The sequence below is a fragment of the Grampus griseus genome, assembly GCF_964374135.1.
Source record: "Grampus griseus genome assembly, chromosome: 10".
Lineage (NCBI taxonomy): Eukaryota > Metazoa > Chordata > Mammalia > Artiodactyla > Delphinidae > Grampus > Grampus griseus.
In genome coordinates, this window is record NC_139004.1 from 21,043,989 (window position 1) to 21,116,077 (window position 72,089).

Here is a 72,089-nt window from a genome sequence, read left to right on the forward strand (position 1 = left end):
TTGAGCAAGACAGATTGCTCAAAATTTTGTCCAAGAGAAGCAGAAAAGCAGCAAGACACCTTAGGAGTTATTAAGTTCATTAGAAGGAAAAACTGTCACCAGTTTGTTTAGTGGCCAAACACTGCCCTCGAAATAGTCTGAAAACATACTGAGATGCGGGGCAAGTGTGAAAAGGCAGTGTTCATGATCTCCGATTGCTCAGTTGAGGATTTCTATTCGGTTAGATCATCCCTCACATGAAGGGAGGACTCCCATATTGGGAAAAGTGTTTTCTTGTTACTTTGATTTTTTTAGGTAAGAAAGGACTAAGCCCTTTTCCAGAATCTACTTTGCCGTCTGTCACCAACCAGTTGGTCCACGTTGACCGACACCAGCAGACCCTCTGTTTCGTCCACTTCTCGATGTTACGCCTCTTGAATCAGTCTCATTTTCCATCAAAACCGACTTTCTGAACACTAATTATGTATCCCCTTGTTCCTTGTACAACGAATTTTCTTTATTCATTCACGACCTCAGAACTTTATATCCCGTTGAATGAATTTTCACTATTTTCCGTGGAAAATACTGAGATCAAGCCAAGAGGAGTTAGGGAGCTTGTCAAAAATACAGCTTATTGGGCCTCACCCCCAGGGACTTTGACTCAGTAGATTTGAGGAAGACTACAGGTTTCTTTATTTTAAATAAACGCCACCGTTGTTTCTTACAAAGGGTGGATCAGCGATCTCTGAGAAATAAGGCTTTATACAGACCAATCTTCGAAGGATTCTGTTGCGGGGAAATCCAGGAAACTTCTGAGCCAAGTCGATCTGGTTTTAAAACTAGGAAGGGAGGGTAGCAGGGAGACAGAAACAAAGAGAAACAGAGACGGAAAAAAATGTTATATATCCAAGTAGGAAAGAAAAACGGAGTAAATATTTAGGAGAAGTAAATATTTAATCTGTTTAGAAAAATCATTTCTGCAAGTGGCTCGTTGGTCTAGGGGTATGATTCTCGCTTAGGGTGCGAGAGGTCCCGGGTTCAAATCCCGGACGAGCCCAAGTTTTGCGGCCTACACCCGCTATTGAATTTTTTATTAAACTCACTCAAAAGAAATTGGTACATCTGCTGTTAAATTAAACTGCTATATTTTCATGTAGAAATATGTAGGCTGTATATGCACTTGATTCCAATAAGTAACTAGATAACTCTTCTAGTTAAGAGAGACAAGTACTTTTCAGTTTTGGCTCTTACTCAGTTTTGCATCAGCTCTAAACTGACTCTTGCAAAGGCCAAGGTTTCTGGTTATTCTAGAAAATCGACTCCACGGTTGTGGTCATATGAAATGTATAGGAAACAACATTGTAAAGCAACTATACTCCAATAAAAGTTAATTTAAAAAAATCCAGGTAATAAACATTATATTTTTAAAATTAAAAAAATAGTATAGGAAGACGATGGTCATATCTCAATTCAATGTCACCCATCATTCATGCATCACATCAAAGAAATGGGTTCAAATGGAAAAATCAAATATTGACCTATAGAGTTGGGGTGCTGGAAACCTTTGTACAAGTTATTTCGGCTTTCCTCGTTGCGTATTCTTTCATCATTCAGGAATAGGGGCTCTGCTTCATTATTGAGAAGGGGCACTTTTTCTCTTTTCCCGGAGCATACTGTTGGTACACTCTTTAAACAGATATTTGTTTAGCATCTATTATAATCAATGAGCTTTTGCAGTCTGTGGTAAACAAAATACACAAAAATCACTGGATCCTATATTCCAGTGGTTGTCAAATATTTTATATTAAAACGCAGTTGCAACACCCCTTCCCGCCTCCCTTTTTTGTGTGTGCAAGCCCTGATTGTGGAGAAGGACAACAAATGAACAAGAACTAGCGGCCTGAAAAGGAGGGAGAAAACCGCAGGGAATTCCTTTAGGACCACATTTACACAGCGTGGCAAGAGGGGCCAGAGTTGACAGGTGATAGAAACAGGAGAGGAATGTCTCAGTGGGTTACGGAGAAGGCCCAGTGCAATGTTTTGGTTCGAGGACCTGACTTTTGGGACTGAGCTTGGAGCCACATTGGCAACCAGGCCTGGAGCTCTGGGAATGCCAGAGCTGGGCTCACCCTTAGAGCGTTCAGAGATTCCGACTCTTGGATTCCGGAAGGATCTTGTGGTCTATCAAGACATGTTGGTGAGAATGAGGCGAAGAGGGAAGATGTAGTGAAAGCGAATGGAATGCATGCCAATAATTTCAGACAATGCTTACATTCTTTGCGTTTCACGTCATCTTATATAACAAAAACAGTCAAAATATCTAGAATCCTATTAATCCCTGTCAGTCCAGGAAGAATTTTATAGTCTCTTAATTCACTGAAGAAAGGTCGTGTGTGGAGTGCCCGGCTAGCTCAGTCGGTAGAGCATGAGACTCTTAATCTCAGGGTCGTGGGTTCGAGCCCCACGTTGGGCGAGTAATCTCTGTACCTTTTGCTCGCAGCTACATTTCTGCACCTTCCTCTAATCTCCAAAACAAAGTGCCTCACCGTTGTCAAACGAGAAATTTTAGAAAGTATTGAATTGCGGAATCCCGGTGACCAGCTGTGGTTTACAGGCTCTGTTGAACTATTCCGGCCAGCTCTATGACTCCGGCAGCGTTAAGCCTCATCGACCCCTGGCGGCAACGCACTTCTCTGGCTTATTAGAGCTTTTGTTTGGGTAACTAGAGATAACATGGTCTCTGGTAGGGCATTTAGGCTCCTGGGATGATTCTGAAGCACTATCCCCACCGAAAAGGGTTTAGGATGCAGGGATGTTGGAAAACGTAGTATGAAGGTGGAGACGATCCAAACAAAGGAAACAGTTTGATGGGCAGAGGCTCAGAAGCAGCAATGTCCATGGAGAGTTTTGAGAATGGTGACAACTTTCTGGCCCAAGCAAGTGTCATTATGTAATAACGGGAGACAGATTTTCTATTACCACTACCTCATACACCCTTTCAGTTCCTGATCAACTACACCTAAACAGCACAATGGACCTCCTTTTAGATAGTGCTGTTTCCAACCTTTCTTCCCTTCCTTCGGCAAGTAAAAGAACCAACCAACCCACAACAGGTTGCAACTGCCTGCAAAATAAAATCTAAAGACTTAAGCCTGGTTTTTATAGTCCAAATTGCATTTCTACCATTCTCTCTTGAATGGGAGTGTGAAGGATATAGTCAAGAATAACTTTAAAGTCAGAATACCAGCTTTATAAATTTATACTAAGAAAAAAAACTAAGTGGCCCAGTGTGTTTTTATTGGCCCTCAAATTTGGGAAGGCAAAATTCATACGAAAGGTTGCCTAGTGTATAATCAGAGCAAAACGAGTTAGATGTTAAAAATATTTATGTCGCTTTGAAAACCTGATAATGCTGTCTACACCCATTGAGACCAAGAGCCCCAGAACTATCAATATTGTATTGAAAGAATGCCCACTTCTGAGCATGCTGGAGACAGGACAACTTACCACTCTCCATCCTCCCCCATCCAAAGCTTCCTTTTTTCTTTACTCAGGAACCTGAATATTGTTAATATATCCCTTGCTCCATGTGATGTTATATTCCGTTTTAAAACTATTCCGTATTTTACCTATTTAGATGAATAGCACCTATGGTTGGGCACATGGAATCACATGTTTTAAACTAGGTAGACTCCCTACAATTTGGAAGTATTGTCAGTATATACACGATGAAACCGAGAATCATGAGTCAACTTAAAATGGATGGACAAGAAACAACTTTCCTAGAAGAGTACACTGAGCCTTGACTGTTTTCCAGGTCTCAAGACATCTTTCAAATTAATTGATGAACGTATTTTTATTAAGCGCCTTTTCCCTGTTGGATACTTAAAATGAAAACATGCATATAACATGGGCCGTGCCTTCAAGAAGGCTATCATTTACTTACTGGGTGAATGTAACTGACTCAAGTGAAAATTAAATTCTCAGTTGTATTTTAACTGTCTAGCATTAGGAAATGAAGGTGCTCGGAGTGACTGTTTTAAAAAATAGGTGATGGTGACAGAAACGGAGTTAAGAAATTACCAGCGTTTATCCAGTAAAATCAAGGGAACAGAGGCCCTGTATCGGACTCATATGAATATTCTACTTACTAGAGAGAACAATCATAGAAGATTTACAGACTCCATGTTGTGGGTATTAAGCCCTAAGTCTTATTGTAAAGCCTGGACTCTTGATCACCCAGCAGCATCAACTTAATGTTTCGGTTTCCTGGTATGATGAAAACTATAAAGGGATGTCCTAGATAGAGGAACAAGTATTGCTGGTGTTAATAAGCCACATGTCCTGTTGTCAATTAACTTAATGGATTTCTTGTTTATAAACATTTTTTGAGTTGCTTGGAACAGACTGCTTTTTCCCATTCTTATGGCCCTTTGGCTATATTGTTAAAATTGAGTTGACATACTTAAAAATTGCATTTCTGAACTCAAGGCCTGTGCCAACATCTCCAAGGCCAAGGCCATCCTGAGCTTGGTCCTGAGCACAAGCTAACCTAACTCCTTAGACATAACACTTCAACTGCAAAGGAGTCCTTGATTAAAGGTGGTTAAAAAGGGCACAGGTTGGGGGCTGGTATCTTAGTCTGCTTGGGCTACCAGAACAAAATACCACAGACTGGGTGGCTTAAACTGAAAAATTTTTATTTTCTTGCAGTTCTAGAGGCTGAGGAATCCATGATTAAGGCACTAACTGATTCAATTTCTGGTGAGAGCTCTCTTCTTGGCTTGTAGAGGGCTGCATTCTTGCCACGTCCTCAGTGGAAGAAAGAGGGAGTGAGCTTCCAGATGTCTTTTCTTTTAAGAACACCAATCCAACCTTAATTACTTCCTTATTCCAAATACTGCCACACTGTGGGGTGGGTGTTAAGGTTTCAACATATATGTTTGGGGGGGACAATATTCAGTCTACAGTAGGGGGGACAAAAAAAGCAAATCACACTATGACATTTTGGAATTCAGGAATTTGACACACAGTAACCTCTCACATATTTGTTGAAAGAATAACTTTAGTTGCATTGCCTTTAGGATACTTAATCTTTTATATAGATAACATTGTTTAATAAATCTTATCAAATTAAAAAAAAACGTAGTGGCTTTTCCTTAGGACAGATAATCTGAAAGCAGAGTCCACAGACTCTCTATTCATAACTAGAGCTTGACTGATACTGGCCTGAGCCAGATATGAAAGAAAAGCCAGAGGTCAGTAATTTGGAGGCTGCCTACAAGAACATGTTAGCCTACAGTTAGGTCTGAACTTGGGAGGACAGTCTCTGGAAGAAAAGCAAAGGCAGACACAACTACAATTTTGTGAATACAAAGGTCTGTTCAGAGAAGGTTATCAACAGCAAATTGTATAGTCAGGTGTGCTTCAGGAAGTCTTGGTAGTTGAGAAGAGTAAACAAGAGACAGAAGTCAGGGCCTTAATCCTGTTCCAGAGCGGACTTGGAAAGCTGGGGTCATAGGTAAAGGGAAAAGGAAGTATTCTACACAAGAGTATTATCTGCACCAGCAGCCCAAGGTGACAATAGCTCAGGCATTCCAGAAACAAGCCAGTATTATTTTTTGAACACGAAATAAAAATATATGTATGCCAGAACATATTTTCATAATCATCTGGATTCCAGAGTTCAGAGTCCTAGGACTTTTTCTAAAAGATAAATGTTTACATCAGCAGAATACACTTTTATTATATAGTATGGTCTAAACTACCAACAAGAGAGGTCCCACTAACTTAACTACCAAGCGTTTTGAGTCAGAGCCTTCAAAGCTGAAAATCTTTACCTCCATGATTGACTCAAACTTACTGTTTGAGCTTTTCAATTTGACACCTTTTGGGGACAGAGTTTATCTGATTTGCCTCTGTGTGTTCCCAGCACTTAGCATGGTGACTGGAATAGTCAGTGCTCAATGCATATTTGTGAATATTAAAGGTCACTGTTGTGTATACGTTACCGAGCTCAAGTTCGCATGACAGGTCAATAAATTGAGAGACAAGTTTTGGGGGCACGGAATAGTGACTTTATTCGGAAAGCCAGGCGTCAGATAACATGGTGATCTAGCGTCCCGGAGTACCATCTTATCAGGGGCTGGACGCTAGTTTCTTTTATAGAACAGAGAGAGGGAGGGGAATGAGGAAGTAAAGTAAAAAGGCTTTAAGTCTTACAAAAGACCTCCCGGTTTTGGCCCATCCTCGGGGAGGGGATGCGTTAATTTCTGCTTTTCTGCAGCCATTCACAGGTGGGCAGGGGCAGAGTGTTTCCCTGTGGGCTTAACAAAGGCACTTTAATTTAACATTCAGGCAGAGAGGCAGGGTTCCCGGAGGCAGGCCATTATGTATGCCTAGAGCTATAGACCGAACAAAAGCAATGGAAAGCAAAGGTCCGGCAGACCGAGAAGATGGAAGACAAACGTCCTCAAGAACCATCTTGCCTGGCTTTGGATGCTAGTTTCTTTTATGGAAAAAAGAGGGGGAGGTGAGGAGATAAAGTAAAAAAGGCGATAAGTTGTTGCAAATATTTCCTGGTTCTGGCCAGACTCGGGAGGGGATATGTTAATTTCTTCTTTCCTGCAGCCATTCACAGGGAGGCTAGGTCAGGATGTTTCCCTGGGAGCTAAGCAAAGGTATTTTTAGCTTAACCCCTCAGGCATGCGAGGCAGGGTTCCTTGAGACGGGCCATTATGTATACTTTAAGCCTTAGGCAACGTCCCTCTAGTGATTAATTTATAGCAAAACTAATAGAATGCAAAGGTTAAAGAAAAAAAAACATATCCAGTATAGAGTCATATTTGTTCTTCCCTATTGTGGGATTCGAAATTCATCTCCCACCTGCATCTAAGAATACTGAGGAAGGCGAAAAAGAAAGGAACACCAAAACTTTCCTGCTTCTTATATTTTCACAGTTATATTTTATTGTGTAAATATATGGAAAAGAAGGCTAGATATATATGGAAGAACCAGACGTGATTCTTGACCTACGAGAATTCAAGTTATTCACATACACACACACTCCTCAGAATCCCTCAAATCTGCTTGTTCTTTTCTCAAGGCTCCTTAAGGCCTGTCTAGCTTTCTGTCTGTCCGAATCTTCTATAATGTGGAGTGGGAGAAAAGGAAGGAAGGAATGGATCCTTTTTGTAAAAGCGTATTTTTACAAAATGGATAGTACTAAATACATTTATGAAATAGGATAACTTATTCAGTCAATTGGGGTTGGGGAGGAGATAAAATTTTATATTTAATTTATTCAGACTAGCCCCCTCAAAACAGATGTTTCATGAAGACTTGAGGAGCTAAATGGCTAAATTAAGTGATTAGCAACTTGCTTTTAATTCCAATTCAGAAAAAAAAAAATCTTGAGCCATAGAGGAGTGAACACTGGTCTCAATGTTCCACTTGCACAAGGGGGAATCGTTTGTCCTATGTGTATGGCTCCACTGTATGACAATGTAATGATTTTTAGTGGAACGTGAAGAACAAAGATTCCTGATGTCTGTTGCCACCTCAAGTGGATTTCACTTACATGAGAGTAATAGCCATTCTGAGCTTCAGACTGTCACAGAAAATTAGACTAGGCTCACACTTTGTAAAATTAGTGTTTGAATGACATTACTTTCTACCTTGTTAAGCTAATTTAAAAAATATTTTAGCTTCCCATCGACAGGTTTTTTCTGAGTTTAGAATTAGTGTGTTCGTCCGGTTTATCTACAGGGACTAAATGTCAATTAAGAACGTCTTAGTATGGTTTTGAAGAGTTTAACCCTGTGCTTGTTTTCTTCCTCCTCCTTCTGTTAATTATCTGTTAAAATTGCAGATTAAAGTACTTCAAATTCTATCTAAGATTGGTTATTTAAATTCATTCATCACAGTAAAAGACACTCATTGCTAAATTTTTGTCAGTTCCTCATACCTCATTATTTTATTTTCTTCCTGCAAACCAGTGGGTGCTAGCGTTTTCTCCTTGGTCCAGGGCAGTGGTCCTGTGAAGGAGTGCTGGGTTACAAAAAAAACGTGGAGGCCACTAGAGCAGACCTAATCAACAACACTAGTGAGTAAAATAATAAGCACCAATGGCTCTCCAACCTCGTGCAGAGATGGCATGCTCTGCGGGGAAAACGGTTACTGTGATTCCTTCGATAGCTCAGTTGGTAGAGCGGAGGACTGTAGTGAGTATATTCCTTAACCAGGCATCCTTAGGTCGCTGGTTCGAATCCGGCTCGAAGGAGTTCACGTTTTGCGTCTGCTTTTTTCACCCTCACCCTTAAAAAGGTTTATCTCAGCTATATATATCCTTGCTGTGCATCTTTTTAAGAGTAATCTCAGTGTGCAACGAATCTAATTTGTTTAATTATTATTCTCCGTAATAATTACTAATACGCGATCAAACTTCAGGCTCATAGTTCATAAAGGGCCCGTGCCGCAAAAAAGTCCCGAGCCCCAACCAGGCGGATCAGAGGTGGGCCCTCTAAGCAAGGGATCCGGTGACAAGTCTCCGCCACCCTACCCGGCATCCCAAGACTAGGGGAGGGGCGGCCTGCTAGGAACATAGCTGACCAAAGGTTAGTAACTGGTTGGGCACGGGCGCCCTCCCGTGGTATTAGAGTGCTGAGTCTCTCCGAAGGTTTTTTTTGTTTGTTTTTTTTCCCAGGTGGACGCTCAACTACTGGCAGTCGCCCACAGACCCTGGGGCACTACTCCCACTTCTCCGTTTAATTATGTAAAAGTGGTTCTCAACCCTGGCGCAGAAAAGTGGGTGGATGTCAGAATCACCTGGGACTATTTTACAAAGCGCCTTTAGTTGCGGCACTTTGAAGGTGGGACCCAGGCATTGGTAGTTTTAACAGCTCCCAGGTAATTTTAATGTGTTTTAAGGTTTGAGAACCACTGCAGAAGAGAAAAATTTTAGAATTAAAAATAATAGACAAGGGGAAAATTGATAGAATTTTCTACCCACTTTGGTCTAAACTGGTAGCTCCCTTGCTCTTCGAAAGCGACTCGAGGGCAAAAGAGTAAACAAGAAAAATTGTCCAATTTTCAAAGATAACATGGGCCTTGGTTGCAAATTTTATTAGATAGTCCTGGACTGAGCGTCTCATCAACGCACCATAGATTCCAACCCAAACAAGTTCTCCACTGCAATTTCCCTCCCATAATTGGACCATATTCTGCAATATTCCAGTATCAATTGGCAGTAGCGGCCCCACCACCCCGTAGAAACAGCCAGATGACTCCAAAAGAGGACGAGTGAATGTAAAAAAACCAAATCTCAAACATACCTACATATTTTTGGCTCTTCAAAATTTCATTAAGAAATAGAAATTATTTGTTCCAGTTGTAAGAACTTGAGGTGGCCCTCAATAGGTCATACATGTGGGAAATAGATTCTGAGGATAAAAATGTAATATTAATGCATAAATAATTGAAGTGTAGATTTGTAAATCCACCTGGCAGAGACCAATATTCAAATCTTTGAAAGGCGAGAGAAATCTCAAAGAATCCAACCTTCCCTATCCTGTCACTGGAGAGAAGGGAGAGGCTATCAATTAGGAATTGGGCCCTTTTGTGGTAACGTTGGAGCAAGGTGTTTATTTACAGAAGCATGGAAATAAAGGCCAAAGAGTAGGCGGAACATAAAGCTGGAGAATGCGGGCATCGATCCCGCTACCTCTCGCATGCTAAGCGAGCGCTCTACCACTTGAGCTAATTCCCCTCACTACTAGACGCTTCTGCCTCCCATACTTTAATATCCGAATGTAATTCAGAACTCGTGGCCACCTTGGTACCTAGTTGGCGTTAGACAATAGGACAAAGTACGGGTTATCAAACAGCCCCTGGGGCGCCACCTATAATCTGTTCTACGGTACTGGATCCTGTTGAGAGAAGACTGCAGAGTGCAGGTGGACCAGGGCGTGGAATCCATAGAAACACCTGTCTTCGAAATTGGGCAAGAGTTTAACACTGGAATCATATCTACGGAAACCGGGGACCGGAAGGAAATTGTAGGTACATCCAGGAGGGCGAATCAAGTTTCTCAGGCAATGAGACTAGGCTTTTGGCCATCCCAATAGTTCCTGCCAATCCCCGCACTCCTAAATTTTCCACCAATTGATTCTGCTAGTACCAGAAACAGATTCTCCAGAGTTCCTACGAATGTCCCCTAATCTGCTTTCTGTCTGGCTTTTTTTATAGATAAAAATCACCGTCGGTGGACACAAGGTCACGAAGGGGTGTGCGTCCCAGTTATTTTCTCCCTTCATTCTGGCTTCGTAGTCCCGATTTCGATCAAGGGTGTACAAGTTATTTTTCTAAGGTAAACACTAATGGAAGTGAATATAATCATGGCTGCATGCTTAGATCTGGATTCCTTGCAAAAAACCGAAAGTAGTAGTTGCCTCTCTTTCTTCTGGGCCTGTGGAGTACTAGGTACCAGGTACTGTGCTTAGGTGCTCGGTACTTCACAGAGCTAGTTCTTCAGAGGAGAACTCTTGAGCATTGCCGGAGACCCATCACTTGCAGGAAAGCCATGTGAAGACCCTTCCCGTCAACTGGTTCTTTGTCTGAAATTCCATCATTAGAAACATTTTTTCTTTTTGGTTTAATGTTATTTTCTAGTCTCAATGAAATTGGGAAAAAGTGATGAAGTGGAGATGAAACATTTTACTTAAGAAAGTGACTCTATGTCCCTATGCTGTGCAGGCACGCTGCGCAGGCCTTTCCAGGACCCTTTTAATGCCCTTAATGCTTGCTCTTCTCTTTTCTTTTTCATTGCAGTCAGGGCTGACAAATAAAGTGAATAACTTTCTGTGGGAAGAAATCCTCCACCTTCCTGCACCCCTTCCATTTGAGACAAAAGAGTTCAAAGCTCAGATGTTCTAAGTGGGTGTGTAGAAACCCACCATTCATCTCAAAACTTGGCTCAAGGTCAGCCTTGCCTTGATTCTCTCCACCATCTGGGTATTCTCTCCTCACTTCTCCTTGGACAGAATTTACCCAGCTACAGAAGTCAATTTGGCCTCCACTCATTTTTTTTCTCCATTTATTTTCCATGATTCTATTAGGGGTGCAAGTGTGGAACTGGAGTGAAAGAAAGTGGACTAATTCCATAGCTCAGATCCATGGATTAAGCTTTGGGATGACTGACTGTGAACTGAGAGCAACTGGGGGCTTTCAACCATGAGCTGGGAGTTCTAGTTTCCAATACATTGGATTAGGTATTAAAATTTCAACAGCTTAGCTTGCACAGAGGTAAAATGAAGATCAAAAATAATATCTTAAAATTCACATGGAAGTTTTCCCAGTTGTTAAACTACTGACTCAACTTTAAGCTCACTGTTCTGGACTGCATTGTGTTCTTCCAAAATCCAAATGTGACTGTATTCAAAATTGGAAAGTAATTAAGGTTAATGCAGTCCTTAGGGTGGGGTCCTGCTCCCATAGGATTACTATTCTCATAATGGGAAACACCAGAGAGTTCTCTCAAGTCAGGAAGAGAGCTCTCACTGGGAATTAAAAGGCTGTCATCTTGATCTTAGACATCCCAGCCTCCAGAACTGTGAGAAAATAAATTTCTGTTATTTAAGCCACCTAGTCCGTGGTATTTTGTCACATCAGCCAGGGCAGACTAAGACACTCATCCTTCTTTAATCTGCCTTGTGATAAAGGAGGTAAACCACACGGCTCCGTATTAGGCTTTGCCAAAAAGGAAGCTAGAGGGAGAATGCAAGGTTGGAGGAGGAAGAGGAAAGGTGGACTTGTCTTTTCTGTTTCTTTTTGGAGAGCTTCCTGTTCCTCTAAGTATCATCCCAGGAAGACTTCTGCATCCCAAGAGACGACAATTCTGTAGCAGCAACTGAATCCAGCACCATGCTGAAATTTTACACTTGTTGGCATCTCCGCTGTTTTCCACCTTGTATTCAAGGCACAGATAGGAGGACACTTGACAATGAAAGAGAAACTCCACGTCCTACAGTCTCTCTTCTCCCGCTGCTAATTCTCTATTAGGTCAGGAACACTGAAAGTTGCTAGATGATATTTTCTTGGTTTGTCATGGAAAGGGATTTAATTACTGAGTTCAATATCGACTATGTCCTCTCAGTGCCCCTAATAGAATGCATTGGCAATTGCCATTTGAAAAAAATTTTTGGAATTCTTTTTAATAATATCATTTTGTAGAAATAATAGTTTTGTATAAATTTGTAGAAATAAGCACAGATATTTTATAGAGAAATACACTTAATCTTTTCCTTAAGCCTATTTCCAAAGAAAGCCTTTTCTCTCCAGATAATTTAGTGTATTCTCCATTTGTGTATATTTCTGCTTTAGGCACAAGTGTAAGGCAATCTCTGTTGAACCTCGATGTTTGATGATTTTCTTTGAAAAAAGAATATATTTGCATTTAAATTTTAGGGGTTTTTGTTTCACTTTAATTGCTCCACAAAAATTATGCAATATAATATGAACCACCGAAATTATTTATCCAAGTAAGAAAATTCACACACACACACACTCCACATATTTCATCATTAGAGCTATGAATACACACGATTTCCCATTAGATTTTCAGAAAGGAGAATCACAATGATACCAAAATGCACTGGATATGCTCTGTTCACAACTTTGGGATCCTCTTCAACCCAAATGTCTGTGTTTACGTAATTATATCATTTATCGAGCCAACCTAGACACTTTTGAGAGAAAAAGGAGAAAGTAATTATAGGGGACAGCAGGAAATCGGGCGTAATCCAGGGAATTCACCCTAGGTATATAATGCTTAGGGAGGAGGGCATGGGATACCGGTAGGGTTTTTGTTTTGAGATATACACAGAACAATATCCTAACGTCTTAAATGTACAACTCAATGGATCTTACATGTTTATTAAACCCAGGAAACCAACTACCCAGATCATGACATAGAACCCAAAAGACTACTTAAATTTGACTACTTAAAAGACTACTTAAATTTGATTATACTTTCAAAAGTGAATATGATCAAAGCGGAAACCATCTGGATAGACATTAGGATTGAGATTCTAAAATAATGGCCATAAGTGGTCCTTCGATAGCTCAGTTGGTAGAGCGGAGGACTGTAGGTACAACACTTAGATATCCTCAGGTCGCTGGTTCGAATCCGGCTCGAAGGATGAGAATTTTGAAAATTGTAGACCGAAACAAATCAAACATACACATAGAGTGAGTGAACTCCTTCCGGTCCAAAAGAATAAACTGGACAGTAACTCCGCTTCAAGATAATAGCTCCCTCTTCAACCCATTTAGGAAAACCCTTTCATTTATGGCTCACTTCTGATTGAGAGAGGAGGCGCTAAGCTGATGAGACAGCAGGAGTGTCAAGAGTGATGGTCCTATCTGTATTGTATCCAAGGGCACAGGATAATGAATTAAAGCACAACTCTTTATTGTTCAAGGGCATTAATTTTTTAGTATACTCCTATAATCACTACCTATATCAGTTTTAGAATATTTCTAGCACCCTTCATGTTTGCTTCTACTTTTGAAATAAACTTATAGTCAAAACAAAACTACAGGATTGAGTAAAGATTATTTAAAGTATTCTAAGACTCCTTTCTTAAAGACCCTTCGATAGCTCAGTTGGTAGAGCGGAGGACTGTAGGTGTTTGATCTTTCGGTCATCCTTAGGTCGCTGGTTCGAATCCGGCTCGAAGGATTCCGTTTTCGAAAGGTTGTCATTGACACTGCAGGCCTGAACACGATAGAAAAATTGAACAGTGAACAGTTATTTGTGCTCAGATCTTGTAGGAATGAGTGTATAAACACACAAACGATCCTCAGGTACGCCTAAGAGCCTGTCAACAAAGGTTGCTTCAGCGAGACAGAAGGTGAGTCAGAGTGTCCTCTTGTGGTGACCATTTCTTCGGTACCTTTAATTCAAAATAACGAGTACGCCATTGAGGCATATTTTTGGGTGGCCTACCCTGGACCCCAACACTGTGAAAACAAGTCCTGGAGAGAATAAAGCTCGCGGTACAGGCAGTCGCCTAAATCAGGGCCAGGTATACATTTGACAATAGGTATTTGTAACGTAAGTATAAATACGAATCCATGTATCAACACAAATGTAAAACAGGCGCCAAATAAGTTTTTAAAAGAAGTAATTGTCAAACATTAAAATTTTTTAGACATTTTATTCACAAAATCAAATTTTAAATTAATATTTTAAACTAAAATTTTTTAACTAAATGAAAAGGTCACAGAAGAAATTTTCAAAAATTAAATCTCAACTAAATTTCCAAAACTTATATTTGCAAAGTTAAATTACATTTTCAAAACTTAAAATATTCAAATCTCTAAGTTAAATTTTGAAAAATAATTAAAATTTCAAACTTAATTTAAAAATTGAAATTTAAGTAACCTTTAGAAGTTGAGCCATCCCCCAACCTTGAGTCTCACCCGAGTCCCTTGGGTAAAATGCTATTTTGACCGCTAGAACACAAAGAAACCTCCCTTCACTCCCAAAATAGTTCTCCAAAATTTCCGGAAGAGCCAGCTTCATCCCGTCCTTTTGCATCTCACCGAGGAGTGCTATGGGGTAAGTTATACTTGGAGCTCTACCTCTCCGGTTCTGCCTCATCAGCTCAAGTTCTCTAACGCTTTGAATCTCCCGGCAGACCCGGGACCCACTTCCGCTCTCTCCTCTAGGCCTAGACTCGCGGACACCGCCCAATCTTGTCCTTTCCTTTGTCGTCACTCGGACCGACCCCGCCCCCTCGACACAGGCAGTCGCACAAGGTGTGCGTCAGAGGCGCGGCGCTTTACGGCTGCCCTGCTTTACCTACCCGCAAGCATGGAGGCAGAGAAATCCGAGAAGGGAGCCGCTGAGCTGGAACCTCTGGAAGGGAGTGATCAGAAATCAGAGGCAGAGGAGGAACAGGAGGAATCCGAAGGGGCGGCTGGCGGCAGCAAGAAACGGGTAGTGCCAGGTATTGTGTACCTGGGCCACATACCGCCCCGCTTTAGGCCTTTGCACGTACGGAACCTTCTCAGCGCCTACGGCGAGGTCGGGCGCGTTTTTTTCCAGCCGGAAGGTAAGTGCTCAGGCCTTGGCGGTGAGGGTAGGAGGGTGATGCTCGCTGGCAGTGAGCACGCAATATATGTCCTGTTGCCTCAGCTTGCCCTGGTCCGAGGCGCTAACGGAGCCGGGGACCCGCGTCCGGCTTCTTTGGTAAATCGATAGCGCGCATGTCTTTTAGGAGGCGGCGATGGGATGTGGATAGCGCAGTATATACCTCGCTGAGCCTTAGTTCTCGGATAGCTAATTTTTGGATTTTAACTTCGGCTCCGCCCTCCCATCTTTCCTGAGCCGAATTTACCAGTTTGTTAAATGGGTACAGCCTGAATTAAAATCTCAGTGGTTTTCCCACAAAACTGAACGTATCTCTTTGTCATCGCGGCCCAGTTCTAGAGAAGGTTTATGATCGGCCGTCCCCAGCTCGCATACAGACAGACACTAATTGGAATTGGGGTTGGGGGCCTGTGCGGGTTTTAAAGAGAGCGTTTAGGGCAGACCTGATAAAGGAGTTAACATTTGAGGAAAGGATTGAGTTAGACAAGGGGAAAAGGGTGGACTTTGCAGTTATCCGCTTCCGGGCAAAGAAGTTGAGGTGGGACTCTGGCCTGAGGGAAGGTTTGGAGAATTCGGCGAATGGGAGGTGCTGTTGAGTGGGTGCTGTATTGGCCTCCTTGACCACTGCTCTGTCTTTGCTTCGCAGACGGGTTCGTGAGGCGCAAGAAGAAGGCAGCGGCAGCCCACGCTGCGGGAGGAAAAAAGAGGTCCAAGTACAGCAAGGACTACACCGAGGGCTGGGTGGAGTTCCGCGACAAGCGAGTAGCCAAGCGTGTGGCGGCCAGTCTTCACAACACGCCTATGGGCTCCCGCAGGCGCAGCCCCTTCCGTTATGACCTGTGGAACCTCAGGGTGAGGGGATCGGCTTGTCTGCCGCACCGCTCAGCCTTCCGTCTTCCCAGCCCCAGCCGGCGCACCCCTGTCACCTCTTGTTGGCCCCGGCACCCCCATCTCCTCTCCATCCCAGATCTGCCCTCCTCAGATCTTTTCTTGTTTTCCCTTCCGCAGTACTTGCACCGTTTTACCTGGTCCCACCTCAGCGAGCATCTTGCTTTTGAGCGCCAGGTACGCAGGCAGCGCCTGAGGGCTGAGGTTGCCCAGGCCAAGCGTGAGACTGACTTCTATCTTCGAAGCGTGGAGCGCGGACAGCGTTTCCTTGCCGCTGATGGGGACTCTACCCGCCCGAACGTCTCCTGGGCCTTTGCCCAGCGTCCTACTGAACAGGAGCTGAGGGCCCGGAAGGCAGCTCGGCCAGGAGGACGTGAACGGGCTCGCCTGGCCAATGCTCAGGACCAGGCCCGCTCCAACAGAGGGCTTCTTGCCAAGATCTTTGGATCCCCCACCCCCTCAGCGAGCATGGAGGACTCCTCACTGGTTAGGAACTCTTGAGGGGCAGGGAGGCCCCTTCCACCTCCTAGCCCAGCCCAGCGTCCTATCTACCTGATAATGACTACCCAGGCAGACATTTTATTGTGTTTCTCAAACCAGGAGTGAGTGCTCAGACATAAAAGTTTTGAAGGCCTCTCCTTCCCCCTCCAATTCCTGTACATGCCTCGCTGAGGCACTTAATTCTTACTAGCATGATTATGACTACTGCACATGTCTGTTTTGCCTTGTTTGATTCTTGGCGACCTGCCTCCTGCCCACTGGGGCCCTCTAAAAATCCTGCTTTCTGGCCCCAGGAAGAGCCTTTACTTTGAACTAGACTGATAATGGCTAGTCCAGACAGCTGTTTACCCACCACATTACTGGGCATCAGCAACATCCTTTTAATTTAGAAAAGATTAATAAGGACAGGGCTTAATGGGTTAGAGTGGCTTGGGAGCCACCTTCCAAATGTATTTATAGAAAAGAAAAAATATATATATATTTTATATGCCTTTATAGTTTATGGAGGGTGGGGATGGTCATTGGATAAGTTCCAACTTCTGTCTGTGTCCCATTCACTCACCTTCACTCCATCTCCTGGTCTCAGACCCTCCCACTCCCCCCGAATTCAACCTGGACCCTTTTCTATGTATCTAATCAATTTCTTAGGCCATGTTATTAATAGTTATCTAATGCAGCATTTACTAAGTCGCTGTATGAGGACACAGAGCAGACCCTTGGGCCTCGGACCGGTATTGGCAGCACAGCAGGAGGTAAGCGGTGGGCAAGAGAGCAAAGCTTCATCTGGCTCTCCCCATCACGCGCATTGCCGCCTGAACCATTCCCGCACCCCACCTGGCCCCTGTCCGTGGGAAAATTGTCTTTCACGGAACCGGTCCCTGATGCCAAAAAGGTTGGGGACCGCTGTTACAGACCACTTAAAAAAAGATAAATGTTTAAGAACTAAATGCACAGAAGTACTACAGGCATCATGGTAGATGTGTATAAGGGGTAGAGTGGGGCCATGGGAAGACACGGGTGACTCCATCTGCATGTGTAGTCGGGGAGGTCTCCTGACTTCAAGAATGAGGAATATGTGGACTCTTATCGTCTATCTGGGCAGAGCCCAGACTCCTCTCTCAATTGTCCTGTTACTCCCGGCTGGAGTATCCGTCCACAAGGAAGGAACGAACTCAAACCGTTTGCCCTGGGGGCCCATCTGTCTCCTGCCTCAGGGTGACTAGACTCAAAATACCAAAAGAGAAAAATCTCTTTTTCTCAAGAAATTGGCCACAAGAGAAAGGGTTAACCTGTATTTGAAACAGCTTCCATGATGAATATTTTCTTTATCTAGAACTACAATAAGTTATAAATGTTAAATATCTGGGACAGTTACTTATTCACTGTCCACTCTGTGTGGTACCCTGGTAAACCAACATACACGATACGGTCAGGACTGGAAAAGGATGAGCAGAGACTTTGCAGTCAGGTGGCATTAATCACACTCAAGCTCCACCACTACCAACGTGCATGTCCTCTGACAAGTTATTTCTACGTGCTTCATTTTATTTCCTTTACATAGTAGAAATAACTTTTTAAGTTGTGATTATTAAACAAGATATCAATGCAAACCACAGCATCTGGACAGGGCATCTGACTTCTCAAGAAACATAACCTATTATTAGGATTATATCCATAAATTTATCATATGTCAGTATGTAGTGAATTCTGTAACAGATGAAGAGAGTATTTTGAATGTCATTGCCTATATAGTAAAGTAAAATAACTAATATTCTGTTGTTTCCAAGAGATACTAACTTTTGCATTTATGTAATCTTATCTGTACACCAAACTTAGAGACTAAACAGGACTACTACTTATACAATTACATAGATGATGAACTTCCAGTTCAGAATAATTGGTAAATAACTGCATGTAATTTATACATCATGAAGAGATGATTTAATTGTGGATGAGGAAGTAAAAAAATCAAAATTATGATGTATTTCAGTCTGAAAGGGCAGTTCTTGAGATTTCCCTACCCAGAGGAGGATTTAACTGAAGCTTAAGTCCATTAGAAGGACCTAGCAGTTTTTTATTCACCATTGTATATTCTTTTTTTCTTAAAGAGGGCCCCTCAATGTCTTAGAAGTTTCAAGCCCAGCCAGAATTGGCCTATCCTTGCTCTCATCCCTTCATTGGTAGAAGGCCTATGCGATTCTATCATCCAGAGACTGTCTGCATCTCCTGCCTTAATGTTGGGCTGTGGCAAGTGACCCATCATTGCACTGTGGGTATCGTTTGCAAACAGTATCTTTTCTGTTTTCTCCTACTCTTGTCCTCCCTGCTCTGGAGATTCATGTCCATTCTAGACTGCCCTTCCTCCAAATTTTGTGGTGAAATTAGCATCTGTGTGTGTGGTTTGTGGGAGGAGACTATGAGGGCTATAATGTGCTTTGATCTAGTCTACTTGGACACTAGTACTAATTAAGAACACTGATCAAATCCATATTTAGCCTTTTGCTTTTTCTGGAATACACTAGGTTTTAGATCCAGAGCCTTCATGATAATAACGTGATGGTATAGTTACTTTTAACCTAATAACACTTCAATTTTACTGTAGTATTTTATGCTGAATAAAATTCAAATGAAATCAACTGTGCAGATTATTTCAATAAAAATACACAAATTAATATGTCTTGATTAAATTAATTCAATCAGTATTCACTCAGTTAATACTTAATAAAACTTTTACCATGTTCAGAAAACTATTTTGGAAACATCAAATAATCAATATCCCTATTTACTAATGATGGCATTAGCTAACCATGAGTTTTACTTTTCAGATACCTATGCAAAATTATTTTCTAAGTAAGTTATTAGAAAAATAGACAAGTTTATAAAACTTGTGTTTTATAAGGGTTACCAAAAATACGGAGTTCTCATCTTAATACAATCAATGAAGATACAAATTTCAAATTCTTGGTTTTTATTAATCAGGGTATTTCAACTATCTCTAGAGTTGTCTGCTATTCTCCCATATTATCTGTTTTAACTTTAATTTTTAAAAAGGCTGTAATTAAAATGCACATTTTAAAATGGAAATTCTCATACCTTGTTCCCCACAGGTATACAGTTTTTAATAATTTGTTTATTTCACCCGCTGGTTACAGCCATAATAATACGCTTTTCCTCATGTCAGACTTGACATGAAAGTCACAAATTTATGTCTTTTACAACAAGTAACAGTTGTTGGCCAGGATGTGGAGAAAAGGGAACTTTCGTGCACTGTTGTTGGGATTGTCAGTTGGTGCAGGCACTATAGATAGCAGTATGGAAGTTCCTCAAAAAATTAAAAATAGAACTGCGATATGATCAGTCATATTCTATTACATTTGATTCTATTGATTTGAATCTAATCCAAAAAGTTATATGACCCCGATGTTCACTGCAGCATTATTTACAGTATCAAAGATATGGAAGCAACTGAAATGTCCATCCACAGATGACTGGATAAAGAAGATGTGGCATACATATGCAATGGAGTGTTAGCCTTAAAAAAACCCCCGAAACCTTGCCATTTGCAACAACATGGATGGATCTTGAGGGTAGTATGCTAAGTGAAATTAACAGTGAAAGACAAACATTGCACGCTTTCACTTACATATAGAATCTAGAAAACAAAACAAATTGAAAACAAACTCACAGATACAGAGAAAAAAAATGGATGGTTGCCAGATGGGAGGACGTGGGGACTGGGTGAAATAGGTGAAGGGGAATGAGGTAAAAACCTCCATTTACAAAATAAATAAGCCACGGGGATACAATATACAGCATAAGGAATATGGACAGTAATATTGTAATAACTCTGTATGTGGACAGATGGTTAGAGACATCTTGGTGATCGTTTCATAATGTATGCAAATGTCAAATCACTATGTAGTACACCTGAAACTAATAATATTGTATATCAACTATATTTCAATAGCCATTTCTTTATTCTGTCTTCTGAAAATATTTATAACCATAGTGTCCCTTAATTCTTTAACTGTACATCTCAATAATCATAAATGCTAATTTTGGTTTCTTCACTCCTTTCTATTCCCAAAGACTCAGTCACACAGTCATACAAATTTGTTATTAAAACTCTCTCATTCATACAAGTGCATCTGTTTTTATACCCAAAATCCACAATCCTAATCCTCATATGTTGATAGTTACTATACAAGCTAATTAACCCTTATTTCTGAAGATCCTTAAGTTTCCAGCTCATCCTTTACATATATATTAGTGGCCATTACTGTACTTCAAAAAACTACAGAAACTTCAACCTAACATTCAGCGTGTTCAAAGATGTAATCAACTTACTAGAGTTTAATTTTCCATAGGAATATTGTACCTCAGTCAGCATATTTCCTATTCTTGATACGTGTTAAGTAACAGTATCGAAACATTGAAATAAGGCAAAAAGGCAGTTGGCATTGCTTTTCAATATCATACAAAGGCATTGTTTAACAGACTCTCCCAAGAATTATTTAATACAGGGAATGTACCTGTGTTTGTCTATGTGTTTATGTGTGTGTGTGTGTGTGTGTGTGTCACTATTCCTGGGAACATGTAGTGTTTCTTCATCCCTTCCAACGATAAGAATTTCTGATCTAAAACTAATCTTTAAAATTTGTTAGAGAGCTTAAAGTAACAGCTGATTAAAACTTCTCTGTATTGTCACACCTGCAAAACTATATCTTGCAGCAACACTAGTGGTCAAAAAACTTGTGGTTCAGTAATTTTCAAGAACATCTTAGACTGTCTTTAGTTATACAAATAGTAATACAAAGGGTTTTATATAGTAATACACCTAAAATCTTAAATTGTGTTAGTTCAATCTTTTGTATTTTACTTTCTTTCACACAAAAGAAAATCCACATCCAAATGCTTGCAAAATGCTTTCTGCTATATAATCCTGAATTAAGGGCCCACGTGTCATTGATCATTACAAACAATGTATCATTAAACACTATATGGCTATACCTAATTACTTCATTAGAGTACAGAATGAGATTGAGCTTACCTGTATTCCTAGTTCCAAGAGGAGGACCTTCCAAGTATAAATTAAATACATATATACATAAACGGAAAACTGGAGAGAGGAGGAACAGAGAAAAACCTCTGTTGAGGAAGATGACTGAATTAGTTTAAATTTTGAGCAAAAATGACACTTGCAAGGGATAAGAGACAGAGGAGAAACCACATGGAGAGGACAGATAAAAATCTGGAGATGGTCAGGGCATACCAAGTATGAAGAGGTCAATTCCTCTGTGGATGCCAGACTAACTTGTATTTTCTCTTAGTTATAACACAGCATCCTCCTGCAGAACACAGTAAAAAGCCTGCCCCGGGACAGATGGAAAGTACTCATTTCGTGCCGTGATTCTCACAGTGTGATCCCCCAACAAAGTAGCATCAACATCCCCTGGGAACTTGCAGGAAATGCACATTTCCAGGCACCACCTCTGACCTACTGAATCAGAAATATGTTTTAACAAGCCTCCAGGTGATTTGAATGCTGGCTACTGTTTGAGAACCACTGCTGTAGTCCATCTTCCTGCTTTCGAAGAGGACCCTCTCATGGTATTCCATATAGAGAAAAGCTAGTACCTATTGGAAACACAGGGCTACTTCTGAAAATTTCCTCTGCCTCTCCCAGTAACATTGTTAAACTTTCAATAAAGTAAATCCTTTACTTCCCCTCCCGTGGATACAATATTCTCTGCTTGCTTTTTTTTTTAGTACCATTGAGTTGTGTCACTCTCCTTGTCAGAGACCTCCACAGGCTCCAAACTGTCAGAAAATCAAATGACAACTATTTCTTTTGGGGTTCAGGATACTGCACAAGAGGTTACTCCCACCATCTCAAGAGGTTTCTCCTCATTGTTTTTCAACACAAACCCTGAGAATTCTACCCTTTCATCCCCAAATATTTTCTAATATGAGGTCTTGGCTCAGGTTAGTTCCCTCATGAAGAAGAAGCTTTGTTCTCCAACTCACCCCAACATTTTTAGTTCATTCCTTCATTCCAGCTCTAGAACAACCACATCACCCTCATGAACTCTATTTCATTTTAATAGATCATATGCTCCCCATTCACTAACTTCAGTCATATGGTCTCTTCTACTGCTCTTGGAGCAGAGTGCTGAACTGGGATTTTGAGATCAGATGGGTCTGTGATTGAATCACTGCTCTACTGCCAACAGTGATATTCTCAAGAATCCTCTTTTAAAAAAATTCTATAGTAAGACCAATATCATCCCTCAGCGTTGTTGCAAAGATAATAAAACTCGGCATAAAGCTTAATCCAAAACATACGAACTCAGAAAATATAAGCTTCAACCATCTTATTACCGTTACCATACTTTTGGTATTTAATCATATTGTATTAGTTTGCTAGACTGCCATAACAAGGTACCAAAAACCAGGAGGACTTAAACAATCAAAACTTCCTGTCTCACAGTTCTGAAAGCCAGAAGTGTCAAATCAAGGTGTCAGCAAGACTGGTTCCTTCTGAGTGCTGCAAGGAAGAATCAGTTCCATGCCTCTCACCTAGCTTCTGGTGGTTGCTGGCAACCTTTGGCATTCCCTGGCTAGTAGAAAATAACCCTGATGTGTCCTTCATCTTCACATGGCAATCTTGCTGTTTTGTGTCTGTTTCCAAATTTCCTCTTTTTATAAGGACACTTGTCATCTGGATTAACACTTACCCTATTGACCTTATTTTAACTTGATTACCTCTGTAAGGACCAAATCTCCAAATAAGGTCACATTTTGAGGTACTGGGACTTCAACATATAAATTTTGAGGGACATAATTCAATCCATAAAACATATATTAATTCCCATCTTTATTTTTTTCCTATTATTTTTTATAATGACTTATTCTCTAAACTAGAGTATAGGCCACTAAAAGATAATGTCATTTTAAAAAGTACTACTTTAATCAAACAGAACTTTGCTTTACACAGAGTTGAATATGTGCTTCTTAGGGGAAAAAAAGTGTAGATTTAATGAAATAGATCCATGAAGAGATTCTCTGAATGAGTTTTAAAGTTGTGTACATTATAGAACAGTCAAATCATAATGCCTTACATTCACATAATATTCTTTAAAAAGAAGCCAAGACCTAGACAAGACTAATATTTCTCAACTTTAAAATATGGGATGAATTAAGGTAGGCCAAGTTAAGATGAAAATATATCTACTGCTTTGAAAGTATCTAAAACAGTATAGGTTGTCATCTATTTCTGCCTCCTTGAAACCATGAAGGTGCTAGAAATTTTGAAATTTATACTTCTTTTTCCAATCTTACCTTCTGGTGTTTCCCAAGAAGAAACAATAGCACTGACTGAGTAAATAAAAAGGCTTAAATTCCTAGGATTTTTTCCCCTAGTTAAATTTCTTAGTCCACAGGGGTTTAGTCTCTTGCCTTTAATTCCACTGGTGAAGTTATCTTCAATTTTTTCCAAGGTCATCAAGGTAATTGCTTCTGTTCCCAGCATAAGCTTTGTTTTTGATACCAGGTAGTAGAGAATGATCTGTTTCTTCCATCATTAATAACACAGACTGCTTGAAATAGTCACCTAATGTCTGGCTTTAACATCTTCACAATTTCTCCTGCCTCTGCCTGAGTGGTTCTCAAACTTAGATACTTACTAGAATCTTCTGAGGAGATGATTCAAAAATGTTTTCTAGTACCTGACCTTTCTGGACTCACTGAATCAGAATCTCTTCGGAAGAAACCAGGCATTGCTATGTTAACAATCTTCCCAGTTGATTCTATTGTGCAGGTTCTCTTCTTCCAAAGTTAACAATGACATCTTGGTCCCTGGATTTCATTGTTCTCTATCCCATGGAAAAACTTGTTCAATAAGCTTTTTTCGTTCACCCTACTTTCTTTGTCAGTTGACACTTTTAGATTAAGCTACTAATAAGCCTCAAACATGCTTGTTCTTCATTAAACAGCTTTCATATAATGCATAGGCTTGCTGCCAGTGATACTTTACTTTACTATGGTTAAGAAAAAGAGAATTATTTGCTAACTCAGAGTCTGAGATGATTGCTGAGTTGATGAGGGGTATTCCCTTCTGTACCACTTTTTTATGATTTTTGGGGGAATATTTCAAATGTTCAATAATGGCCACACATTGTCTTAAAATAGACATCACCAGTCACTACTGGCCTCTTTTTCCTTATGACAGGAGTGATTCAAATATTGGGCCTTCACTCAACAGTCATTACGTTCTTAGTTCTCTCTTTGTATGGCTCCCACTAAAATTTCCTGCCTGACCCTAATTAGAAATCTTTCAAAGCTCAGATTCAAATGCCTGATACTTATCACAGTTGGACAGTTTGGGGATATGTGTTAGTTCTTCTGATGACCGGGAAATGTGGAGTCCTATCATTTCCATGAGAAGGACCCATGGGAGGAGAAGTCCAGTAAACACTCAGAAGCCCCAGTAACACTATGAGTAGGAATAGTTGGAGAGCTCCTCCCTATAAGTGCCAAATGAGGGATAGATGGAGCCTTACCAAAACTCTACCTACCTTATTTCATCTCAGTCCCCAAATCCACTAAGCTACTTTGTAGCTGATTTAGAGTACTGAGCAAGTTGCTGTGTAACTGGGCTTTATGATACCAGATCCAATGGTGCATCAAGGGTCCGTGTTAAATAGAGATGCTCTATGGAGCCTCTGTCAATTCACAGGAAAAGAATACCTGAGAAAAAGCTCCTCACTCTTTACTGGGCTTTGTAGAGACTCAATGCTGCACAATGGGATATAAAGGAGGGCCATGTGACCTGAACTTCGTTTTAGATATTGAGTATTGTCTGACTCACAATCCATAAAATTGTGCAAGCCCAGTAGAGTCCTTCATCCATGGATATCATCCATAGTCACTTCCGGTCATCAGAGAACAGATACCAGAGAGCCCTCCAAGGAAGTATGAGTTCCATATAAATTCATATTTTGTACAGATATTTATATTCAGATATTTAGATTTGAGTATCTAGAAAGCAATATGAAACACAGTCCAAGTACAGAAAGCACAGTAAACAAAAAACAAGTATGTTCAGTGGATAGCAAGGAAAACTGCCTAACTAGATAAGACATTATGGAATATATGAAAATGTTTTCAGTTATAAGCAATAGAAACCCAACTCAATAAGACGTAATCAAAAAGGATTTCTTTTTTCTCATATAATTGGAAGGCAGTAGCTCACTTCAGCCATGGTTCTTGACCCATCTCTTGGCAATTCTCTCAGCTCTGCTTTCCCCAGAGCCGGATCAACCATGCCTGTGGAATGAGTGGGGAGGAGTTTATATAAGATTTTTCCTTTAGTCTAATTGGGCCAACATAGTTTATGTGGCCACCTTAGACCCATAATGCTAATTAGGATAATGCAAAGTGCTAAATTAGCTTAAACTTGGGCTCACAAACCAAAGGAAATGGTATTTCATGCCTGAAGTTGCCCTCGATTCATCAAACCACACTCCTGCCGCACAACGGATGAGGGTGAAATGTCAGCTCTAGATTAATTTCAGAAAATATATCTAAAAAGGGATCAAATTTTAGGCTCCTTAAAAGCTAGGTTAGAAAACGTACAGTTGATGCTATACATAATGGAAAGTAATCTATTTAAGGTTGCATAAGACAGTGTAAAAGGCAGGTAAACCTACTGAACTGAGTAGGATGGAGAGAAACAGGATAGATAATAGAGATTATTGTAAAAATCAAAACTAATAAGTTTCTGGACTAGAGTGGTTATAATAAGAATGCAAATGAAGCAATAAGGGTGAGAGACATGAAGAAAGTATAACAGGATCTGGTGACAGTGGAGAGAAAAGAAAGAGTCAAAGATGATACCCTGGCTCAGCAAAGGTGGTGCTATCAATCTTAATGGAAAAATTGGGACATGGGTCAGTGGTTGGAAATGGAAATGAGCTGGATTTTACATGGTTTGAGCCTTTAAGAGAAATGACTCAGGATGCTGGAAAATTAAAATTAGCTCTTATGGGAATGAGAATTTGGAGGTTATTTACACCTGAGTAAAAGACATACAATACAGATGAATACATTTTCTAAGAAAAAGCAGGTAATCAGCCCCTATGCTTTATAAGATTAGGAAAAAAGCAGCCAACATAGGCGTCAACAGAAAGAAATGTCAGAAAGACAGGGTGAGTATCAGTACTATACTGTATTGCTAAGGACACAAAAAAGAGGCAGGCAACTGATGTGCGGTGTTGGAGAGCACATCATCCACTTTGGTTCAAAGGTCGCTAATGATCTTTGAGAGAATACCTAGGTAGGAAATTGTGTAAAGCCAGATTATAGCATGATAGGAAATGAACACTTAGAAACGGAGGCAGTATAGATTTTAAGCTGGTGAATTCTGGAAGGGGGGAAATTAAGAGAAACACTAGCCTATTAAGGGCAACCTAAAGTTTAAAAAAAAATAGGGAATGAAAGGGCATCTATACATATTTGAAGAAATGAGGGAAAATCTCAATGAAGGAAATAAATGAAAAAAACTGGAGATAAATGAGGAAGGTTTCAGAGGTTGTTGAAGAGAATGTGCTTGGCATGTTAAAGGAGTCAGGATGTTTATTCCTTTGGGAGAAGAAAGGCAGGATAAAGAGATTTGTTTTGAAGTGGTCAGGAGGCCTCTACTAGAGATTTTTCTTGTCGGAGTAGATGATCCTATGCAGGGGTGGTGGGGTGGTGGTGGCTGAATAGGGTTGGAGAATGAGGGCTGAGAGTGTGGGCTTATGACATTGACAGAGGAGAGAAGACACGTCGCTGCAGCAGTGACTGTTCCAAACAACTCCCTTATCAGTCCCCTGCTCAGTCAGAAACAACCGATGTGGTTTAAATTGCCTGTTGGTAAATCATGATATGGCCCTACTGCCCCCGAACCAATTGCCCCCATGTCTCCCAGAGCAGTTCCAACTTCCTCTACCTGCAAGACTGAGGCTCCTCATCTAGACGAGATGCTGGATTCAATAGTGAGGAGGTCCACTTAGAATTCCATATAAAAAACTTCTCATTTTCAGATACATTAATGCAAATTTCTGAGCCAGGCAATTAAGACCAAGATTCCTGGATACAAGAGGGTTGCAGAGAATTGGAAAGCGGATATAAAAGATAACAGGAGTTACTCCAAGTCTTCTCTTTTCTTCACTAATTACCAATTATTTGATGTTATCAGTTACTACTGAGAGTTGGATTCCTATACCCCTATTTTTAAAGTGTCCTGTGCCAGATGGAAAAAGGATTCTCTCTGCAAGGGTTAACTGCCTTCAGCTTCCCTCACTTTAAAGTCCAAATCTCTGCTTGGGTAGTGACACAAGCTAATATTTGGGGCATGAAACAAGAAAGCTTCAGTTGCATACAAGTGCTCCCCAGCCCGTCAGGAAGCAACGCGAAGAACTCTTTCAGGAAACTCTTGTGGCATATACGTGTACTGGGAGGCACCTTTCCCTTCTTCTACCCGAGTGTGGCACCATTTCTCTTCTAATTACTTGTAAGGGATATGACTAGTGTTTTTCCCAGAGGTATTTCTCGCCGCAGCCCAGCTAAACGTTGGGATGTAGCATCACTTTAAGCGGGGGGGATAGGCATGAAGGCCACAGGCCTTGTTCTAGCCACACCACTTTATGTCAAAAGAAAAAACAAAACTTGAAATTGTACCATTTTCCCTTCCCCTTTTCATCCATCCAAATTGTCTTAACTCTTACTCTTTTCCCACAATGAGAGCCACTTAAAACGCTGGGACCTATTCTGTGGCAGAGCAAATAGATGTAAACTGGGGCAAACTTCATAATGGGAGGTAAATCAGTGCCACCATTTTTACACCATCTGCTTTGCCCCACTCCAACAAATGATAAGGTGACAAGAGGTAGAACTGGAGTCATACATGAATTCCACTGGGAATTGAAAATTCAAAATTGTCCTTTATTTTGAGGGTGTAGACAGACAGTTTTGTTGTTTCTGAATTTTAGTCCCAAATACGGTCAGTTTAAGCTATTACTCCTCCCTGTACTCCGTATGTAATGCAATGGGGAGGCTCCAAAAGGATCCAATGTCTACAGCAGAGCAAAGACAATGATTCCTTCCAGGTTTCCATTCATTATTTGCCTTAGCATCAAAAATTCCTGGAATTCTTAAAAAAAAAAAAATCTTGGAATTCTAGAGATGGTTCAATGGCTATCATCACCACCAGGCCAAAGGGTCACATGAATATCCACTTTATTCCTTTTCCCCCCAGCTTTACTGAGATATAACTGACAAATAAAATTTTAAGGTATTTAAAGTGTACACTATGACAGTTTGATATATGTATACACTGTGAAAGGATTCCTGAACATCTGCTTTATTCTAACGCAAGTGTAGGGGAAATGCTTTTTCTTAGTACAGTGGAGGCAAAAATGGGAGTTTTCAGAACAATGCTTTTATTTAAGAATTAAGGGAAAACAAAAACATTAAAGCATAGGAATACATTGACTGAATACAAGTGTCTCGTTTGGTCTGAAATCTAGAAAAAGTCACTCTGACTACTTACCTGAGGTAGATTTAGGTTGGCACTGTTTCAAGAGAACCTCCATCCATCCCAGAAGTTACCTTCTAGTTTTGGTTACAGGCTCCCAAGTGGTCCTTTCCAACCTCAGGTTATTCTATATGAGTAATACCAACACCTTTTTCCCCCCATGGTTAAAAGCCCTCAGACCTGTTTCATACCCCCAAAGTTCTCTGTCTGAGGGATGGTCCATTCTTAATTTACTTAAAGACTAGAGACAATTACCAGGAAGATTAGTTGAAAGAAGGGGCAAGTCACTGCCCTGCCAAAGATACAAACTCTGTTCCCTTCTCCAAGTTCTCTCTAATGACTAACAAGTAGCCATAAGGACTAATTTTCATCACCACCAAGCCATACACCCAATACTATTTTAAGAATTACAATTGTCAAACATATACTAGTGATAGACATGATTTTCACCAAAGAGAAACAAATACATCTTGTGTGTTTTATCACACCGAGCAACTTTTTATGGTATAAGAGCTATTTATGAAAATTACTAAAATACATCAGATCAAATAAACTTCCAGGACATGTTTTCTAAAAGAAGAAAGAAAAAAACACCGTAGAATCAGATTCCTTATTATCACTATGAGCTATATCCTCTGACCCTAAGATTATCAAGGTCAACAACCAGTCATCAGGATCAAAGCTTAGAGCCATACACAAGGTGGCAGTGCAATAGTTGGCCACCGCCATGAGTCCGAACACCAACGCTCTCTGGAGTTCAGGATTTGCTAAGATAAACCAGAGGACTCAAAACTTATTCACCAAGCCTACAGTCCCAAATATTGTAGAAGTTTTAAGTATTTATATTAAATGTCGTTTAATCGGAGGGAAGAAAAAAAACCTCAGAAGTGTCCACTTACAGATCCCTGGATTAATTAGAGTATTTCTGGAGAATATTAAAGGTAATCATAATTATCCTGTTAAGTTGGAGATAACTGCTTATCCTTAAACCTCTGATGAATCTGCCAACTACTTTTCCCTTCTAGCATTTAGAATCCTACATTACAAGCGAAATATATACCTTATATTGTGGTGACTGCAGTCTTTTCCCTGGGAATAAAAAGTATTCTCTTTCCTTGGCAGAATCGAAGTAAATGAAAGGCATGTCATTATGCGGCTTGATTTGCTATAAACAGCAGGATGATGGAGTGGGAAAAAAACACAAAACACCAGCTTTTGAGTCACGATTCTCAAAATCAAAGTCTAGCTTCTCCATTAATAATGCATCATTATGTGTTTTACTCTGTGCCTACTCAGGCTTAAATCTTTCTTTCAGCTTTAATTATTTTGCAAGGAGCTGATGAGGATATCTTACCATTGAAAGAAACATGATAAATGAAGTCACAAAAGTATGGGTACTAGCAAAAATCGTAACTATTATCCTGGAACGTGCATCTCTGAGTTGAGAAGAAATGAATCTCTAAAGCTGAAACTGCAAATACCAGTAATAATCTGAAAGATTTTAGGGAAAGGAAACTTGTAAGGGTATGCCTCAACTCACAAGTAAAAAGCTGAGTATTCTACCTCGTTACGAGGTTGGCCCTCCAAAGGGGAAGCCTTGGGAAGAGTTTTGATCTATGATAACTACTCCCTAGCTGCTTAGCTCTTTTCACAACCAGCAAAAGGTTCCCATGCTGCTATCAACACACTAGTCCCCATTCCAGCCAAGACTTACAAAATCGACAGAGGCAAAGTAAATGTACTTCTTTCCCCCAACAGTAACACATGCCACACCTTCTATCTCAAGGTTACAGTCCTTTCCTTTATTGGAGTTCCAAATTTTAAAAACTGAAAGTAAAGCAATCATTAAGTGGTTCAGATAAAAGAAAAGCATCTTTACCTGAGTTTCCCATCAGGCCTACTCTGACCTGCCCTAGCTCCTTCCAGAAGTTTCTGGGTATCTAAAAAAAAACAGTTTACATATTGACTCATTAAAAGTCATCTCTACTGTATGAGTCAACTAACTATGAGAACAGTTCTTCTCATACCTATTAAATGTACACAGTCCACAGTTAGATCTCTTACTAGAACAAAATTATCTGCAGAGTAGGTTCTTTGGGGTGCAATAAGGTAGGGATTTCCTGCAAGGCTTTTTTTTAGACTCAAGGTTATTTATAGGGTTTTTCACTTATGTGAGTTCCCCAGTATACCACAAAAACTGATCACTGACAGAAGCTTTTCTCACTCAGAGAATTCATAAGGTCTTTCCTCAGATTGTTTTTTTTTTTGGGGGGGGGTTGCAAACCCAAAAAGGCTCTCCACCTAATGCTTTTGCCACCTTCAAGGCAAATATAGAAATTTTCACCTGTATGGCTTCTCTGATAGGTAAGAAAGTCATAGTTCTGTTAGAAGCTTTCTTCACACTTGTGGGGGTCTCTTCCCAGTGGGGCGTTCTGACGTCCAATGAAACGTGCACACTCTCTGAAGCACTGTTGACACAGTGTATTAAAAATGCTGTCCACCAATGTGAATTCTCTTGGAATGAGAAGAGGTGACCATTGCTAGAAAGCTTTCTCACATTCACCAAATTTGTAAGGTTTCCCACCTGTAAGAATCCTCTTGTGGGTGATCAGCTACAAGCTTGGACTAAAGGTTTTCCCAAACTCACAGCGTTTGTAAGGTTTCTCATTGGAGTGGTTGATAAGCTTCTGTAAGGACAGCTCTCTGGGCAAACCATTTCTCAACTTCCTACAATTGCAGATTCTCTGGTCCCCAGTGAAATCTGAGCTCTGAGGAAAGTCTGAGATTTGCTTAGAGTTCTTCATCTTAAGGAGTTCTCTTACATTGCAAATACATTTTTTATGGCATTATAACTTCTTGTCTGGTCAAGACATTTGTGAGGCTTCTGATGCATGGGGAGGGCTGAGCTCAAGACCTTTTTCACCCACATCACAGATATATGGTTTTTCACCGATGTGGATTGTCTGATGTTGAAGAAGTGCTGAGCTCTGGTGAAAGCTTTTATCACAGACACCGTATTTATAATGCAGCTCCTCTGTCTGAGTTCTCATTTTCTGTTGGGCAACAAAGTCCATGCCCAGGAGGAAGCCACTCTCACATGCAGACCACTGATGTGGTTTCTCTTCCATGTGAATTCTTTGATGCACAATAAGGTCTGAACTACAGTTGAAACTTTTCTCATATTCCAGGCATTTAAAAGTGTGAGTGTGAGTTGCCTGGTGCCTGATTAGGTTGGCGCTCCGAGTAAAACTTCGCATACATTCTAAACATTTATACGGCTTCTCACCTGTGTGGACTCTCTGGTGTACAATAAGGTCTGATTTCTGGCCAAAGCATTTCTCACAGGCACCACACTTATAGGGCTTCTCCCCAGTATGAACTCTTTTATGAACAATGAAGGCTGAACGGTGTCGGTAACTTTTCTCACACTTATTACATTTGTAGGGCCTTTCACCAGTATGAGTTCTCTGGTGGCTAATAAGATCTGATTTCCCACTAAAAGCTTTTTCACACTCCAGACACTTAAATGGTTTCTCACCTGTGTGAGTTCTTCGGTGTCTTATGAGGTTTGTACTTCGGCTGAAGCATTTGTCACACTCACTACATAGATACGGTTTCTCGCCTGTATGGCTTCGCTGGTGGACAAGCAGATCAGAGCTCTGACCAAAATTCTTGCCACAAATGTCACATGTATAGAATTTTTTACCTGCATGTGTTCTCTGGTGTCCTGAAAGGGCTAAGTGGTGCCAGAAGCTCTTCTCACATTTGCTACATTTATAAGGTTTCTCATAATTGTGGATCCTCTGGTGTGAAATAAGATCTGAGCTTTGGATGAAGGTTTTCTCACACATATCACATCTATAAGGTTTCTCCCCTGTATGGGTTCTCTCACACATAATAAGAGCTAAGTTTTCACAGAAGTTTTGCTCACGTTCAAGGCACTGGTATATATGATCATCTATTTGAGTAATCTCATGCACATGAATAAAAATCTTTTTACCCTTCTGAGGGTATACATGATATATTTTCCTTTTTTGAGTTCTCTGATTATACCTCTCTTCTGAAGTGTACATTTTCTATGGCTCTCTCCTAGGGAGTTTTCCACTGGTCTTCCTGACCCATCATTTTCTTCACAGTCATTTTCTCGATGAGAACTTGAAAGATACATCTGTTTTAGGCCTTTCAGTCATGAGCAGCTCCTCTCTGCAAGTTTCCAGCATCATATATACTAATTCTTTATTTGGTATTTCCAACCCTGTGAGACAAAGAAGAAGTATTATTTATATTCCTTTAACTAAGAAAAAATGCTCAAAATTAAAATTGCTGCAGAAAAGGCAGAATTTCTGTATCAAAGTCCACAAGTGCTCTAGGTTTTACAGGGGTTGAAAGCAGTTACTTTTCCTCTTTGCTAGTATAAAACCAATCAGCAACACATACAGGGCAAGTACCAGAAAGAACTGTTTCTTTAATGAACTCAGGTGATCTCAAAACCAGAATTCCTCCTCTTCCCTTGGTTCAACTGAATAATCAAGACGCCTAATAATTAGTACGCCTGCTCATGAAGAAAACAATCCAAAAGGGGCTACGAATATCTGTGCAGTCCTTTCTATAGTAAGGTTTGGAAGAAAATGGTTAATGATCATTAGAATTCCCAGTGCAAAGAGAGAGAAAGTAAGTTTCTATGACTATCATCCTAGCTGTGTGAGGTCAGGCAAGTTACTTAATCGCTCTGTACATAGTTTCCTCATCTATAAAATCGATTAATGATGGAAATTATCTCACATCATTGAGTTGAATAATAAATTAATCACGATCTATCTCATGGTAAGTACTCTGTGTTAGCTATTATAATAACTATTATTATGGTAAAGGGGCCTAAGAGTCTGCTTTGATATGGTTGTATGAGCACAAACCTTGCTCAAAAAGAAAAATCCCAACTTACTGCTGATAAAAAAAAATAGGATGACTTTGCTTCCTATTTTACTGAGAAAATCTAAGGAAGCCAAAAACCAAAAACATAAAAAAAACACTTCCACATGCTCCCACCACATCAACCAACCTCTTCCAAGGTGGTCATGCACTCTCCATCTTTCCTTCTGTTACCACGGATAACAAACTTCCCCTGCCCAATCTAAGGACAACCTGTCCATTGGTGTACTGGATTCCACCCCCTTTTGCCACAAAGACATCACTCCTGCAATTCTATCCTCTCTCTCCTGCAATATCAATTTGTTCTTTCCTACTGGATCACACTAATCAGCAAACTAGCTGTTATGTCTCTCCTAAAACCAAAGCACTAACAAGAAACTTCTCTCAACCACCTCATGCTCGAGCTATTGTCTCACTTCTGCTTCTCTTTACAGCAAAATTCCTCAAAAGAAATCAATCTGTTTATTGTCTTTAATTCTTATCTTCCAAGGTTTCTGGAACATACTCCAATCAAATACCCTCACCACTACACCAAAACTGCTCCTATTAGAACCTAGGAGTCCCTAGGAAATCTGATTCCTAGTTACCACTCCGACACACTTCCCTGCTCTTCTCGTGTGTACTGCACGCTAGTCACCTTGGCCTCCTTGCTGTTGTTCAAACAAGCCAGGTCCATTCCCATTTCAAGGTCTTTGTGCTTGTAGTCTCTCCCTGCTAAAGTGCTCTTCCTTTAGATCTTCAAAGCTCCCTCTCTCACCTCACTCAAATCTTTGGTAAACTGTCATAGTCTCAGTAAGGCCTGACTGACCATCCTATTTTAAATTATGACACAGCTCCACCCCAGCTGACCCACACATACAACACTCCTTCTCTCCCTTCCTGTTTTATTTTTCTCCATAGAATGTAAGCCCCTAAAGGACAAGGATTTTAGTTCATTTCATTTGCTGCTGTTTCCCTAGCACCTGGGACAGTGCCTGGCACAGAGAAGGTATGTTCACATATAATGAGGTACTATGTAACTGTAAAACAGGATGAAGATAACCTTTATGAATGATGTGGAGCAATTTCTAGGATAAACCGTAAATTTTAGAAAGCAGCTGTGAATTAAGTAGAAATAAGAAACTACACATGTATCTATTCATTTGGCCAAAAAGAAACTCAGAAAAGAAGAAACTAATGAGTTTGGTTACCATCAAAAGGTAGGTGTAAATGGGATCAAAAGGACAGGAAAATGAAATTGGTACCAAAGGGTGGATGGAAAGAGAGTCATACTTCTGTTAGTATATACATTTTTGTAAAACACACATTTTTACTTTTTAAACTGTTACATTTCACATATTCAACAAATACATAAATAAATAGAAAAGCTGGGGGAGAAAAAAATTAAAATGGAATACAAATAAAAACAAACAAGTCTATATTTCAAATTAATAACAAAACCACCCAGGAGAGGGAAAAATAACTCAAATAACTTTATAATACAGTATTAGGATTATATAAACTCAAACTAAAGATAAAAAGGACTATAAACAATTACTGAACTCTAATTAGTAGGAGTTTTCCTCCAGAGTGGAAAAGGTTCACTACTTAATGTATAGCCTAGGAATGAACAAATAAATAAATATAACGGCACCCAGATGCTTCACTGTCAGCGAAGGGGGTTACAAACACAGAAAAGGGAAAGGCTAGAATGAACTCTGCATCTGTAGTGTTTAACTGGAATTAGAAGTATCAGTATGAGGCCAAGGTTTTTTTTTTTTTTGCAGTACGTGGGCCTCTCACTGTTGTGGCCTCTCCTGTCGGAGCACAGGCTCCGGATGCGCAGGCTCAGTGGCCATGGCTCACGGGCCCAGCCGCTCCGCGGCATGTGGGATCTTCCCAGACCGGGGCACAGACCTGTATCCCCTGCATCGGCAGGCGGACTCTCAACCACTGCGCCACCAGGAAAGCCCGAGGTCAAGGTTTTTAAGTATACACAGAAAAAATAGAAATGTGTGTATGTGTGAAAGTGTGTACTTTTTTTTTACTAATGTCTGGCTGTGAGGTCACAAACGATGAAATCCCAGTAGTAATAAGCACACCAAGCACTTAGAGCATGGTTTCTAAACACCATTTCCCACTGAAAGGAATCAAGGCTCACTGGAGAAATGGCTAATTCCAGGGTTTAGAAAGTACAAGATGAACCTGGAACACCTTGTTGTGTCAGAAAATAAGGAAGTGCTCAAAAAGTGGTGACAATATGCCAAGAGGACCCAGAAGCCAGGCTGAAGGGGCTGCCACTATACAAATCAGGAACAAACAACATCAAAATAAATAATGATAGTGATAAATTAGTAACACAATAAGAATCCATGAATCCATACTCATTTAAAAAGTGAATAAATAGTCCGCCGCCGCCATATTGTCTGTGTGAAGAGAGGGGAGAGCGTCCGCCACCACTGCAGCTTCCACCACAGTTTGAAGAAAACAGTTCTGAAACAAGCTCTTACCCCCACTTGCCTCTCAACACAGTGACTGTCATCTCTCCAAACGTCAAGTCCAGCTTTGTCCTGCCAACCTGTCTGACATGTCGGGACCCGTGCCAAACAGGGCCAGAGTTTACACAGATGTTAATACGCACAGAGCCCAAAAGTACTGGGATTACAAGTCACATGTGGTGGAATGGGGAAATCAAGATGACTACCAGCTGGTTAGAAAATTAGGCCGAGGTAAATACAGTGAAGTATTTGAAGCCATCAACATCACAAATAATGAAAAAGTTGTTGTTAAAATTCTCAAGCCAGTAAAGAAGAAGAAAATCAAGCATGAAATAAAGATTTTGGAGAATTTGCAAGGCGGTCCCAACGTCATCACACTGGCAGACATTGTAAAAGACCCTGTGTCACGAACTCCTGCCTTGGTTTTTGAACACGTAAACAACACAGACTTCAAGCAATTGTACCAGACGTTAACAAACTATGATATTCGATTTTACATGTATGAGATTCTGAAGGCCCTGGATTACTGTCACAGCATGGGGATTATGCACAGAGATGTAAAGCCCCATAATGTCATCATTAATCATGAGCACAGAAAGCTACGGCTAATAGACCGTTTGGCTGAGTTTTACCATCCTGGCCAAGAACATAACGTCCGAGTTGCTTCCCGATATTTTAAAGGTCCTGAGCTACTTGTAGACTATCAGATGTACGATTATAGTTTGGATATGTGGAGCTTGGGTTGTATGCTGGCAAGTGTGATCTTCCGGAAGGAGCCATTTTTCCATGAACATGACAATTATGATCAGTTGGTGAGGACAGCCAAGGTTCTGGGGACAGAGATTTATATGACTATATTGACAAATACAACATTCAATTAGATCCACGTTTTAACGATATCTTGGGCAGACATTCCCGTAAGCGATGGGAATGCTTTGTCCACAGTGAAAACCAGTACCTTGTCAGCCCTGAGGCCTTGGATTTCCTGGACAAGCTGCTGCGGTACGACCACCAGTCATGGCTCACCACAAGAGAGGCCGTGGAGCACCCCTATTTCTACACTGTTGTGAAGGACCAGACTCGAATGGGCTCATCTAGCATGCCAGGGGGCAGTATGCCTGTCAGCAGCACCAATATGATGTCAGGGATTTCTTCAGTGCCAACCCCTTCAGCCCTTAGACCTCAGGCAGGCTCACCAGTGATTGCTGCTGCCAACCCCCTTGGGATGCCCGTTCCAGCTGCCGCTGGCGCTCAGCAGTAATGGCCCTTCTGTCTCCTGATGCCTGAGCAGAGGCTGGGGAGTCCACTCACTCCCTTGATGCAGCTTGCGCCTGGCGGGGAGGAGTGAAAGGCTTCAGAAGCACCGTGTCTGAACCGTTGCTTGTGGATTTATAGTAGTTCAGTCATAAAAAAAACCATTATAATAGGCTGTATTCCTTTTTTTCTTCTTTCTTTTTTTTTAACTCGAACTTTTCATAACTCAGGGGATTCCCTGAAAAATTCTCTGCAGGTGGACTATTTCACGGACAAATTTTTTTCTCCCCTTCCAAATTCAGTTCCTCACCACTAAAGAACAAAGATAAACCAGCCTCAATTCTGGCTGCTGCGTTTGGGTGGAGATGTCTTCCCATGCCCACCATTGCTCCCCTACCATCTCACACTTTGAGGGGTTTGTATTTCATGCTCTCCTCCAGAGATTACAAAAACGTAGCTTCTTGAAGGGAGGTGGGAAGGAAGGAAGAAGGAAGGACCCAACCTATAAGAGCAGTGTACTGCTAGTCACTTATATCACTTTACTCCAAAAGTGCTTCAGTGGGGTTATACTGGTAAATCTAGTGGAAATATGTCTTAGTTACACCGAGATGCTGAAAATCTACCCAAAGTGCAGACAGGTCCTGAAAACGTCTGTTCAGTATGAATCATGTCTTACTGACCTAACCTAAATGCAACTCACTTATAATTTAGTTTCAGTTCAGTTTAAAACTTTAATACCATCCCTCCCAGGCTCCTTACCTCGGTCCTCTGCCCTTTCATCTCCCAACATGCTCTATAGCTGGTAGGAGGGGGAAGGCAAAATCTTTTTCAGTTTTCTTTGACTTGGCCCTTTTGAATTCAGTTAGTTACTGGGTATAATTACTGCGTTTTACAAAAGAAAAAAACATTGTCTATGTTGGTTTCATGCTAGCAACTCTCGAAGAGCTAATGAGAGATGTGGCCACTGCATTTTATTTTAAGCTTTCTACCTTCTTTTCCTACCTTCCCCTTCCCTCACATGCCATCCATTGAGAAGACCTGCCCCTCAGTCTTGTAAATGTACCTGAGAGGTAGGAGCAGAGCCACTATCTTCAGTGAAACTGAAATGGTAGAACTGTAATTGTGGGAAAACTAAACTCTCCTGTTACAGCCCTGCCACCCCTTGCTGTCTGTATATATATAATACTTTGTCCTTCATATGTGAAAGATCCAGTGTTGGAATTCTTTGGTGTAAATAAACGTTTGGTTTTATTTATCAAAAAAAAAGTGAATAAATAGTGACTGAGAAGGGATAGTTTTTTCTTATATTAAAAAAGCCAACAATTAAATGTAGAATAAATGATGGAATTAAAAACATCACATGTCCAATGAAGAGTAACAACTGTTTCAGGCGAAAATACAAAAATATAGTGGATGAAAGTTTTATGAGAATCAGGATATTTACACAATCTGAATATATCTCCCCACTAGATATTTAATAATTAGAAAGACAAAAAAAGTAACTTCACAGTTTAGAAACCTGGAAGACACCGCCTTAACCAAATGATCAGAGTTAACACCACCAGTAACAAGATATATAGTTGCCTCCTAATATGATGCAAAGAACAGAACATCACTTCTGTGCTATCTTGCCAAAAATGTATAACCTGAATCTAATCATGAGGAAACATCAGACAAACCCAAATTGAGGAAAATTCTGCCAAATAAATGGCCTAAACTTAAAAAAAAAAAAAAAAGTCTAAAGACAAAGTCTGAGGATATGTTCCACAATAAAGACATGACAATTAAATGAAATGGGTGATGGTGGAATGGATCCTGGACAACAAAAAAAACTTATTTTTCTTTTCCTACAAAGGACGTTAGTGGAACAATTGGCTAAACTCCAATAATGTCTGGCAATCAGATAATAGTATTATATGAATGTTAATTTTTTGACTGTGATAACTGTAATGATAATATAAGAGAATAGCCTTGTCTTCAGGGAATAAACAATTGAGTATTTAGGACAGGCTTTCTCAACTAGAGTTCTGACAAAGAACGAAGCCCTACAGAAAATGACTTGAGTAACTATTTTTTAAATTCTCCCAAGGATGGCATGTAGCTAGTAGCACTGAACACACATGGGAGAGAAGTTAATTCATTGCATACCTATTACTTCAGGGCTTACCATGTCTTAGGACTTTAGGGCTTAATTCTCTCGTAGTTTGAGATGAGGTATTATGTCTATAACTTACTCTCAAAAGGTTCAGAAAAAAATGTACATATAGGTACATGTATGTATAGAGAAATTAGTATAGACAGACTCATAAAACAAACATAGTAAAATGTAAACATTTAGGGACTGCAGGTGAAGGGTGTATGGGTATTCTTTATATTATTTTACAACTTTTCTTGTAAATCTGAAATTACTTCAAAATTTAAATGTATCTTATTTTGTTTTTTAAGAACATGGGAGCTGAGGGCTTCCCTGGTGGCGCAGTGGTTAAGAGTCCGCCTGCCAATGCAGGGGACATGGGTCCGTGCGCCACTACTGAGCCTGTGCTCTAGAGCCTGCGAGCCACAACTACTGAGCCCACGTGCCACAACCACTGAAGCCTGCATGCCTAGAGCCTGTGCTCCACAACAGGAGAAGCCACCGCAATGAGAAGCCTGCGCACCACAATGAAGAGCAGACCCCGCTCGCTGCAGCTGGAGAAGGCCAGCGTGCAGCAACGAAGACCCGATGCAGCCAAAAATAAATAAATTAAAAAAAATATATATATATATATATTAAAAAAAAAGAACATGGGAGCTGAGAGTTAGTATATTGTGATAGTTAAAGCTGAATGTTCAAACTCTGGAATCAGATTTTGGCTCAAATTCCCACTGTGCTTTTTGTAGCTATGAGAACTTGGGTAAGTTACTTTCTTCAGCTTCAAACTTCAATTTTGATAAAATAAGTAAGATATCATTAAATGTCTTAAAGAGTTGCCATGGGAACTGAGACACTGTCAATAAAGGATGTGGCTCAATGCCTGGATCTCAACAGATGCTCAATAAATGGTAGGTTCTATTATTTTCTTAATTCCATCTTCACAGTCACAAAAACACTAACATTTCTTGAGCTCATCCTCTGTGCCTGTCTCTTATGCAAAGCCTTGTTCAAAACCATTTAAAATAGTTAACTAAATAATAAATAATAATCAGTTAATGATTAATACGAAGATTAAGCAAAAAACAGAAAAACATTTATGGAGACATGCTAGGAGGAAAAGGAAGACTTTAGAATCACAACTAAGTAAAGATATGCATCCATACAGACAAATAGCTACTCTAAGATGGTGGCTGTATGGGAGTTTTGTCTTTTAAAATGTGTATTACTGTTAAGGTCAAAAGGAGAGAGAGTAGAGTGGAAATAAATGATTCTGAGCATGGTCATAGCCTGTTAAATGAATTACAATATTCCCTAATTTTATCAGCCGAGGGTATCATATTGCCCTAAATAGCCAATCAACTGTAGGGTACCAAGGAAAAAAATTAAAAATAAGGAAAAAATTAAAAATAAGGAAGACTTTTAGAGGTCAGCACCTAGAAAATAAAATACAGTCTGGCTGTCAAAATTTAAAGTAATCCATGACACTTCCCCAGTTCAAAATACTATAACTGCTTCCTACCACTCTAAGAATAAAACCTAAAGTTTTCACTGCGCTACATAATGCGGTACCTCCCCCTACCTTCAGCCTCACACAACACATCAGAATCTTTACACTTGCTCCTTCTGCCTAGAATGCCCTTCCCCCAAGTAGCTTGCTCCTTTATTTGATCAAGTCTCTGACTGAAAATTATTTCCTTAAAAAGAGGCACACCCTGACTACTTCATCTAAAATAGCTATGTCCCCTTAGCCTGTTTTACAATATTTCTCTTCATAGCACTTATCATCATCCAACTTTGTGGTATATACCTTATATTTGTTAACTTGTTTCTCTCTCCTACTAGAATATAACTTCCATTAGGGTTAGGACTTAGTCTTTTGTTCACTGCAATATTCCTAGCGTCTAGAATACATTTGTTGAATGAATGAAAAATATGAATGAATATCAGAACCAAAAAAGAGCCATCATCCTCTAAGCCTCAGCATCAATATAACAGGCTAGGCTAGTAGCCCTGGCTGGTGCATCTGGCAAACCCAAATATATACTTCAAGTCTTAGCTTCAGGGTACCCTTCGCTAAGAGGTTTCTCTTACCTCTTCCTAGGAAAAGACTGTTTCTCTCTTCCATGGCTAGGGTCAGAGTGCACAGAATAGGCAGACAGGCTACAGAACTTCAAAGTACAGAACTTCGTACAGAACTTCAGAGTACAGAACTTCAAAGCTCAAGGCTATCCTTATAGTTAAAGGATGTATGTGATAGGCAGATAAAGTTGATAAAGTGTTATCTAAAAAACTAGATAATGCTTACTGTATCAGGTCCCAGGCTAGGGATTACTTCATTTATTTTTCATTAATTACATGGATTATCTCATTTAATCTTCCCAAGATTGTAAAATAGGTATGAATACCAATGTTTGCGCCTTACAGATAGAAAACCTGATGCTCAGGGCAGTTAAATAACTACGTAAGAACTCACAGCTAGTAAGTAGCAGAGCCAGTATCTAAACCTCCATCTTCTGACTCCAGGGCCTGCTTAAGCATTGGGCATACTGCCTTTTGGGGGCTGCAAATCAATCACAAAGGAATTACTAAGAGCCTATTGTGAATAAGTCTGTTGAAAAGTAGTAGAAAATACACTTAAATTGGTAGGACAGCACTGGTTTTAGCACTCTGCTATCTCAGGAGCTAAGAAAGGGTCATGTATCTTCTTTCCATGTATCTTCTCCCATTCCTCCTTGTCTCCCCCAGTTTCCCTCTCCTCCGGCCTCAAAAATCCACTGTTTATATAGAAACATACAGCCTGGTATGTTACTTACCATAACAACAAAGACTCAAGACTATCTTCCTTTTGGCTCCAAAAGGTCTCTAGTCCATAACTATTCACAACACTCAATTCTTCCCTCTCCTAGAGGAAAAAAAATCAATAATGTAGAAATTTATAATTTTTGTGAAATTTATAACTTTTCTGAGGCTTGAACATCTAAAAATTGGTTCCATTTACTCCCCAGTCTGGTCAGTATCTTTCAACCGTAACTTACCTCTTCCCACCTTTCCTTACATTCTATTTTCTCCTGCAAGAAGCACCTGCCACTGGTAGCCATCAGTTCCTTCCCAAACAGCTCTAGACAAAACATCGAGAATCCTTCTGGGTAATGACTAACCTTAACTTCATAATAAAGCCCTGAGTCCTGTTCTACTTGTTTCAATTTTTACCTCAACTTCTGAAATCAATGACCCATTCTTCTACCACTATAAACCTCAAGATGCAGTTGATAAGTGCATATGATACAAAGCTATATATAATGCCGGTTTCCAAAAATGGTTATGGAATGATTAAACAAATCAGATTTTTCTGCATACAGATTCGATGCAACATGACCAATCTCTGCCTTAAAGATAGGGGTGGCCGGTGGGTGGAGAACATTCAACGTCCTTGTTTTTTTTTTTTCCCCCAAAGTGAAAGATACACTTAGATCACTTAGAAAAGTGCCTGGCAGTGTTTACTATTATCTCCAGGAACGATAGTACTAAGCTTCTCTTCCTTCAACTTTTCATTGACCTCCTTTCAGTCGCCGTCGGAGGGGGGGTCCCAGACCCTGCTCTGTTGCGAGGACCAGAGGCTGCTCCTACCAGGCGGAGGCCGAGGGGTTCTCCGGTCCCGCAGAACCCCTCCCCCGATCCCTGGGCCCCGCAGGCCATGCCCCTCCCAGGCCCCGCGGGCCGCGCTTACCACGGCAGCAGCCGGCGCCGCCCCTCCGCCTGGGACGGCACTTCCGGTTACTCTCCGGACACTCGGGTTTGGGTTTCCCGGCGGCCGCAGGCTCCTGGCGGTAAACCTAAGGGCCCACCTTCGGGAAAAGAAGGAAAGCCAACCTGGGAGGCCGACGAGAACCAGAAGCAGACCCCTTTGCGTGGCTCGGCGAGGGCAGTTGAGGCCAGGCCATCCAGGGGGCTCTTTAAGGGCCGACAAGGCCGGCTACCCGAGCCCTTTCAGCCTGGCTGGGAAGCGGCCGGCGCAGCCCCGCCCCCGAGAATCACATGATCACCCCCTGTTCAGCCACTGGGGCAGTCCACCCCCGGCCTCTGGGCCAATAGGGGCCGAGCCTTTGGACCGGGGGCGGGGCTCTGGGGCGCCTGCGCTCCGGGGCCCTTGGTGTTTCGGGGCGGAGCGGTCGAGGACTTTATTTAGGGATCCTTTCCGATGCTACTGACGTCTGGGGGTGACGAGAGGACCCCACTACCACCGTATGTAAGAAGAAGCAACGCTGTTTATCTTACCGTTTCCGACTTATGTTCTCTTTCCTGAAGGCTGTTAAAAGAGGACTCGAGGCAGGAGTAGCGTCAGAAGAGATGGATGCCACCGACCCTGTGGAAAACACCCCGAAGGAGCTGGAAGAAATGGTGGATACCAAAACACGGTGGAAGCGCTCCGCCACCCAAGATGTGGCCAGAGAGATGAATGAAATGCTTTAACGGGGGGATAGTGTTGGCTTTGTGTGGGTAGAGAAAACTGCAGAGGAGGATAGGACTGCTCTGATTGTAGGAGGTTTCCCAGGCCTTCCTGATTGTTTATGGGCTGGAATCAACTTAAGTAATCACCTATGTTTGGGTTGGAGCAGAAATGAGATTTCCTTCAGAGAGAAGTAAATATACCTATATCTACATCTCCCCTTGCTCAATTGTTCAGTGAAAAAAAAGTTTCCTAAAATCCCTCAGACATCAAAGGAGAAAGATTAGTACTAGGAATATAGAGGACAAAAGGCTGGGTAATGAGACTAAGAAGTTAGATTGGGAGAAAAATACTGAGTTTAGGGAGTGGTGAGAGCATCATCAGGGTCATAACAGTCGTTTATTCAAGATTAACTAATCATGTTCCTAATTCTGGAATTCTTCCCCAGAGAAGTTGCAGCTTAGTTTCATGTTTGTTTTTAATGAAAACTTCCAAGTAAGGCCCAAATATTCTATCCAGAGCCTTCTTAATATTTGAAATAATTTTTAATAACTTTAGAGTATGTGATATGTTCCAGACATTGTTCTCATCATTTTACACGTATTATCCCTTTAACTTGTAACAAAAATTCTATGAGTGATGAATTGGGTGATTGGGATTGACATATATGCACTAATATGTATAAAATGGATAACTCATAAGAACCTGATATATAAAAAAATAAATTCAAAAAAAAATTCTATGAGATGTTTATTATTATTTTTATCGTAGGAGAAAACTGGTGCAGGAAGAGATTGAGTACCTTGCCCAAGATCACACATTTAGTAACTAGTGAAGCTGAAATATGAACATTCATACCAGAGCCTGTGGTTGCCATCATTGTACTTATAGGGCTGTATCAATAGTGGTGACTGTATAGTGGAAAAGTACTGAGTTCTGATTCCTACACTGTGTATAGGAAGGTCTCAATAATTGTTGAATTGAACTCTTCAGCTTTTTCTTTAAAGATACATTGACCCAAGCAAAGAGCTCATTTTATTCATTGTTTCATTCACTCAACACATGTTTATTGAGCACTTCCAGTTCACCTGACACGATACTGAGCATTAGGAATTTAAAGGCAGGAAAGACTCAATCCCATTCCTCTAACGGTTCACAGCCTACTATGGAGAGAGCAAGTGGTGTGATAGAGGTAGAAGTTACATAAGGTAGTGTGGGAGCAGAGAGAAGGAACACTTGTTTGAGAAAGGGTCAGAAATGACTGTAGAACGTGGGGCATGAGGTGAGGCTTGAAGGAATGGAAGCAAGGAGTTGAAGATGGGACTGGAATGGAAGATGGGAAATAGGTCAGAGATGTTTTAATGTGATTTCAGTTAATGGACTTTATCTTGTAAGAACTGGGAATCCATTCATGGGGTAGCTCAATTATCCCCAACCTTAAAATCTTTAGAAGGATGATTTTATTTTAGTTTTACATATAGAGAGAAGCAAAACAGGAAGCCTGGAGACAAGGATAAAGAATAAGGTAGAGTAGCCAGAAAATTAGGAAAATGAAAAAAATGGGTCATGGCAACCAAGGGAGGAGAGGTTCAATTAAAAGTTTATTGAGAGCAATGTCAAATAACGAGATCAGATGAGATAGCACCAAAGAACATCGGATAAAGTTTACATGAGAATTACTATGTTCTAAGTGCTGTTATAGGCACTTTATAGTATTAGCTCACTTAATCATCCAACAACACTGTGTGCTTTAATTCTCACAATAACCCCATATTATAGATGAGGAAGATGAGGTACAAGGAGGATAAGTAATTTGGGCAAAATCATGCAGCTGTTAAGAGGCAGAATGGGGATTTAAACACTGGGAGTCTGGCTTCTGAGTCTGTGCTTGTTACCACTACCCTATCCTGCCTCTCTAAAGAGGCTCTGCGGAGTTTAGGAAAAAAAGAGGTTTTTTTTCTTTAGTAAGGGCAGCTTCTGTGGACTGTGGTGGAAAGGGAAGTAGGGAATGCAGGTAGCATCATCTTTTCTTTCAGAAGCTTGGCTATGAAGAAGAACAAAGAAAGGCCATCTCTAGCATGGAACACAGGTCTTAAACAGTGAGCAGGGCCTAGGGCTTCAGGGTGGGGGAGATTTTAATATGTTGCTAAAGGAAACAAGTTCATAGAAAGGATGAGGATTCAGGAAAGGGGTATTTGATGTAGAGAGGCCGCTTAGGAAACAGGAGAGGCTGAGGTCTGCAGTACGAAGAGGAACTAGCCTTGAATGGGAGAAGGAATCTCCCATTCCTTCAGAGATCAGAGCAGGAAAATATATCTGTGTTGCTTTGGTCTTGTTCAGAAACCCCTACTTTTAGAATTTGGAGGGAGGAACCTCAACTCAACATAGTTACTCTATTCATCAGGCTCCTATCTATTCTATTAGTCATTCGCCAGAACCCTGATTCAGAGGAATTTTTCTCACAAGAAATAATCTTCTGTTTGATTGAATCCAAAGATAAAAAGTAATATGTAGGGCTTCCCTGGTGGCGCAGTGGTTGAGAATCTGCCTGCTAATGCAGGGGACACAGGTCCGAGCCCTGGTCTGGGAGGATCCCACATGCCGCAGAACAACTAGGCCCGTGAGCCACAACTACTGAGCCTGCGCGTCTGGAGCCTGTGCTCCGCAGCAAGAGAGGCCATGATAGTGAGAGGCCTGTGCACTGCGATGAAGAGTGGCCCCCGCTTGCCACAACTAGAGAAAGCCCTTGCACAGAAACAAAGACCCAAGACAGCAAAAATTAATTAATTAATTAAAAAACTCCTACCCCCAACATCTTCTTAAAAAAAAAAAAATCAGTAATACATTTTTGAAAATAAATCACCATGTTCATGTTTCAGCAATTCCAGTAGGATAGCATTGCTGTTCTTTACCTCCTGATTTCCCAGGTATCTCAGATTTTCCCACTGAAGTATAACCAAGCATAGAGGAGAATGAACAAGTACCTCAAAGTGGCTTCTCACAGTTGGAAAGTTAATTTGGGTGTCTCATTTTATCTTTAAAACTCATGCAATTTGCATTCTACCCTGTGATCTAGTTGGGCACTGGAAATAGAAAATTAAAAAAATTGGTTCCTATCATTAATAAATCATAGTTGAAAAATGAAATAGATATTTGCCTAGTTTAGAGGTGGCAAATCTATGTAGTAAATTACTAGCTCTTCCCCCATATCCATGGCACTAACACCAATCAGTTGTGAATTTTTTCCATTTTACAAAAACTTAAGCTCAGGTACCTTCTCAATACAATATCCACTGTCAGTCAATCAGGATGGATTTTGCTTTGCTACCCCTGTGCACGAGAAAAGTTTAATTCAATAGCATATGAACTAGAGGAAAGATCTGTACAAAGTACCATAAGAATGTTGAAGGAAGTGGGTTATTCTGTCTGGAGGGATCAGAGGAGACTTTACGAAAAAAGATAGGCAGTCTACGGCTGTTATGATTGCTTTGTTCCACAACGCTTCAGAAAGCCGGGTTTCTTCCAGTTCATTGTCCCCTGTTCGTTGGAATGTTGCTTTTATCTGGTAGGTAGAATTCCAACCATCACATTCACATTTGAGACAGAAAGATGGAGAAAGAGATAAAGAAGAAAAGGCAAAGGGCATGTGCCAGCTTTTAGTAAAGGAAGTTTCCAAGAAGCTGCCACACAATCATTCCACCTGCATCTCATTGGCCAGACCTCAGTCACACTGTCACATGGAGTAGCAAGTACTAATCCTATGGATGAAAGTGAATATGGATATTACATGGGAATCTGGGATGGGGGAAGGAGGAAGGGAAGTTGCTTTGTTAAATACTGGATTAAATCAAGTGGTCTATTTTTCATTTTCTGCATCACTCTTGTAGCTATAACACCCCTCCCCCATAATATGCATGTGCATCTTCTTCCATAGGAATAGAACCCAACATTTTTGGAAAGCATATGGACTGCAGAATAAAAATTAACTCCTTTGCAGCTACAGAGCATAATGAGACAATGATAGTCGCTAAATAAGAAGGGTAACAAAGGTAAGGAAATCTGGAGAGAATCAGCTTGAAGAAGCAAAAAATGAAGTTGGTAGTATGGAGGGCCCAGTAGGTAAAGAGGGAGTGAATTATGTGAAGAGGGCAGAACTTCATTTGGGAAATCTGATGAAAAACCACCAGGGATTTGGCCATATCTGAAGTCTCCTTTTAAAAGAGCTCAAGTGAGGGGGCTAGCTCAAGTCTGGAGGGGAGAAATAGCAGAGGGAAATTTCTGAGTGTGTCTTGTTTTATCCTGTTAGTGGCTCCGTTCCTTCCTTACCAGAACATGTTTCTCTCCCAAGGAGAACTCAAGGAACTAAGTTGAGTTTCTGTCTTGGCCCTCAACCTCGTGGCTCCCCTCTTGCTGAAATAGACTTCTATCTCCCCTTACTGAGTACGAATCTTGTTCTTAGACACTGACATTCAGCAGTGTCTGGGACGTCTGTTTTGAACACGATCTTTGGCTTTCCCCTGGTAAGCAGGATCACTTACCCTTCCCAGCCAGGATGGCTAGAGAGAGAGTGGTTACTTTGTCGCAGGCTAGGTCTTTATTAGGTGGGTATTACTGACTCAAGCCTATATACACAGATGCTTTGATTGCCCTAATTTTCAAAAAAAAAAAGTTCTCCTCCTATACTTGAGGACGTCTATCGTAAATCTCAAGTACAATCTTCTGCCTCAAGTGTCTTCAGGTTGTTTTTCTAACTTAAAATTTTTTCAAGAAATGGCTGCCCCCCCTTTTTTTTGGCATGAGTTTTGAGTTAAACAAAACAAAACAAAACCGAGATGAGCACCTCGCATCGGTCCTCCAGGTAGCCCCCAGACAGGTTAGAACAGACCTATACGATAATTTGAGAACAAGGACTGTTCTGCTTTCTTTGGAATCAGGCACCAGGTTCCCACACTGGGAACACACACTTCTGTCTTTAAGTCTGCTGCTGAGCCAGAGGGGGAGTGGGGCAAGAGCAAGTAAACATGCCACAGAGATTCCTACCATTTTTTGGTTGACTTTTTCTTGAGTCAGCTTTCATTGGTTGCTGTAAACTTTGGACTACCTTCCAGAATTCTCATGAAATTAGCTTTCACATTTTCTGCTTGTTTCTAAATGTTTTTGTCAAGGGACAGGAACTTAGAGCTGCCTGCTCTGCTTTCTTGCCCCAAATGTTTTTATAGAGCATCTCAAACTCTTCCAAAGAAATTCTGCAATATTAATTCACAAAACACGTGAACATAACTGAAGAATCCTTCCCCTTCTGCAGGCTGAGGGACAATATCTTTAGGTTAATAAAAACTTGTGCTTTTGTTGATGTGTTGTTGAAATTGATGTTTGCTGATGTGTTTAAGACAACAGAAACCTTCAAAACAAATATCGAAGAACCTTTGGAATTTGGGGGATAAAGGAAGAAAAAAGAAAAAGAAAAATCAGGTAAAACATAGTAGAGAAATAAGTTAGGGCTCAACAGATTGTTTTGTAAGCTAACACATGGCTCTTCTTTTTAGAGAACAATTATGTATTAACTCAACATCAGCCTAGCTAATAATCTAGGTACCCAGCCTGAACACAATTGGGGCAAACAGTTTTAATTTACTCATTCAGCTAATATGTATCAGACACTAACCGAGGGGCTATGCATGTGACGGACATCATGCCCCAAAATTGCTCTGAATGAAAGAGGTGGCAGTTCTCAAGAAAGACATGACTGTAGAATCCTTTGTATTCCCTGAAAGAGGCGTGAGTCAGTTCTTTATGGCTCCTGTAACAAATTACTGTGTACTTAGTGGATTAAACAATACAAATTTCTTATCTTACAGTTCTGTAGTTCAGAAGTCTAATTCAGGGCACACTGGGTTAAAATCAAGTTGTTTGCAGTGCTGCGGTCCTTTCTGGAGAATCTGCTTCCTCGCTCTTCCCAGCTTCTAGGTTTCCTGCAGCTTTGGGCTCATTGCCTTCTTCTTCCATCTCCAAAGCCTGCAGTGAAGGACCAATTTCTTCTTATGTCACATCTCTCCAAGCCTTCTGTCATTGCAAAACTCTGATACAGCCAGAGTCAGAGTCTCCACTCTTAAGGACTCATGTGATTAGATTGGGCTCACCCGGATGATCTCCTCATCTCAAGGTTGTAAACTTGATCACATCTGCAAAGTCCTTTTTGCCATCATGGTAATATATTCACAGGTTCCCCCTGTACTGATTGCTCATGTCAGGGGAGGACTCTAACGACTTGGCGGGTAGCAAAGATCACCGTTATTGCCAACCACCAGAAATAGAAGTCTAGACAAGTCTGCTCACTGCATCTTGCTCTCAGAGTCACCAGGGAAAACACAACACAGTCAAGCACAGGATGGAGCAACACTTTACTTACATAGTGAAGAGACAGAGCAAGGTCAGCTTTAATATGAGTGTCAGTCCCCCATGTCTAGCAGGTCCCCACAGCAGCTATGCACACCCCTCTCATGCCACAGTAGGAGGACCACAACCCCTTTCCCGTGGGGTCTGAAATACTGGAAGTTGGGAGCATGCCTGAGGGTCACTGATGCATGTGCTTAAGCAGAACAAAGGAATACACATTATGAAACAGGGAAATAGATTCCCACATAAGGCAATAAGCCTGGCACAGACTGTGTGGGCTCTTTATTTCTTGGTAAGGATGTGTTCCAGGCACAAGGCCCATTCTTATCTGACCAAGCAGGGGCTGAAAGACTGTGCACACGAGACTGCCTTTCTCAAGAATCCACCCCAAATCTACTGAAACAATAGATAAAGCATGTCAAATCCGGTAGCACCCTAGTCTACCTCAAATTTGGAAGCATAACTGGGTCCAGTGGGTTCCCTGAACAACCTGTGCAGATGCAGTTCACTGGAAGAGACTTTCTGTCCTTTTGAGAGAGCACTTTACCAGGTTCACTAAGAGAACTACACCCAGGAGTATAACCAGTCCTCCCTGGAGCCTGGTCCTCAACTAGGAACCCCAAATGCCAGGGCTGAACCAGCTGAAGAGGTCAAAGAATGAGTCTAGGTATGACACCTAAAACACGAGCAAAAAAAAAAAAAAAAAAAAAAGCAAAAGTAAACTCTACAGAATTCGAACCTGCCAGTCCACAACCACAATAATAATTCCAAGAAATAAATGTCTTTATGTGTGAAAATAAGAGCTAGGGCAAGGTTGAAGATAAGGTTCATCTCCTATGTGAGGCCGCTCCTTCAAGACTAGGAAAGGGCTGTTTTATGTAATGTATAGAAAAAACACAGAGTAGAAAAATGAGGAAACAGAGGAATATGTTCTAAAGGAGAAAACAAGCTAAAACCTCGGGGGGTGGCGGGCAGACCCAGTAAAAAGGAGATAAGTAATTTACCTGAGTTTAAAGTAATAGTCATAAAGATGATCAGCAAACTTGGGAGAAGAATGGATGAACACAATGAAAACCTCAACAAAGACATAGAAAATATAAGAAAGCACCAAACAGAAGTCATAGAGCTGAAGAATACAATAACGGAACCGAAAAATACACTAGAGGCATTCCACAGCCGATTCTTTTCCTGGAGCTCATAGTCTCTTGCTCCCTCTGGTGTTCATCTGTGGTGCTGCAGGTTCTGTGGAGCTGCAACAAGTTGCCAAACTCTCCGGTGATCCCTGTGGCCCCAGGCCTCCGAAGTATGATGGTTCCGTGTCAGTGCTCGTAATCACGTGAGACAGAAACTAGTCCCTTGGGCAGCCTCCCCTGCAACCCCCGAAAACCAAAATGTTGGGCCTGTGTTCCATTCTTTCCTTTCTTTCCCAAGAGGGAAACAATAAGTTGGGCATTTTCTCCTGATCTTGCTGGGCTCTGTCAGCTTGGAGGAAAGTCTACAGTGGGTAGAATGCAATGGTTTTATTTATACGTTTCAATGTAGCCATTCTTGGCTTTGCAGTACTTGGGGTACTGCAACTTCTCAACTGGTTTCTGGAGCTCTCAGAAAAGCTTTTTGGACCATATATTGATGTTAAGTTGGTGTCTCTGTCAGGAAACAAGACTTTCTATTTTGCCATCTTGCTGATGTCACCCCTTGCCAGCATTATAATTAATTTAAAGCTCTAGAATTTATATTTGCTATTCATTTGAGGAGGCTGCTTCTGATGGTAATACAATCTGGGGAGGTTTTGTTACTTTCTTCTATATGGATTTCATTTTAAGCAATAAGTTAGTGCTCCTTAGTATTCAAACATTTCTAACTCTTGGCTATGCCTCCATCAGTTCCTTTCTGCTGATTATCAGGGATGGTCATCTGACTGAACACTGGCATGTTCACTGACAATTGTGATAACTTCTATCTACAGGAGAGGAGGTTGGGTGTGAGATCCACAATGAAAAACTGAACGCATAATACATGAGAATTTTTTACCTATTACTTCAAGATTTATAGGAAAGAAAAGATTCAAGAAGTCCAATTCATCAAAAGCTGGAAATATAAAAAGAAATCCATAGCCAGTTACATCATAGTGAAACTCTAAAAGAAAAAGAGGAGAGCAAGAAGAAGGAGAAGGAGGAGGGGGGAGAGGAGGAGGGGGGAGGGGGAGGGGGAAAAAAGAAAGGATCACAATGGGTTAGAGACTAATGACAATCCTCAAAACATAGAAAAGAGATTGCCTGCAAAAGTGACACTGTTAGCTACAAAATAGCTTATTAGAATTTTCAAATTGAAGAAATAAAATTACTCTTCAACTAAAATTTTATTTAGTGTATCTATTTTTGAAGACCATTAGTGACATAAAGATACCAGAAGACAAAAGAAAATTTGAGAGTTTATCCCACAAGTGATCCTCAATAAAGGAGAGCTCAAGAATATACTATAGAAAGAAGGAAATTTTCACAGATATATTCTTCAGCAAATATTTTCAGAGACACTGTTCTGGACTTTTTGGACGAATCAGTAAACAAAAATGACAAAGAATTTACATTCTATTAGACTTGCAATGCAAATCATGGTGAGAAAACGCATAGACAAGTATCAAGGAGAACTGCCTATTGCTGGTTGTTCAACCCGAGTGTAGTGCAGAAGGCATCCACTTAATTAAGAAGGGGGCTGCAAGCACAGTGTCGGAGCCCCAGTGAGATGAAGAGGGTAACTCAGCATGAGGTGTTGAAGCCTAATCAGCAGGAGGGATGTGTCTGTGGAAGCAGGAGCCCAGCCAGTGGCGTCAGATCCTGAGCAGGGTGAGGAGAGCATCCGTATAGTACAAAGAGATGGCAATGGAAAAGAATTTATGAAGAGGATTTTGGAGTGAGCTGTTGGTATGCTGCTATTTCTGCACATTCCCTACACAGGATGCAGATTGCGATGTCTCTGCCCTTTTACTAAATCTGCACAAGAGAGGTGCCAGCAAGGCCAGGCAATGGCATCAAAATATGGGAGACACGGTGGAGAGGGGCATGGGTCATATAAAGGCAAGAGATGGGCAGCTTGACTGCCTGAAGTTGCTCTTTTCTTGGGATTGGCCTGTGGCTCCAGAGCTTATCAGGGACAACCAGGCATCAGCATTTCCCACAAAACATGTGCGGGAAGCAGGAGAGAGGGAGCAATGTCAGGGGATCAACTTAAAGCCGGTTCAAGTGGGCTGAGTGGAGAAAAGAAAGCAGCTTCGGAAAAAAGAAGCAGGAGGAAACTTTGAGTTTCAGAGCTGCTGAAAAGGAAGTCACAAGGAAGGAAGTGGAAGAGAATACGTCATCATCAGGGGAAATGCAAAAGAGAACCCACAATCTTGTGTGTTGTTCAAAGAAGAATTGTTCATATTTAAAATCTGAACAACAAGAGAGGGTCACACTAATGACATCACCATTTAAGTAAGAATTTTATTGTACCCCCGTCCCCTTAATCTCACCTCGCTCTGCCTTAATTCATCCCTCCACTACACTCAAACTTGGAAGGGTCAAAGCCTTAGATAACAAGATGGCAGGGGAAGGGTAGGAGTTCAGGGAAACAAAGAGAGATGAAATATTTTCCCTAGCATTTATTCAAGTAGCCATGACTCAACATCCCCAGTGGGTGAAGGGAGAAGTTTTATCTTTATGTCAAGTTTGCATTTTAGAGTGTTACATGGAGCTTAGTACTTTAATTTTGGGACTGAGATGATATTAGTCAGGATAAGTCATAAAACTTCATATGGAGGTAGGAAAAGAATGCATCCAGTGAATAAAAATAAAATGATAATGGAAGACCTAAATATATCTTCTGTATTATTCTATCTCAGAGATTGGTCATTTTCATGTCACAGAATTTGGAGAGGTCCAATTGATAAAGTTATATGGCTATCCGTTAATCAGTTTTGTTATTATTACTATCATACCAAAAAATGACATCTCAGATATCTAATAGGCAGTGCTCCATTTGCATTATTCCAAACACATGGCAGATACAACAATGTTTATAATGTAAAGCTACTTGACATTTTCAATTTCTGAGTATTGGTGTAAATATAATTTCTGTTTAGAGATGGCAAATAAAATAAAAAGCCATGAATTTCATGTGTCCCAATTACTTGCACTTTTGGAATAATATCTTGTTCTAGCCAATAACTCCCACTTATTTGTCTTTAACATACCACAACATAAAAACTGTTTAAAACTAGAGCAGAAAGTAGATACTTCCTGGTCTATTGTCAGCTGTTCCCTATTTGCATTTGTGCTATATATTTTGAGACACGGATGTGTATTTTTTTCTCATTTTATGTCCCTATTCAAATTTAAATAGAGATGTGTAGCAATGTAGAAAGTAGTTATAGCCAGGATCCCCACAACCATCACCCCAAAGATCTAAGAGGGTCTGAAAAGGATCTGAAGAGAAATGTAGCATGGAGGAAGAGGTTTTGTAAAAGAAGCATATTGGACTAGACTTTGAAACAAGAGTGAAAGAACTTCCCTAATTAAGAGAAAATGATTCACCCAAATATGGAGGAAGAGAGGAACATCCGAAGTACCTACAGGCATTTTGACATGCAGACCCGTTACTGGCATTGACCAAGACAAATGACAAGAGTTCACCAACGAAAGAGTTCATTAGAAAAGATACTCTTAACATTAGAAAAACTCCTGAGACTATGGCATAAACCATCCCATGACATGGATGCTACAGAGCTTCCAGCTAAAGGAACCAGGTAGGTAGAAACAGAAGCAGGGTTAGCATTACTTTCCTCCCTCTTTTCCTGGGACCTGCATTGGATCCTGTAAGCTTGGCAAGAACCTGAGTGAATAAAAAAATAACAAATGGCTACCTTCAGGATCAGGAGAGTCAGGAATTTCTTTAGGCAATATAAATATTGGGTTGGCCAAAAAGTTCATTTAGTTTTCCCTAAGATGTCTCTAGTAGCGCTTAGTTGTCTTTAACTTCATTCGAAACAATTTTGTTAGATTGTATTGTGACAGCTGTCAGCGTGTATTTGTATTTAAAGAAAAACTTATCAAAACTGGTGAATTTTTGTGTAGCCATTTTAATATTGAAGATGGAAGAAAAAAAGCAACATTTTTGGCATATTATTTCAAGAAAGGTTAAAAACGCAACTGAAACACACGAAAAAGATTTGTGCAGTGTATGGAGAAGGTGCTGTGACTGATCGAGCATGTCAAAAGTGGTTTGCGAAGTTCCGTGCTGGAGATTTCTCACTGGATGATGCTCCACGGTCGGGTAGACCAGTTGAAGTTGATAGCAGTCAAATTGAGACATTAATTGAGAACAATCAACGTTACACCACGCAGGAGATAGCCGACATACTCAAAATATCCAAATCAAGTGTTGAAAATCATTTGCACCAGCTTGGTTATGTCCATCACTTTGATGTTTGGGTTCCACATAAGTTAAGCGAAAAAACCTTCTTGGCCATATTTCCACATGCAAGTCTCTACTTAAACGTAATAAAAACGTTCTGTTTTTAAAACAAATTGTCACAGGTGATGAAAAGTGGATACTGTACAATAATGTGGAATGGAAGAGATCGTGGGGCAAGCGAAATGAACCACCACCAACCACACCAAAGGCCGGTCTTCATCCAAAGGAGGTGATGTTGTGTATATGGTGGGATTGGAAGGGAGTCTTCTATTATGAACTCCTTCCGGAAAACCAAATGATTAATTCCAACAAGTACTGCTCCCAGTTAGACCAACTGAAAGAGGCATTCGATGAAAAGCATCCAGTATTCGTCAATAGAAAATGCATAATCTTCCATCAGGATAACACAAGACTGCATGTTTCTTTGATGACCAGGCAAAAACTGTTACAGCTTGATTGGGAAGTTCTGATTCATCCTCATATTCACCAGACATTACACCTTTGGATTTCCATTTATTCCTTCACAAAATTTTCTTAAGGGAAAAAATTTCAATTCCCTGGAAGACTGTAAAAGGCACCTGGAACAGTTCTTTGCTCAAAAAGATAAAAAATTTTGGGAAGATGGAATTATGAAGTTGCCTGGAAAATGGCAGAAGGTAGTGGAACAAAATGGTGAATACGTTGTTCAATAAAGTTCTTGGTGAAAATGAAAAATGTGTCTTTTATTTTTACTTAAAGACTGAAGGAAATATTTGGCCAACTCAATAATTAGTCTATGCATATGTCAGGTTTTGGAGTGTAGCTCCACTGGCAGCACTTCCTTATGGATACAGTGACCGCTAGATGTTAATGATATTAATATTAATGATATTAATATAATGATATTAATGAAAGATGGAGGGGTTTCCCTGGTGGCACAGTGGTTGAGAGTCCGCCTGCCGATGCAGGGGACACGGGTTCGTGCCCCGGTTCGGGAAGATCCCACATGCCGCGGAGCGGCTGGGCCCGTGAGCCATGGCCGCTGAGCCTGCACGTCCGGAGCCTGTGCTCCACAAAAAAGAAAGATGGGGCACATCCATACTGAATACTGTAACAGCAAAAACCATAAGATGGTTACTGAAAAGGAGTCATGGATTCCAGAAAAAAAAGTCAAGATCATATAAGAATGGAAGTGTCAAGAATGGGCCTTAGAGAATGAAGAAGAGAAATCACGGCTGTGTGAACCAGGCATGGAAGTGGGAATTCCTCTATGAGAAAAAGTGTATGGCCTTTCTAATTGAGGGGGCTTTAAAATACTCATGAAGGGAAGTAGTGACAGCAAAGGCTGAAAATTTGGAGTTGAAAATATAAAAAATCTGAGCGTGTTATGGGCTGAATTTTGTCCCTCCAAATTCGTATGTTGAAAGCCTAGCACGCGGTACCTCAGAACATGACTGTATTTGGAGACAGGGCCTTTAAGGAGGTGGTTAGGTTACAATGAGGTCATTAGAGTGGGCCCTAATCCAAACTGACTGGTGTCCTTATAAGAAGGGACAATTAGGGCACAAAGAGAGAGATACCGGACATGTGCCCAGAGGAAAGACCATGTGAGGACACAGCAAGAAGGTGACCATCTGCAAGTCAAGGGGCCTGAGAAGAAACCAGACCTGCCGACGCCTTGATTTTGAACTTGTAGCCTCCCGAACTGTGAGAAAAATTTCTGTTGTTTAAGCCACCCAGTCTGTGGTATTTTGTTATGGCATCTCTAGCAAATTAATACAGAGCAGAAGGGTTACATTATCAAAATGAAATATTCAAGAGGCTGTTTTTAGCTGAGAGAATGAGGAAGTTTGAGAGTATGGGAACGGGGCCTTTGTTTATCCTGTCAGCTCCTGAGGTCGGGGTTGCCCAATTGCCTCTGACTCCCCAAACCTGGTACAGAACACGTCCCCAATAATTATGAGTAGAATGAATGATGGAATGAAAAGGAAGAGGGAGATTCAAGAGAGGTTCTGTAAAGAATAATCTAGTGTAGTAGTTCTCAGGCTTTCTGGTGTCAGGACTCATCACACTCTTAAAAACTTTATAATGAAACCCAAAGACCTTTGTGAATTTTATCTGTCAATATTTATTATGTTAAGATTTAAAATGTTTATTTGATTTTTAAAATAACATGATCAACCTATCAGATGTCATCATAAGTAATATAATTTTATGGAAAATAACTCTTTAATTTTAAACTCTCTTTAATGACTGGCTTAATAGAAGACAGATTTTTATATCTGCTTCCACATTCAAAATCTTGAGATATAATGTTTTGTTTCAAGCATATGAAGAAAGTTTGGCTTCATACAGATATGCTATTAGAAAAGGAAAGAGTATTTCAATAGCCTTTTCAGGTAATTGTGGACATCTTTCTTTGATTTTACACCAATACTTGACAGGCAGTACCTTCTTTAGGGTTGGTCGTAAAGTAGAATCTGACGCCTTATTGCTAACTTTGAATGGATCTTTTACCCATGTGTGATTTGGTAACAACTTGGTTATATTTGTCCACTGAGATATATAGTTCTTCCAAATGTTGAAACGTTTCAGTATACGATATCAAACAAACAGAAAAGAACATTCATTGATACCATCACCAATCTCATCAGAAACATCTCTAAATATTGGGAAGCTGCAAATTCATGAAGTTTCCTAGATGCTAATTTTCACTTGCAGGCTAATATTTTATCATTGCAAACAAATTCTGTCAGTTATTTTCTTTGAAGTGACAGGCTGAATTTTTTTATGCTTGAGAAAATGCCTGAATGTGTCATAGTTTTGTCTGTTACTTCTTTCAAATAAAAGTGGTGTTCCCTGAAAAACAAAACAAAACAAAACCCATAACTAGAACAGTTCACAACTCAAAAGTCACCCAAGTGCTTTTCTTAGAGATAATCATTCTACTGTGGTGCACAGCTGAAGGGCTTTTTCTGCACTTCTCATTTATTCACACAAATTATTAAAAAAACATGTACTTAAGGGTGAGAATTAGTAAATACTTTTTACTGCTCCATCAAGGATATTCTTAAGTAAAATACTTTTTTTTTTTTCTGAGTGTGTGGTGGATAGACACAGTGGCTGCTAGCACAGCTTGATGTCACTGCCTTGATTCATAGCAGGCACCAGAAGATTTATGCGCTGCTGTTTTTGCACCATCGGATTTTTTTTTCATAGCAAATAAAGCCTTGATAATTATGAAAAAATTGTTGGCCTCACAGATACCCTGAAGTGTCTCAGAACCCCCGTGGGTCTGGACACCACACTTTGAGAACTGATAGTCTAAAGTATTTGTCAGGATTTGAGGGACGAAAGGTCAAGGCTTTCTTGGAAGTTTTGAACTCAGGTGCCAGGCACATGGCAGGCTGTGAATTAATGTCTGTTGAATGGACTGAAGAGTTCACAGTTCTATAAATATTTGTGTAACGAGTGAATGTGGTGATGTGGGGAAGAACATAATCTAGAGTGAAGAAAGCACACTTTTTGGAATCAGCAAAATCTGCTTTCAACATATGGCTTTGCCATTTAGCAGCTGTGAATCTGATTCTACGGAGCCTCAGTTTCATCAGTAAAATGTGGATAATGATATATAGATTTATGGCAAAAAACTAAACTGGACTAAATGAAATTGAATGAATAGAATCTTTAATAGGATTTTTGGTACATAGAAGTGAAGAAAACATGCAGACTTACAAAGTCGGTTTGTGATGTACTGAGGGGAACATCTCAGGCAACATAGGTGGAAATGTAGATTTAAATTAAGACACGTAAGTGTAGACTGCAGATATGTTTGGGAGCTATGCATTCATCCAACTACTATTTGGTGAGAGTCTACTATTCCAACAGAGGAGACTATGGATGGTAAAAAATCGACTGATAATTGAGGGAACGACAATCCAGATGATTAGAAAATAAGGACAGCATCAATCAGAGGTCAGGCACAATTGTTCAGTGGATACACTAGTTTCCAGGTATGAAGCTCTTTTGAGCGCGGAGCTAGAAAGGACCCTGGATATTTGGAAATATCTTGGATAACCAGTAACTCTGGACGAGGAAAACTGAAAATCCAGAAAGTAATCCGTTTCGAGGGAAAGAAATTAGATAATTCATTTAGAGCCGGGCTAAGCAGGGTACCGCAGCGCCTTCTTAGCGCAGTGGGCAGCGCGTCAGTCTCATAATCTGAAGGTCCTGAGTTCGAGCCTCAGAGAAGGCAGCTTTCTTTTCTTCGGCGTGTTCGTTTTCTTTGTTTTTGCACTCTTTACCTCTGGGACGTAGTTTCTTCTGCTGTGAAGTATCAAGAAGTGAGATTGTATGAGATTGTATCAGAGCCAGTCTTCCTACAATAACCGTTCGGGTCCCCAGCAGACATGCGCTCGCCGCTCCGCGCAACTGCTGTTTCCCGAGGGGTTCTAGAGACGCTCTGCCTTGAGGGCGGTGACGCTTGGGACTCCAGACTAGCCCCGAAAAACCACGCGGGGCATAAAGCTTCTAGTGCCGAAATAACCACGTGCTCAAAATAGCCAATAGCGCAGAAATTGTACTTCACTAATTTCCGCTGGCTGGTGCCTGCAGGGTCTACGCCCGAGGTCTTCGGCTGTGCATCTCCTTGCCCTCTTGGTCGGTAACAGCAACTTCCCAGATGACTACAGCTCAATACAGTTATAGAAAACATTGACTTTTTTTTGGGGGGGGGGGGCGGTGTCTTAAAAAATTTTTTTATGAGCCCGTAGAAGACAGGGAAATATTGGACATTGAAATATTGGAAGTGTAGTAAATCGGATCTTTCTGATTTTTTTCCTCGTATGGTTCCACACATGATAGGGCTGGCGATGTCTTAACTGACACTCCAAGTTTGTAGCCGGTGGAGGAAAACAGTGGAAGAGAGATGGGGGATCTCGGAGCAGGCAGAGATAGATGCTCAAAGAGGAAGAAGGTCTGTGGGAGGCTGGGCTGGTCATTTTCCATCACAGCAATGCGCGGTGCTGTATGTCGGGTGGGTCCTCAACCCCGTGTTATAGAAGCCGAGAGAAGTTAATTTTTAATGGTGAAAAGTTAATTAAATGGCCAATGACGGGGACCTAAAGAAGCTAGATTACGAGAGGACTTGCGCGTCTAAGGTCTCCTAGTAGATGCCGGTTGGGGAGGGGATGGCAAAGAGCCAGAGAGTCGGGCAAAGGAAGGTTCTGACGCCCAGTGGAATTTATAGAAAATGAATTCACGCAGGAAGAGGAGGAAGAAAGAGAGTGTTGGGAAGTCTGTCCTTAACGAGATGCTTACCCATCTGCCTAGGACCCCATGATTACCGTCCCTGCCTGTATATTTCAACCGTAACGCCGGTCCTGAGCAATAACTTTAGAAACCCTTCAAAATCATTAAAGGAAACAAAGAGGCCATTCTCATGTGCTACACACAAAACCTGGATAGTTTTTCCTCTTTTGTTTTAGAGGTTCCTGGGGATAGACATAGATATGCAAAAACTTCACAGCAGAAAATACTGAGAAGCAATTCCATCAGGATATTTATTTTTAATACAGTCTGACATGTCTAGATTGTCAGAATTATTAAAAAATAAACATACTGGGGGTGGTGGTGGGATGAATTGGGAGATTGGGACTGACATATATACACTAATATGTGTAAAATGGATAACTAATAAAAAATATACTGTCTATAAGAAACTCACGTAATATAGTTACTAATAATTTTGCATACAGATTTACTATTTAATAATTTATTAATTGCTTGTTCCTTTTTATTTTATTTTATTTTTTTTTTGCGGTACGCGGGCCTCTCACTATTGCGGAACACAGGCTCCAGACGCGCAGGCTCAGCGGCCATAGCTCACGGGCCCAGCCGCTCCGCGGCATGTGCGATCTTCGCGGACCGGGGCACGTACCCGTGTCCCCTGCATCGGCAGGCGGACGCTCAACCACTGCGCCACCAGGGAAGCCACCGCCCCCTTTCTTTTTCATATTTCTTTGTTCCTCTTCCTTCCTACCTTCATTTGACTTATTTAAACATTGTTAGTAGGTGGTCTACTGATTACCCTATACATCCTTAACATCTCACAGCATACTTGGAATCAATAAATTACCATTCAAATTGAGTATAGAAACCTATACCACCATTATGTACCTTTGCCATAAGCCCTTTATGATATGTATATAGTACATGTAGATATAATTAAACCCTATGAGACAATGTTGTAATTTTCACTTTCAATCATCAAACATACTTTAAAGAACTCGAGAGAATAAATCTGTCATTTTTACCCACATCTTTCCTAGCTTTGCTATTGTTCAATCATGCTGTTCCAAGTGTCCTGCTGGTATCATTTTTCTTGTCTCACACTTTACTTTTTTCTAGCACTTCTGCTGGCAATGGATTATCTCAGTTTACCTTCAAATCAAAATGTATTTTTCACCTCTTTGTCTGAACGATATTTTTGCTATATCAGCATTCTGGTCTATTCTTCCAACATTTAAAAAAGTCATGTCATTTCTTTATGGCCTCTGTGGTTCTGATGAGAACAGATCAAAGTTTCCCTTTAGTTTTCCTCAGGTTGCTTTCAAGAAGTTTTTATTTATTTCCTTTGGTTTTAAACAGTTTAATAGTAATATGTCTGGGTGTGGCTTTATAGGAGTATATCCTGCTTCAAGTTTACTGAACGTTTTGAATCTGGTTTAGGTCTTTTGCCACATTTGGAAAGTTTTCAAATTTGGAAATTCAAAATAAATTTCCCCCTTTTTCAAGGTCCTCTTTCTCCTCTTGTTTTGTGTCTCCAATGATGTGAATATAAGATCTTTGGTATTTTCCAATTTGTCCCTGAAGCACCAGCCATCTTTTAAAATATACTTTTCACTCTGTCATTTAGACTGGATAGTTACTATCATCTATCTTCACATTCACTGACTTTTTCTCAGTCATTGTCTGCTATTAGGACAATCCATTGAGGCTTGTTGTTTATAATTTTGGTTAATACATTTTCAGTTCTGAAGTTTCAATTTGGACTTATATGTCCCATTTTTTTGCTAAGACTTTCTAACATTCAATTTATTTCAGTTCTCACCCCTAATTCTCAGAGCACTGAATAATCACTACTTCAAAGTATTTATTAGAAGATTTCAACATCTGTGTCATCTCAGTATTGATATCTGTTGATTCTCTTTTCCAAGTCAGTTAACCAATTTTCCTGGTTCTTCATTTGCTGAATAATGTTGGATTATAACCTGGCCATTTTTGCATCAGTCTTTGTGTCTTGTTCAAATTTTATGGAGAATATTGCTACTTTTGTTTTTGCAGGCAATTGACTGCCTTGTGTCAAAGTTCCAAATACCAACCAGTCTTCTGTGTGTTCATAGTCCAATCCATTTCCAAAGCCTTTCTGATACTATTTGGAGATCTCTGGAGTGTGTGCAATCCAGTGACCAGTGTGGACTTGGGCAGTGCGCTATCACTTCAGTTCTCAAAGTCCATGGTAGGTTGTTTAGGATCACAGCCACTTAGTCACAGCTCGCAGGTGCAACCAGAAGTTCACTAATAACTTCACGTGTTTGCTTTCTACGGTGTCTTTCCTGATATTTTCTGGTTACTTGGGGTACTCGGTTTCAGTCCCTGACAAGAAAGCTGGGGCTTTATTGACCCAGCTCTGCCCTGTGCTTCTCAGGACTGTGCCACCTTGCAGCTAAGTAGCAGGAAGAAACAGGAATAAAAAGGAATTGGGCATATCCCTTGAGATGACCAGCTATTCTGAAAAAACAGAGAATAAATTATAGGCTGAAAGTAAAGGTACATGCCAAAGGCCAGTGAGCCAGCGCTGCTCTGTCATGTCCTTGCCCAGAGCTGGGTGCAAAGTGTCTAATTTTCTCATTTCTTTCTACAGGTTAGAAGATCTGCAGTTATCAGTCAGAGCTCCTCGACTGAGAGCAAAAGCTGGAGAATGTGGGCATCGATCCCACTACCTCTCACATGCTATGCGAGCGCTCTACCACTTGAGCTAATCCCCCACACTTCACTTTCCTTTTTCTCCGAGTTTTTCAGAGTCCCATCCCCATCATTCACTTGAAACCCTGACTCTGCTAAGGGCAAGTCTTCTCAAAGATGCCCTGAGGCAAGAGCACGGTTGGTACCCATTCCTCTTCTAAGGAAAAGGAGGCGGGGAGTACCCATGGGAAAAGCTTGGCGTCCCAAAATTTCACTTTTCAGATTTTCCGAGATAGAAGGGAAAACTTCCCAGTTGGGAGGAGTCACCCAGAACGGCCGGCTAACTCAACAGGTCTATCTCAGGATGTTTATCTGTTTCTTAAAAACGAAATGAAAACGACAAACCAACAGGAGTGGGATGACCACTGGTTCCCTTTAAGGGAGGCGGAGGGCTGATTTTCCCCGCATGATGGAAGGCAAAAAAAGCATCAGTTGTTTCCGCTCGGTTTCGAACCGAGGACCTCTCGCGTGTTAGGCGAGTGTGATGACCACTACACTACGGAAACTCACATTTCGTGCCGTCTTAAGATATTTCTCTGGTGTTACTGAGGCAGGTCATGAGGATTTACATACCTACACAGTAGGATAGAACAATTAAAAAAACAAGATATTACAGACAAGAGCCATCGGAAATAAGACGCGAGAGCATATCATAGTGAAGGAAAAAATACGGACATTTAGGGGTGAAGATGGAGGGAACAGCGTGCACAGGGTGGAAGGAACAGGCTTGGAGGAATTCCTGTGTTCAGAAATATACCTGTTCAATTGGAGTGCTTGTGTGTGTGTGTGTGTAAAATAGACATGGAGGGAAAGTGATTGAAAAGCCTGTACACATGAAGATACACTGGGGAGAAAACTGTGGAGGCTTAAAAACCTTTGAAAAAAATCCAGGCACAAGGCTTACATAATCAAGGTAACATTTTATGAAGGGTGGGGGAAACCAGAATTGAAGAGAAGGAAAAAGAAGTTATAAAATATTAAGGGATTGAGGTTTATTCTTTCAGCTCCTGGGATTAGCAGTAGCATGAGTCTTTCTGCATCTCCAGCCCAGTACAGTGTCTGGCACAGAATCCATCCTCCATAAACATAGAATGGATAAAGGCATAGATGCATGGGTTAGCTGCAATGCTAAATTAAACAAGTTGCATAAATTAGTAAAATTTTAGTACAATTTCTAGCACTTGGTTCTGAAAGAGGATTTATTTCATTCCTTTTTAATCTTTCTTCACATGTATCCCAAGTTCCCACTCCCTAAGAGAAAATCACGGAGAAATAGTTGGGATCCTACAAACTATAATCATATATGGCATCATTTTGTCATTGGTCCCACAAAAAATAAACTGTTTTCAAGACACTTGATTACCCTGAAAAGTCTGCTACACTGTCTACATTGTCATCATTCCGAACATGACTACCGTCTCCTCTTCTTCCCTGCAGCCTCTAAGCTGCGCAATGTCAAAGATTTGTGGTCTACCTGTATAAGAATTCTCACAAGCCTCCAAATCCTCAAGCTCTCTTCATCCTGACACCTAGAAGAAGAGACGAGGGAACATTTTTGGGCTTCACTGTTGAAGAGAGAAAGAAAGTGGAAATTAAGAACCTGTGTAGAAGAAAATGTTTGGAGGAAATACATGCAAAAGGAAATAGGCTTTAAATTCGGTTCTAGTTTTCACCCAACTTCAAGCTGTTATCAGTTGTGACTGTTTTATAACAGGAGTGTTAAACATCTGTGGTCCCTTACACCTTTATTTGTTATTCACTAGTTAGAAGGTAGAAAATTCTGTCCGGGAAAAATTAAAATTATGCATTATAAATAAACTGCCATTCATCAATAAAATTCAAAACATCAAATAAGTCATAAAGAAAGAGCAAAATAAATTGAAAGATGCAGGGATTAACATTTTGGAAGTTAATAAAATGATTTATTAAATTATTAACTTGTATTTGATCTGCCTATTAACTCCATTTACCTATTACTTCCATTTCAAGACAGATGCCATATTTATGCCTTAACTCCAGGCACTGAGGACACAGTGATTTGAGCCTAAAGATCCTTATATTCTAGACGAGAGACAAGAAATTTAAAAAGAAAAACTTCATAAGACACTTTCTAAAGCACTTCATAAGACACTTTCTAAAGCACTTCATAAGACACTTTCTAAAGCACTTCATAAGACACTTTGTGAGGAATGTGGCATAAGTTGATGTAATAGATTGAAATCACAATAAGAGTCATTAGCTATGGGGGGTGCTGTCAGTAGTAAAGTGACATGTGATTCAGGGACTGAGTACCTAGAAGTAGGTACCTTATTACTAAGTCTGATTCAAAATGAGAAGATGTATTAGTCAGGAGCTGAGAGGTGAAGAAAGGTCCTCTGTGGGCAACTGGGAAACTAGCCCAGACAGAGCCTGGTTACCAAATACCTACAACAGAGTCAAAATGTAAGACATTTTCTATCTTATTGCAAGACTGTGTGCCACTGACTTAAGCAAATGTTGGGTTTGCTGAAGACCCACCACCTATTCACAGAAGTTCTCGAAGAACTTCACCCAAAGGATTCTTTGTGTCTGAAGAAGCTTAAGCTCAAGTTGAGGGAAAGGGAAGTCTCTCAGTGAAAAGCAAAGTGCAAGAGCTGTTCACAGCTCAGCACTGCAGAATCATGATGCTCTCTTTTCTCAATTTTTTTGGACCTCACCAGGATCTGATCACTAATGCTGATTAATATATTTCCTGCATTACCTCCTGGGATCCGCCCCCCCCCCACACACATATTTTAAACCATATTTAAGCTGCCTGTGCAAAGAGGAAAAATTCTATCTGGGGTTGTTTTTGTGGAAATTAAATACCACCTGATTGTTTCATTTTTTTTGGAGATATTTCTGAAGGTGTTGATTTGGACTGTGATGGTTGGGTTGGGACAGATGGGTAAGAAACCTTCTTAAGGAAGAGCTACCCAAAGATCCTACTCCTATTCTTCTTTCATGAGTTTTCCCAAGAATTCCTCTGGTTTCACAATTTTTTTTTTCTTGTTGTTGCTGTTTTTGTTGTTTGACTGTCTGAGTCTTTCTGATTCTCTCGCAGACCCAGGCTACTCAGACTTCAGAAGGACAAATTCTGCCGTATGCCTTGTCTCTCTAGGTGCCCCTCAACAGCCTTCCTTCTTTCCTCAGGCCAACTGCCCCATAAAATTCAAGTACAAAATAGTGGAAAGACCTTGTTTTCACCAGGATCTCTCTGTTCGGAAACAGAGGTGAGAGGTCCACCCTCCCGCTAGCCAAAAACCATGAATGTTGAGATGGAAAGGCCAGCACTGTCCAGTACAGACCATGTTCACTCCCTCACAGCTTTTTTCAGGTTTTCCTTCCTTGTCTATAAACCAATGACACGGAGGATTCATTCCCTGAAGACTGAAACTGAGCTGAATTAGAAAAACTTTGGGCACAAGGATTTCAGCAAGCATGAAAGGAGAGACTAAAAGGCATCTTCAACACAATATCTTTCCTGACTCTTCCGCTGAAAGCTGAACGTGCCACCTCCATAATCCCGAGCCCCTTTACTGCCTAATGATTGCACCCCAGCACACATTTCCTCATGTGCTTATGATGCATTTTTTCTTACTTGCTTCTTGTTCAGTTTTTCCCACTCCTCCCGACTGGGGTGTAGCTCCACGAGGAAGGGACTAACAGGAGATATTTGTTGTTGTTGCTTGGTAAAAGATGAAAACACCTGCCCTCTCTGAGGCTCGAACTCAGGACCTTCAGATTATGAGACTGACGCGCTGCCTACTGCGCTAAGAGGGCAGACATCCCTTGTTCTTTCCTTTGAAAATAAAATATGAAATTTTATTTTCCAGGTATGTCCATCAGTTTCCAGCTTTTGAAGAATGTAATCAATGTTACTTGTAAATCGTTCCATTTAAACTAAAGCTGCACCTGAAGTGTTCCACATCCAGGAATTGTGGAGTCCACACCTTTCCAGTATACACCCAGCAATTGGACACTCTGGCTTGCTGTACCCAAGAATTGTACAGGTCTTTTGCAGCTCTTTTTCCCTCTTGTGTTCCAGTGATCTGCCTCTTCCCACCTTCAGAGAGCTCAGTCACTCTTATACTTTCCTTGGTACCTTATGTTCAAAAGAAACTTTTGAACAGTGCCCAGTTAATATTAGTTCACTGACTGACTGAGTGAATGAATACTCCTCACATTTTTCTACAGTCCATATTTCTCTGTCTCACTCTAAATCTCCACTTGGATATACATGACTGGAGACATTATCCTTACAAAAAACACAAACTGAACTTAATAAAAAACCTCCTTGTTGGGCTTCCCTGGTGGTGCAGTGGTTGAGAGTCCACCTGCCGATGCAGGGGACACGGAATTGTGCCCCGGTCCGGGAGGATCCCACATGCCACAAAAAAATCTCCTCGTTTGTTTCAGCCTTACAATTATACTAAGAAATGTATGGAGATGATTTCATATATTCAAATTGAATTTTGGTAACAAAAGTATGTCTCATGATTTGCATTTCTCAGATATAATGGAGGCTCAGAAAAGTTAAGTAATGTTTCAAAGGTCCCAGAGCTGCTAAGCAGCAAAGTATGAATTGAGAAACAGACTTTTAGATTCCAAATTGGGATATGTTTTCCTGCTCTAGCTCGTGATCTCACTGTCTGTTCTTCTCCACAATAGCTCATTCATCCACACTCTATCTAATTCCCAACCTCCTCTGTGCTGGCCTTTTGGGCTTAGACTTGCAAGTCAATTTTGGCTCATCCTCCTCCTTCAAAGTCCACATCCACTGCCCTGCCAAATACTGAACATTATTCTTGTGACGCCCTCTTGAATCTATCCCTTCCTTTCCATTCAGTCAGTACATATTCATTGGGGAGCTGCTCTGTGCTGGGCAGTAGGCTCAGGTGATTCAGAACGAATCTGACCACACAGATCTCTGGAGCCAGAAGGATAAATATGGACAAGGAATGATCCTCTTCCAGTTTCACTACTTTCAGTCTCGCTGGCATTTGCAGCTAAATAATGCTTTTGAAAATATTTGTTTTCATAATGTCCCTCTGCTTCACTCTGACCATTTTTGATTTCTTAAGTTTTGATATGATCTTGCTTTTCTTTCAACTCTTTGGTAGAACCTCATTGTGATTTTCCTTTATAAGGTCAATTCCACCCATTGGTGCATGGTGTTACATTTTCAATGTGTTTTTTGATTTTTTTAATCTACTTGATTTATCATTAATGAGACATGTACATACCAAAGGCCAGCAGAGCCAGCATTGCCCCGTTTTGTCCTTGCTCAGAGAAGGGTCCAAAGTGTATCGTTTTTTCATTTTTTTCTGTACTTTGGAAGATTTGCTGTTATCAACAAGAGCTCCTCAGTTGAGCCGATAAAAGGCTGGAGAATGTGGGCATCGATCCCACTACCTCTCACATGCTAAGCGAGCGCTCTACCACTTGAGCTAATTCCCCACCTCTGATCTTCTCCCTTTCCTCCCATTTTTCAGGGGACCATCTCCATCCACGTCATTCCTTCTTTTGGGGTCGGCCAGAAGGTCAGGAAAAGTCAAGGCCATTAGGCTGGAGTAAGGGCACATCCTCTCAAAGATACTCTGAGGCAAGCGCGCGGTTGGTACCTATTCCTCTGGTAAGGAAGGGAGAAAGTCGCCTTGGGAAAAGTCTGGCGGCAAAAGTACAGGTTTCAGATTTTCCGGGACGGAAGAGATCACGTCCCAGTTGAGAGGACTCACGCAGAACACCAGGCTAATGCGGGAGGAGTATCTCAGGTTGATTACCTGTCTCTTAAGCACGAAACTAAAGCAGTAAAGGAACATAAGTGGGAGGATCACTGGTTCCTTTTAGGGGAGGCGGTGGGCTGAATTTTCCCGATGGTGGAAAGCAAAAGGCAGCACTTGTTTCCGCTCGCTTTCGAGCCAAGGACCTCTCGCGTGTCAGGCGAGCGTGATAGCCACTGCACCACGGAAACCTCCACCTAGCATTGTTTCTGAGATAGTTAATTGGATTCTTGCTGAGTTGGGTCTTGAGAAGTTACATATTTACACTATATGCAAGAACAAAAATACGTACTGTTACATACAAGAGCCATAGGAATTTAGAGGCGAGGCGTATCAGAGCGAAGGAAAAATATATGGACATTGAAGTGTACAGATGAAGAGTGAACACAGGATGGAAGGAACAGGCATGGAGGTAGGGATCCTGTGTTCAGAAATATACCGGTTCGGTTGGAGGGGGTGTACGTGCGTGTGCGTGTGTGTAAAATAGACATGGAGGGAAACAGTGATTGAAAAGCCTGGACACATGAAGATACATTGGAGAAAACATTGTGGAGGCTTAAGAACCCTTGAAAAAATTCCACGCAGATGGCTTACATGATCAAGGTAACATTTTATGAAAGGTTTTTAATTTTGAATGCCAAATAGGTAGGAAATAGGGAAACCAGAATTGAAGAGAATGACAAAGGAGTTATAAGATATTAAGGGATTGAGTGAGGTTTATTTTTTTAGCTCCTGAGATTAGCAATAGCATGAGTCTTTCTGCATCTCCAGCCCAGTACACTGTCTGGCACAGAATACATTCTCCATAAACATTATAGAATGGATGAAGGCATAGATGAATGAGAAGAAAGAGAAAGACTCTGGAGAGCGTGTGCAGGAAAGATCTACAGTTTTTGACAATGTCTCAAGACACTGCATGTAGAGATTTGAGGGAGAAGAAGGAGTCAAGGACAATTAGAAGTCTTGAACCTGGGTGTCAGACACAGAAGTGATTTTGAATTAATGTCTGATGAATGGAAAAATGAATCCATTCATTTAAAAATATTTGTTCTATGAATGTATGAAGGAAGAAAGGAAGTGGTATGGAGAAAAACTGCTTATGAGACTATACCTTAAATTAAAAGAGAACCTCACATATTTTCATACAGAAAAAAAACAACTTTTCATGTCTGGTTTTGCTCCTTGGGGCTATTAGACCTGAGAAAAATGGTTCAACTCCTCTGAAATTCAATTTCATCTTTCAAATAGAAATAATGATATTTGGGTTAGCTGCAAGGCTAAATCAAATGATTTGCATAAAAGTAATAAACTTTTAGTACAACTTCTAGAATGTGAGGTCTACAGAAGTTACCCCACTTCCTCCTCATATGTGTCATATTTCCAAAATCTCGTAACAACCACAGCTGTTTTTATAGAGAAATAAACGATGTGTGGAAGAGCTCCAAATTTCTAACTGCACCCAGAACAGTGCATTAACAAGAAATATTTGTTACATAATTAAAAGAATAAATGATTTGTGGTTGGATGACATTTAGAGCACGAATTTAGGAAAGAAAATTCCCCTGCTTCTTCCATTGGGTGGAGAGGAAGACCAAAAATATGGTATAGATTTTGTTTTCTGGTGTAATCTAAATTTCTTGTCTACTTCACTCAAACCACTGAGAGGTGCAACAAACCAGAAAGCTGATTTCATCCTCTTGAGCAAATACAGAATATTGAAATATTTATCAAATGCTTATCTGGCAGCATTTGCTAATTTTCCTTTGTGTTGATTTCTTTAAGCACAAATGACACATGCTTTGCCAGGCGGACTGTGAAAAGACTTAACGCTGCCCTCTCTGAGGCTTGAACTCAGGACCTTCAGATTATGAGACTGCCGCGCTGCCCACTGCGCTAAGAGAGCAGGTACCTCATGCTTTTCGTTTTGAAAGTAAAATATGAAATAGTATTTTCCAAGAACATCTGCTTTATCTGTTTCCAGCTTTTAAAGAGTGTATGTACTCAATGTTACTTGAAAATCACTCCGTTTAAACCCATGTTACCCGGGTAAGATTCCACACCTATGAAAGGTGGAGTCCATGTCTTTCCGATATTCACCCT

The 72,089-nt window shown here is 40.7% G+C and overlaps 3 protein-coding genes across 4 annotated transcripts; 2 read left to right on the forward strand and 1 right to left on the reverse strand.

The window, feature by feature from the left end:
- The first annotated feature begins 14,813 nt into the window (after nucleotides 1-14,813).
- ABT1 (activator of basal transcription 1) lies at nucleotides 14,814-19,179 on the forward strand. Its single transcript, XM_082664391.1, has 3 exons — nucleotides 14,814-15,095; nucleotides 15,780-15,985; nucleotides 16,142-19,179. The coding sequence occupies exons 1-3, from the start codon at nucleotides 14,855-14,857 to the stop codon at nucleotides 16,520-16,522; spliced, it is 828 nt and encodes a 275-aa protein (XP_082520517.1). The 5' UTR covers nucleotides 14,814-14,854; the 3' UTR covers nucleotides 16,523-19,179.
- A 9,770-nt stretch (nucleotides 19,180-28,949) lies between these two features.
- Nucleotides 28,950-43,903, reverse strand: ZNF322 (zinc finger protein 322). 2 transcript variants are annotated; one of them, XM_082663559.1, is made up of 3 exons: nucleotides 43,764-43,903; nucleotides 42,707-42,795; nucleotides 28,950-33,354 (listed from the first exon to the last, which is right to left on the reverse strand). In XM_082663559.1, the coding sequence occupies exon 3, from the start codon at nucleotides 33,170-33,172 to the stop codon at nucleotides 31,964-31,966; it is 1,209 nt and encodes a 402-aa protein (XP_082519685.1). In that variant the 5' UTR covers nucleotides 33,173-33,354; nucleotides 42,707-42,795; nucleotides 43,764-43,903; the 3' UTR covers nucleotides 28,950-31,963. The 2 variants fall into 2 exon arrangements, with proteins under 2 accessions (XP_082519685.1, XP_082519684.1); XM_082663558.1 differs by having other exon boundaries at nucleotides 43,621-43,903.
- LOC309828915 (casein kinase II subunit alpha-like) lies at nucleotides 36,595-37,767 on the forward strand (the record flags this gene model as incomplete). Its single annotated transcript, XM_082664568.1, is given in 2 exon segments — nucleotides 36,595-37,345; nucleotides 37,348-37,767. Coding segments are annotated over 2 exon segments (1,170 nt in total). The 3' UTR covers nucleotide 37,767.
- Nucleotides 43,904-72,089: the final 28,186 nt, after the last annotated feature.

What these genes read in the sequence shown, in the direction of transcription:
- ABT1 (XM_082664391.1), top strand. Translation starts at nt 14,855, where the DNA reads ATGGAGGCAGAGAAATCCGAGAAGGGAGCCGCTGAGCTGGAACCTCTG. An exon ending in CGTTTTTTTCCAGCCGGAAG is followed by an intron (nt 15,096 to 15,779) that starts GTAAGTGCTCAG and finishes TTTGCTTCGCAG; the next exon opens with ACGGGTTCGTGAGGCGCAAG. An exon ending in ATGACCTGTGGAACCTCAGG is followed by an intron (nt 15,986 to 16,141) that starts GTGAGGGGATCG and finishes TCCCTTCCGCAG; the next exon opens with TACTTGCACCGTTTTACCTG.
- ZNF322 (XM_082663559.1), bottom strand. Translation starts at nt 33,172, where the DNA reads ATGTACACTTCAGAAGAGAGGTATAATCAGAGAACTCAAAAAAGGAAA.